The sequence below is a fragment of the Liolophura sinensis genome, chromosome 3 (assembly GCF_032854445.1).
Source record: "Liolophura sinensis isolate JHLJ2023 chromosome 3, CUHK_Ljap_v2, whole genome shotgun sequence".
Lineage (NCBI taxonomy): Eukaryota > Metazoa > Mollusca > Polyplacophora > Chitonida > Chitonidae > Liolophura > Liolophura sinensis.
In genome coordinates, this window is record NC_088297.1 from 7,530,801 (window position 1) to 7,602,889 (window position 72,089).

Genomic DNA, 72,089 nt, shown 5'->3' on the forward strand with positions numbered 1-72,089 from the left:
CACCCACCATAATGCTGGCCGCCGTCGTATTAGTGAAATATTCTTGAGTGCGGCGTAAAACACCAATCAAATAAATAAATAAATCAAAAAGTCAAAAAAAAAACATTATCAAAAGAAAGGGAAAAAAATTTTCCCTTCTTTCTGTGAAATCCCCTGTTTGTAGTTCACCTGTTTCTTATTACTCCAGATGCAAGAAAGCTGTCGGGCTACGATGTGAATACCTCCACAGCAGATATGGGAAGCTGATGTCTTTTAGGAAAGTTTACTTTACTCTATGATTGATCTCCAGACCAGAATACCCCACACCTTTATTAGCCACCAGCCATAAAACAGATTCATCTTACACTTCTGTAAGCAATCTTGTCATTTCCGTACCACCAGAGAAACCGAAGTAGGTTAGAGATATTCCCTGAAGAGCTTCGTCATATTTTCTTTAGATCTCTGAGATCTACCAATATGAGATAGATAAAGCCATTCGGCTTTAGGGGATTTTCCAGGCTCTAAGTCTGTTAGTAAGATTGTAAGTCTTCCATAAAACAGGAAATTTGCCCAGCTGTGAGAAAAAAATATCTCTAAATCACTTTAATCACTGTTGATGTTCTTCGATAACTATCGGGAATTCAATGAATCACTGGTATTCGATATTCTGGAACCAATTTCATGAGTTAAATGTTGAATTTGCGAAAAGGAATGTGGACGGCAAACAGATTATATACACTTCCTTAAACTCAGCCAAATGCGTTTAGCTATTGTTATCAAAAAGTTATATGTCGTAATAGGATTATGTCATCAAGATCTACTAATTTCCTTCTCTCCGTAAATTATTAAAGAGATTTGTATGTGGAACATGTGCTATGAATATAATACTTTTTGGTTGATAAATAACATGATAGCCGTAAAAAATAGTCTCCTAAATAAGTTTATTACAGCGGTTTTACACAGTTGTTATGTTCTTTCACTGCATCATTTTGATGTCTGGTAAATAAATGCAGGGGTTGTACTCAACCAGGAGCCTTTAATTAATAATCTCATCATCTAGACATGGTCAGTCAATGTCTCAGATTAACCAGTACAGAAATCTCGGAATTCAGGAGTTTTTATTGGCACGTGTCTTGTGTGCTGGTGAACTGATTTAAGATAACAATCACAAATATTCCCTTCTAAATCCTTTCCAATTTATTAAGTGTGCGTTATGGAATGTTTCCCTTGTCACGCTTCAAACTAAAAATTGTATGAATCAATTTAAACTTATTTTCGCAAGACAAATTATTTACATCAACGCTTGAGCTCACATATTTTTGTCCACATTTCACTTCATTCTTAAGTGGTAGATCCAGGATCAATCCTGGGTCGAGTCACACCAAAGACCATAAAAGAGGAATGTGTAACTTCCTCGCTTGGCGTTCAGCATTAAGGGGATAGTGCAACGACTGGTTGGCCTCTATCAGTATAATGGCTCGGGCGGGGCGCCTTACTTGCTTTCGGTAAGGCGTCTCAGTGAAGCAGCACTGAAAGAGCCGTGGAGATCCTTCCTGCAATAAGGAGGTACATTACATGCACTCTAAGGATTCCTTCGTCGTCATATGACTGGAAAATTCTTAACCATGACGTTAAATCCAAATCACTCACTCACTCACTCACTTCATTATTATGTCTTAAAATTGCGCCAGGGGTAAAGTTTTCCATATTATAACATATGCTGGTTTCAAAGTGCGATGCTTATTACAACATGAGTGTCGAGGGGTGTCATGGCTGCTCGGGTGCGTCCACCATTCATTTGTGAGACATATCGCAGTTTCAATCGAGCATCAGACAGTGCTGTAGAGGTTCCAAAATAAACTCTGTTATCCCCACTCTCCTAAATATGGAGCATAACAATGATTAACTGGACATACTGGATTCGTGGTAGGGTCTCCCACACCATAGAAACTGAGAGGACATTACAAAGACCGGTATGTCTGCCTCGAATTATATGCAATACACATTCTTGTCTACTCGTCTCTTCATCTCGTCTGATTAGGTGTTCATATTTCAGGACATGTAGTTTCATTAAATGAAGGTGTCGAGAAATTAATATATCGATACTGCGTGTCATTTTTATAACAAAGCCTAGAATATTGATTTTTTGTCTGGTGCACGCAAGTTGAAAAACTGCACAAAAGTAGAATTGCAAATCGGCAACACAAGATATATTAGTTCTATCCTTTTATATGTTATATTTAACAACAGGACTGCGGATGATGAAAACTAAAGCACAGTACAGAAAGAATCAACGACATACTGTATGGCCACGAATACATGAGATACAGGGTGTTAGCGAAAACTGTAGTCAGACTCCTGCACGCCATCTTTTATACCTTGTCAGTTGGATCATTTCAGAAAACTATTTCTGCAATCGCTCTATCAAAAGGCTGTGAGCCACTTATACTAAAAGAGATCTCTTTTAGAGATAGTATATCAGTGGTGCGTTTGGATGTTTAAGTGTTCCTCGACGACACTTTCTTTGGGTTGATAGATCTCTCATAAAGTGAATTTTCTTTTCTCCATGAGAATGACCATATTAACCAGTGGATCCATCAAGATACTGACGCATAATGAGTATTGTCTAACTGCGTGTATGTTTGTGGCTATGCATGCTTGGGGTTTTAACGCTGAACTTTAAAATTTTGACCATGAGGAGTCATTAGGAGCGCGTACATGTACATATCCCATGTCATCAAGTGCTGCCGCCACTGAAATATCATGCCGAAGACACTAGACATGACACCAACCCAGTCACATTATACTGACATCGGTCCAACCAGTCCTGATTCCTTGCTCTACCCCGCCAGTGCTTAGCGTCAAGCAAGGTAGCAACAAGTACCATTTTTAAAGTCTTTGGTATGGCCCTACCCGGGTTTGATTGTAGGTCTCCCGATTTCGGGGCGGACGCTCCAACCATTAGGCTACCGATGTGATCGTCTAAATGCGTGTCCAAAGCAAATGTACCTTACAACATCAAACATTTCACGTTGGAAATCTGTTGCATATGTAATCTTACCGACACCAAGGTCAAAATGGTGCACGCGAATTAAAAAGAACCTATTCTTCTAGCTCGTAGCCGACATGTTGATTCATTTTGGAGATCTGTGAGAGCAGTACGCAATACAATAATGTTCAGTGGATCCGCCATCGGCTAGTTCATTGGTTACGTTACCAAGATGGCTACCACGGCTTTAGATGCATGTTTGCTCATCCACAGAAATACAAACCTACTGGTGTAATTTTCTTGTCTGGAGTGCACGAAATAATGGAATACACTAATATGATAAAACAAACGTTTTGAAGATACCTATATCCGTGACATCTGAATATAAAAAAAAGCAATCAGTAACTCTCTTATTGCTTCTACGTATATCAATATATCTGTCAGAACAGGCAGTAATGACACATGGTCATCATCGCATTGATCCCCTAGTCTTGAGACTGGATACCTTAATACACACTCATACGACCAGAAGAACTTCGTAAGTCATATTTCTCGTAACTTTTTTTCGTGAAAGACGTAATGTCATAAGGCGACACCGTTTATGAGGAAAGTTACGAAAAATTGATTTACGAAGCTTTGTGAAAGAAAGCCCTGTCTCTACAACTAAAGGCAACTTAACTTGTCATCGGTCATCGGCAAACATTTACCTTGTCTAGGACAGTGCTGGTCATTCCTTTTGGGGGGTGGAACTGCCAGGAAACCTATTTGAAACCTATTGATAATTGTTTTCCATGGTAAATGTCCTAAATTATCTTGGCGACATTCGAATGGTTGTCGCAGGAAATTGCAGAATGGAGTTGTCCATGGTCATGCTCGAAAACACAAATCACTGTAATTCTCATAAGCTTCAAAAATCTGTTCACAAACTTCGCACAGTCATCTGAAGTAAAGAAGCGTCTACATGACCCAACCTCTGACATAGTTTCAAGTAAGTGCACTCAAACGGTTGATTAATTTCAGGTCTGGTGTGAAGAGGGATGTCGCTGTAGGGGGTCATTTGACAGAACTGGAGCAATTAAGAGCGCGTTATTTCTCTAATTAAGAATAGGAGTTACAAACAAATTTTATTCATTTTCCAAGAAAACAAAGCTTAAAAGATAGATGAAACCCTTGGTTTTTTATTCCTCAATATGGAGTTTAGGATATTGCCTTACGTATAAAAAACACAAAAACGTCTGAGAAAAAAAAATCCCTCTCGCGGAAAGCCTCGCGGAAATTAAGTAGCCGCTGTGGCGTTGCCAACGGCGAAATGAGAACGCTAAGCTGGTCTCGCGCACCCAATTCATCGATGACATCATTTCCGAATATTCCCGACTATTGGCGGAAATATTCATAAACTAAATGGGTTATTCAGAAATATTTAGCATGCCTAAAACTCAACATTTTTCGTCATTCTTGGATCTTTTTTTTTTCGTTAAAACCATCCTCTTTATTTTATAGTACCGTTCATGTATCTTTCAACGGTACATGTATGTCGGTTGCTTATCCGAAAACATCTGTGGAAAAGGCAAGAGACAGTGTGGGTAAAACTTTACAGCCGTCAACGCTAATCCTGTTGTGGTGTGAAGTCTCCACGGTGTATTCTTACTGATTTTGTTCTATAGTGAATCGGTTAGACACACCACTAATGACAAAAACACCTGTGAATGTGGCTCGTTCAGGTCAACGCTCTGAACAACTCGTGACCTGGGGATGTGTTAACTCTCAATAAGACATCCGCTCCGGGACAAGCCTGTCTTCCTGAGCGAAGGTCATCTGGATCATGCAGGAAACGTTTGCCATGCTTTGTGTCCATGATCTTTTTTTGATCATTTTTACGCCGGGATACGAACTCGTCAGACAGGCGATTAATTCCTTCCGTGGCCAGCCGGTAATTGACTTCCATGTGACGAGATTTCCTGCAGGATGATGGCGTAGATGTTGCCAAAAGGTTCGCGACATTATCTGTATCCCCCGGCTCTGAAATACCAAGGTGAAAGTTTGGTGCCGAAATAAGGGCCATTTTTCAGGAGACGCGAGGATAAAACGACCTGTTAATGATGTCGGCTTTTCAAGAATCATTTCCAGTGAGAAATTTTGAAATTTACACCAGTTTTATTTCAACTGGTACAGCGTACATGCTGAATAACTGTTTTTTATCACAGTCATATAGTTGACGACAAACACCTCAATGCCCACTGTTTAAAAAAAAACACAGTGTCGCTTTTTCCAAGCATATAAACAAAAATTCAGTGTTCGTTTCGAAGTTCAAAGGTGTACAACGTTAGAGAGAAAATAAAAGTGAAATAACAAAATGCAGATAAATGGGTCAGATATCTTTCAACGTTTTTATTTCAGTGGAATATTAGCAATGCTCGGGATATAGAATCAAGTGTATCATAATATCAGTATATAACAGAGAAAAATGTACACGAAATGAAAACACGCAACGTTCTGAAAAACGCCTGTGGTTAATAATCGCTTCCATATAGTCTTTATTCTAACGTTAACACGCCATTTGCACAAAAAGCTCAGTCTATAATTTGGATAACAGATAACTCTGTATGCAGATCATTCGGTTCGCTTTGGTTCTCGCGTTTTATTGGCTTCTACGTTTGTTGCAGTGTCACAATTCCAAGGTTCTCCTTTTCAACTATTCATCTGAGAAAAAAATTCCTAAAGCGGTCATATTAACAAGCAATAGTGGATCCAGCCACCTTCCGTGGTAAAGGACAAAGTCAAGTTAAAAATCAGAACAGGCTATACTAATTTAAGTACATGAGTTGTGCAAACCTTTGCGCAGTCGAGCTTGTGATAGTTAGTGCTCGAGACAAAAAAATGAATAAAATGGTCACAAGAAGGAATAAATATAGATATCTGTTCTTACGTCTTCCGATTCCCTTTCCTTGTTTTCAACTGTCTCTTTGAACGCTTCTTAACATGTCCAAAACAAAGTGGGTACGGCATAAGCTGTGAGATTGACATGTAGGCTGTTGTACATTGCCCAAGTTTAATGAACTGGTCAGTTCCCTAACTAAAGAGGTACGTCTCTTAGTCAGACATCGAGGTTCACGGTGAGTGCCAGGGAATAATGGTAAAATGTGACCTTATCGACAAGGTAGGAAAATATCGTTGTAAGGTAGTCAATTAAAAGCTGACCCCAGACGCCGTGTAATCGCCTGTCTGACGAGTTGACATGCCGGCGGGAATGGAAGACCCTGAACATAAAACAGTAGAAATGTTTACTATGCGGCCTACAGGCCCATCATCCAGGAAAACAGTCTAGCCCTCGACTGGACGGTTAACGTTTCATTTATCACAGCCAATAGCCATTGATTATTTAAAGTGTATGTTATCATTTACCAGCCTAGTCTTCAATGATCAGTTAGATGTGTAACCAACTGTGTGACATATACTAGACTTGAGCGTAGACTCTATAAAAAAATTATTTCGGTGAAGTAGCAATGATGACAATTGTGATATTTTATGCACAGGAGACCTCTCTATAAATCTGCCTGCACCGGTAATATATGCCCCTTCTTCTCCTTAAATCAGAATCTGTCTGAAACTATGACGTTTTTTTTAAATTATAATGAACTGAAAAATCCGCTGAATGGGTTTCAATACACACCCGTACAGTGTTACGAAATTTTCATTTATGCAACAGACTCTAAGCGTCAGTGTGATGAGTTTATATCCTGGTGGGAATATCTAGGCAGGGGATATACGTTCATCGATCTTCACTCTCATGTACTGGATAATAAACGTGGTGAATGGGAAATACGACAAGTGACGTCTCTCCCTATCACGCTGAACGGATTGGTTTTTCAACGATGCTAACTTACATTCGAGTTACATGTTCATATCTTTTGATATGCTTAATTGTACTGAACTGTGTGCTGAAAATTTTACTCTCGGATCTTTCCGTGACATTCAATGCTTTACAGTTGTAAGTAATGCGTGACTCAGGTGCTTGTATTTTGAATACAAACACAATACCCATATCATCACCCATTAAAAAGAGTTGACACTTTGATTACACGAATAAGTAATTATTGATAAGAACGTTTCTCATGAATTCTCTCAGAGAGGGGAGCTGCAAATTTACGTGGTCATTGCAATGTATACGCGTATAAGCTGAGAATACGCGGGTACACGAAGAGGTCTTCATTAACCCATGACCACAGGCTGTGTTAAATGTCAGCAAGACATGGACTCCTGGTCATGTCTGTTTCCTGGATCAGGAGTCAGAGAAACACGCAGTAAATGTATCGACCTAAAGCATGAAGTGACTGTTACAAACGTCCTTAAGTGCATTTCTAGCAACTTCATTTTCTCAAATAAAGTTGTTATTTGCGAGATAATTCGTATAACCTGGTTTAGAACCTTTGTGGAATTTGAAATACGACCACCTTCTTTGTTGCCCTAGGGACATGAACTACTCAGACGGGTGTTTAAATTCATTCGGTGGTGAGCCAAAATTTACTTACATGGGTCTAAACACTACATGCATCTGGAAGGCCAGGCATTACTACTATCATCTGGTATAAAAACATGAATTGCAAAATTTTATCCTCAAACGAGCTACATTTGTAATAAATGTGGGAAATGGACGCTATCTATCATGAAATAATTTGTCACGAAGCTTCAACGTGTAAAGGGGGCCTCCGTGGCTCAGTCGGTTAAAGCGCTAGCGCAGCGTAATGACCCAGGAGTCTCTCACCAATGCGGTCGCTGTGAGTTCAAGTCCAGCTTATGCTGGCGGCCGTACGTGAGAAGGTCTTCCAGCAACCTGCGGATGGTCGTGGGTTTCCCCCGGGCTCTGCCCGGTTTCCACCCACCATAATGCTGGCTGCCGTCGTATAAGTGAAATATTCTTGAGTACGGCGTAAAACACAAATCAAAAAAAAAAAAAAAAAATCATCGTGTAAAGAGTGGGACAAGTTCAAATATGAAGACTACTGTGCGGAAAGTAAAACCAGAGTGACGACGACTGGGTGATTAATGTTCACACATTTTAATCATTTCTTTGTCATTAATTTTTCTTACTTTCAGTTGTCCCCCTGGATGACCCTCCCCTGACCTAATTTTATATTTTCATTGGAAAAACAAAGCAATCATTGTTTTTTCATCATTTCTTACACAGACCCTTTGTGAGGACGCTCAATACCATTGCAGAAACACACAAGCCTCTAGTTGCGTGAATGTAGTTTCCTTTGCGTTGTGCCTCGTGCTTTTAATTGGTTCCCTCTTCAAGTGTCATTCTACATTTCCAAAGTTAGTCGGTCACACCTTTCCAGAAAAATGCACTAAGGCATGTAAAAACTTTCCAACTCAAATGCAGATTATAAAAGTGGAGGTATAATTTCTTTTACATCATGTGAACATATTTTTTATTTTTAAGCTGTTCCTAAACGAACAGAAGTACGCTTGATGAGCCAAAAGAGAATTGTAAAACATAAGCTAAACCTGTTCACGAGGAAAAAAATATCCTGCCAGGTGTTGATGAGAGTGCAATTTTTGTTTTCGTTTGAAGGTATTGTTTTGCATCTTTACTCTTTATCACCCCTGCAAAAACGTGTAGAACGACAGGTATATTCTAACATTTCTACAGTTAAACAAATACACATATTCGAACCTTATTTATCCGTACTTTATTTATACAGTGATCTCAGCTAAACTTGTATCAATGAGTTAAATTACCGATTAATCTGACTTAAGTCCGAACTATTTACCGCTCTCTATCTTACTTCTCGCTAACTGTATTCAAGGAGACACTTAGTCTCCGCCCGTCCGCTGATGGACCAACCTAATGTTAGCTGATTTGGAAAGCAATATCCTTTCATTCACTTATGTATGGATCTGGGTGCTAGCAGGTGCTAACGTTTAATCTCTCACTAGAGACTGGTTCAGGCAAAAAGTATTAAACATTGTTTTTTTTATAGCTGCACATTAACTATGCTTATTTAACTATTAGTGTGAACCTCTTATTGTAGGCCAAAGTTAAACTATTACAGCACCCTATTTAACCATTAGTGTGAACCTCTTATTGTAAGCCAAACTTACACTATTCCAAGCAGCTTATTTCACCATTAGTGTGAACCTCTTATTGTAGGCCAAAGTTAAACTATTACAGCACCCTATTTAACCATTAGTGTGAACCTCTTATTGTAAGCCAAACTTGCACTATTCCCAGCACCATATTTAACCATTAGTGTGAACCTCTTATTGTAGGCCAAAGTTAAACTATTACAGCACCTTATTTAACCATTAGTGTGAACCTCTTATTGTAAGCCAAACTTGCACTATTCTCAGCACCCTATTTAACCATTAGTGTGAACCTCTTATTGTAGGCCAAAGTTAAACTATTACAGCACCCTATTTAACCATTAGTGTGAACCTCTTATTGTAAGCCAAACTTACACTATTCCAAGCAGCTTATTTAACCATTAGTGTGAACCTCTTATTGTAAGCCAAACTTGCACTATTCTCAGCACCCTATTTAACCATTAGTGTGAACCTCTTATTGTAGGCCAAACTTGCCCTATTCCCAGCACCATATTTAACCATTAGTGTGAACCTCTTATTGTAGGCCAAAGTTAAACTATTACAGCACCTTATTTAACCATTAGTGTGAACCTCTTATTGTAGGCCAAACTTGCACTATTCTCAGCACCCTATTTAACCATTAGTGTGAACCTCTTATTGTAGGCCAAACTTACACTATTCCAAGCAGCTTATTTAACCATTAGTGTGAACCTCTTATTGTAGGCCAAACTTACCCTATTCCCAGCACCCTATTTAACCATTAGTGTGAACCTCTTATTGTAGGCCAAACTTAGCCTATTCCCAGCACCCTATTTAACCATTAGTGTGAACCTCTTATTGTAAGCCAAACTTGCACTATTCTGAGCACCCTATTTAACCATTAGTGTGAACCTCTTATTGTAAGCCAAACTTACCCTATTCCCAGCACCTTATTTAACCATTAGTGTGAACCTCTTATTGTAGGCCAAAGTTAAACTATTCTCAGCACCCTATTTAACCATTAGTGTGAACCTCTTATTGTAAGCCAAACTTACCCTATTCCCAGCACCTTATTTAACCATTAGTGTGAACCTCTTATTGTAGGCCAAAGTTAAACTATTACAGCACCCTATTTAACCATTAGTGTGAACCTCTTATTGTAAGCCAAACCTGCACTATTCCCAGCACCTTATTTAACCATTAGTGTGAACCTCTTATTGTAGGCCAAACTTACCCTATTCCCAGCACCTTATTTAACCATTAGTGTGAATTTGTTCATCGCTCCGTATCCCACTTGCCGATAACTATATATAAGGATAGACCCACAATCAATAACCTCGCCGCTAAACGAATCCACTCTTGTTGATTTTGGAAAGTGATGCCAGCTTGTCCACTTCTCAGTGTATTTGACTGATGGGTGCTAAGATTTGTACTGTCGTAGGGGCTACAATAAACTGTTGCATTAACTCTGCTTGGTGATACACAGTATAGGTAACAGTTCCTTGACCCGACTAGTGGAATTATTGAAAAACCATCCTCAGCAGCATCTTAATCCTGTGTAAGGACTCATTGTATCAATTTCATCCTACCAGTGAAGCCATAGCAGGATTTTCGAAGCCCTTCGAAGTCCTGGATTACCAAGATCTCGTCTTCATGTTTTGAACAGAGGGTTAGGTGGTCGGCTCTATTTTACAACGTGGGCAACAAAATCTATGTAAGACTTCAGCACGAATATAGGTCTTCTACCACTCAGAAACGGGTTCATAATGACTAAATGGAAATTCCTGAACGTTGATATACAACGTTTCCTATATAAAAAACGCTGTGGATCAAACATCTTCCATGTAAAAATAAAATCACTTCAAATTTGCTTTTAAAGAATCCTGAATTTAACTAGATGTATCTAAGGCTATGTGGCCTACACGGCTGAGTGGTTTGCATGCTCGTACAGCGTGTAAGTGAAGAGACTCTCGCCAATGGGATCGCCGAGAGTTCAACTCCAGCTCTTGTTTGCTTTCTCTCAGGTCGTACGTGGGGAGGTTTGTTAGTCATCAGCGGAAGGTCGTGGTCTTACCACTGGTTCTGCATGCGAAACGTGATAAATTCTTGAGTACAGCGTAAAACAAAAATAAACGAGCTTTTGATTTTGATGGGCAAAATATGTATTTGGTGACATCATACAGACTCCATTCCTCCAGAAACCTTTTAAGGTTTTTGTATTCGGAACACACTATTTTTGATAAAAGCACTCTGGTCTAATACAAGAGAATCTCACACTGGTCTTAATCCACACCTGTCATCTCCAAATCAATTACTTTGTGGTAAGTCTACAACCACAGTCATTTTACGTTGTCATTTTACGTTGTCATTTTACCACTGTCATTTTACGTTGTGCAAGAGTCATCTGAATTCCCTGTGGAGAAATGGAGTAACCGTATTGAATGTCACATCAGAGAAATCAACAAATAATCCCATCTGTATTCATCTCTGAACGTTTCTGCTTTTGACACTCAAAGAATTGAAATATAGTTGGTCATTTTATATCTTCTTGTCTGTATCAGCTTTCTCTGTATCTCTGTAGGATTAGGGAGCAACCAAGTCATTATCGTGTGTGAGCTGTGATCGTCGTTTTCCTCTGAAACACAGAATTTACCTCCCAGATTTCTTCCTATTTACTGATCCTGGTGTGTTAATTCCAAAATCTTACAAATGGCCAAACTACATTGATTTCCCCTGTTTTTTTTTCTTTTTCGCTACTAGTAAAGCAGACAAGGGGCAGCAGAACATATCTAATGCTTCCATCCAATTATAATTTAAAATTTAAGGAGACCCACGATAGATGTTAATCTGTGTTTATCTCCTTGACGAGGTCCACATAAAAATGTTGAAAGTGAAAAGTACAAAAAAGGAGGGCCGTGTAGTAGTGCAGTGCAATGACCCAGAAGCTCCCCCCCCCTCACCCAACCCCCCCAACCCCCGCACACACAGACACCCACCACCACCACTGCGGTAGCTCGGAGTTAAAATCCATCCCATCTCATGAGGCCTTCCTCCCTGGTCATACGTCAGAAGTAGTAGCCTCCAGGTGATCGTGAGTTTCAGCCCGGCTTCCTCTTACCATAATACAAGCCGCGTGTCGTACAGGTGAGATATGTTTGACTACAGCGTAAAACACCAAACAGATAAATACAAAAAAGAGAACTGTCCTCGGAAACACTCGTTCAGATTCCCCCTGTGGGCCTGACATTTACAAAACAAAACTATTGCGTGGCTAGTAATTGGCCCATATCAATTGTGGAGCGATGGAGATCGGAATCCGCATATAAGTGGTCGTCATTGTAAGGCATGTATTAATCGCCATCGAAGAGTTATTCTGATCTGACCTCTTAATGGACGCCTCCTTACAATGGCAAGTTATTTTTCGTGCTCCGATCCTTCGTCTTGATATATATGGAAAGACTGATTTTAAACCTAAGCACCGTTACAGAACGACAAAACGTTTGGTAAGAGACCAACTTCATGTTAAGGATCTATACTTAACTCTATTGTTAGCCTCCAAGTTAGAGTTAGGCTTACGAATGGAGATGAAACAAAATGAAAGAGCATTATGATAATCTTACATATAATGTATTTCGGTGATTTAATTCCAATATGTTCCTCTACTCCTACCTTAATCCAAGCCTATATTTTAGCAGAAAGAAAATTACACGTATACTTATATCATTTTAAGAATTAAGTCAGGCCTTGTGAGCGCTATCTTGGAACTCTGACATCACATCACCTTTTTTCCTGATGTTCTGCAGAAAGAAAGAATTTTTGAGAACATTATTTCAGTAATCTTTTACCCATAGGCAAAAAGTTATTCCAAAATTCAGTGTCGTGATTACAGTATGATAAGCTTCCTGTGACGTCAGAGTTCCTAACCTTTGACAGTATGGTAAATAAAGCCCACCTTAGAATCCAAATGTTTGAACGCCTTTATCTCTCTTCACAAAAATGTAAAAAAAAATAAATGAAAGTATCTAGGAAACAACTGGCTTGTTAAACTGTCAGTTCAGTGATTGGCCTTACACAAGATCAAACAAACACGAAGACACTTGAATAAGTTTAATACATATATTTGAACAAAACAGACAAATAATACAACTCACAATAATGCCTTCGGCTGAAAAATAGTTACGTACGACATTAAACCCCAAGCACTCGCTCACTCACTCTTTCTATCTGTGTTGTTAGAACAACTTTCTTTTCTCTGTAAATGTAGCTACAATTTCCGACATAGGTAAGGTATTTAGGCACATAACGGGTATAGAAATTAGAAAGTGTTGTGATTAAGTTGACAACAGGGGAGTTTGGAGTTTCAACTCTTGGGAGTTAAAGGTAAAAGAAATCCTACTGTATGATGTGACTTTACAAAAATGTTAGGAAACCGTTGAATTATTGAGGAGGTTATTTTACCGATCATCTGTCTCACTGTCTCACGAAGGCACAAATAACACCTCTCATCACGTTCACAAGCGCTCAACTTCTCAGTTTTCTCCATCGTTCATCTACTCTAAATTATTAACTGTATTCAGGAACCCATGTTATAGTAAATGTGATCAAATATAGGCGCCTAATATTTTTGACACGTCACGTGATATAGTAGGACATTCTTTATCTTTGACGACAAAAGAGCTCTTACAAAAACGTGCTGCATTACAAAAATATCGTCCTTTTTAAAATTCTACATTCTTTTGGTTGCCAAAGGATATAAATATTTTAAAAGTGTACGGGGGACTAATAGGGTCCTTTATTTTCACAGACTGCTCTGTAGTGGATAGAGAGCAACAGTCTTCCCACGGAGACGTGATTCGTCGTCTCGAAGTTACAACTCTTTCCCCGCCCATAGAACTTACAGCTCTTTAACAACAGCGATAAGGCCAGGTTGTAAACTTTTATCTCAGATGACCCAAACAGGCTTGTGCGCTGGTCCGAGAACGGGTTGTTACATCTACAGAACCTAGGTACAGGTTCGACCTGGCGTGATTAGCCGGCGTTTATCTCTGTCGTCCGTGAAGGTGAGAAGGATGAAGAGACACCGATATTTCCACCAATGGTTCCTTTATTGATGACTGGCTGTTGGTGACCACCGGGAATTCTTAATGTACATGGAACCCTGCGCCGGGGGTAGACGGCCGGCCAGGCCGAAAAGACGCTTTCAGCTACTTATTAAAGCGTGCCTCTTTTTCCTGCGTGAACACATTCACTTTCGTCTTCTAAGCCGGGCCTGGTAGGCCACCACTTCCTTCGGGGACTCCCCGGCTTACACCTATCCCGTCTGCTACGACAGGAATTTTGCAATGTTCCCGGTGCAGCCAATCTTACCTTCTAGCCGTTAAAACAAATCATACAATGTTTTCGATACACGCAATACCGATCCATCGCCCACAAGCCATCTACTTAAAACAATTCAGCTCTTAAATTAATTCCGGATGTGTACATCATTGTTTGACTTTAGGGCATGCAGCTCAGGAGCGAGTGGTATTTAGAGAACTGACAACAAACTGCGTATGGACAGTTTCTGTACTTTACAAACATAGCGAGGCATACACCTAACGCCATGCAGCTGCAACAATCACAATACCTTTACAAATAGAACATACAAGAACTGAACTGACACGTAATCCATATATTTTACAAGATGACACGACAAGACCAGGCTTTACCAGATATCACAATCCATAGATAAAGTCATATGGACATCCCTGTGGATGATGTAACCCTGACGAGATCAGACAACACATCAACTAGATTAGAACCTACAGAAGTCTCCATGAATGACGCGCCCATGACGAGATCAGACAATCCATCTACCAGATTAGGCCTTACGGATGTCTCTATATATGACTTTACCTCGGCCAGGCCAAACAACCCATCAACTTGATTAGGCCTTAGGGGATGGCGTAAGTGTAATTTGTTAGGGTATCAGCAGTCATTTATCTCGGAAGGCTCAGTGACTTATGGGCACTTCCTGTTTCCTTGCTTGGCACTTCCTGTTCCTTGCTTTTGGGTGGAAATCTTAATTTCGGATAACGACTGTCCTTACACATGTTCTCAGTTGACATTGTGAAAGAAAGTGTGGGATTAACCATACTTGAATGCGTTCATACAAAGTGTGGTCTTGCACTGTAACTACAATACACAGCGTATTAAAAATTGAAATTCAAATATTTTCCGTCATCTAGGGAATAAATAAGGATAGTCCAAATCTGACGTGCCAATAAGAATGTTTTCCACTTATCAGATAACAAGATCATATTTTTCTTTAGTGCTACCCAAAGAGAATAATACACTGAAAAAACAAGAAATGTTTATCATTTATACATTTCTTTGCAACAGATAAGAAACATGATTAAGTGTCTTTTACTAAATATCGGATCATACTTATACTATTTACGGCTTTAAAATTACAAAGTTTTAAAAGGCTATAATTTCATCCGTTTTATACTTTTTAGAAACTATTTTGAACGGTTTCAAATACAGGAGTTTGTTTTAGAAATATACTGATTTGTTTTATAAAGACATGCAGTATGTAATAAATACTTACATTTATTGTATAAATGCAATAATTTATGCAGAACATTGGATAGGTTCATTGCTTAAACGGAGTGATTTAAAAGTTTTCAATGTATACGATCAACATTGTAAGACGGTCTTATTATCGGTTGTTGGATAAACATATCTAAGTGTGTTACAATTAAACATTAAGCACGTTTACTACCGGTTGCAAAAGATGTTTAAGTGTTAAACATTTGTTTTTTCATCGCATATGTAGCTTCAAGGGATCTTAACGATGAATAATCCGAACTTAATACCAATCTCATTATAGAAAATATATTGAGCCCTCACTGGTTGAACGGCAAATTTGACACATTTATCAACATCAGCATAAAAGCAACAAAACATTTAACAGTCTTGTCTTTCATATTGTAGAAGACACGAAATAGGCACTTTGAGTGTCAATTCTTTACTATACCAATGACAGCACATTATATTAGTTTCCTTCGTCTTATGTTACAGAATTAAGCCAGCAATTTTTGCATGTGGTACATTTACTGGCATTGTGAAGTTTGTATATGCGGCCCAAGACACCGTATCCAGACACTTCCGAGACTGTGTTGAACAAAGTTAAATAACAGCTAGTTAGTTTTGATGTTTAATTGGATTCATTTATTTTAATGGAATTATTTCTCTAACAATCTTTGAAATTCTGTGATGCTTTGGTCACTTACAATAAACTTACTTGTAATTATATTATAAAAGTAGTTTGAAACTCAGTGAAAAGCATAATAATGTTTAGTTTAAAATGTTGACGCCTATCTCCCAGTTTACAACCTTTAAACTTGTATTTAGTATCATTCTGTCTTGTGTTTTTCTTGTATAATTTTCAAAGAGAAAAGTGAGAAGCTAAACATCTAGATTTTGGATGCACAGAAACCTATTTCAAGAATGACAAATAGCAAAAAAAAAAACGCTTTTTAGTTCGTTGCTTTGCTCAGGAATAGGTCGGCTGAAGTATTTCAAAATGTTCGTGTCAGAGATGCTGTTCCAACTAATAATTTAAGTGTGACGTGCTGTTAAACGTTGGCGTCTAACAGGAAGTCTAGATCAATTTGTGGATGCTGAATGTCTAACACCGCGGGACCAACTTCAAACGTAAACATTCAGTATCGAGTTGGAAACGACAACCTAAGTAAGTTTCGCGCTTACAAATGCCTCCGGCTAGGACAGAACGTCTGGAGGAAAATAAATGGCTCAATGTTTTAGAAACTGGTACCTCTTTTTATGTGTTACTTTTTACACTACTGAAGACGAAAACGAAATCTGTGGATGTTTAAGCCTAAATGAGTATGCTTTGTCATCCAACTGTTGTTCGTTACTTTTAAAACCAGGCTTTCTGAATGGTATGCGAATGACATATAACAATGTGAATGTGCTAATACCGTCTTCATCCAAGTCTGAAGTCAGTATTTATCGTGTGTTCGCCTTTACGCGTACACAGGATAACGGGTTGTTAACGACCTCCTATACTTTGATTGACGATAACTACTCAGGTGCTGACGTAGACAGAAATAAGGAGTGGGTTACAAAGACCAGAGCCTGTCTTGTGCTTGCCAGGCCGGAGTCTCCCGTAGATCATGTACTGACACAGTATTTATCTAAAATGGTATGATATCCAGATATCTACAGACATAATTATGATTGGTTCGTAAATATATTCATGTATAAGTATACTGATATCTGTGATATCTTATTTTATACACACGATGTAATCGTCAGGTCTTTGTCAAACGCGGAGGTTTTGCTGAACTTAAACATTAAGTCTGTAGTAAACGTAAGTTACTGTTTAGGTCGCAACCATATCACCTGCTATGAGCCTACTTGAGCTATTTCCCCATGTTTACCTAGCAAATCTCATTTGTTTTGACTGTGAGTTACGTAATTTGTTTTTGCTGATTAGAAATTGTACATGTTCTGTCAGAAAAATGTACACAGTTTTCACGCATACACTACAAGCCGGTGTTTCGTTTAGTATCACATTTCGGTTACACTTAATAATGGCGTCCTGGTGTTTATGCATAATTTTACATGTAAGTAACGACGTTAAACATAAAAAGCAAAACTAGAGCAGTGACGACAGTGTAAAATTTGGCAAACATAACCGGTAAAACACAGTCTCTTGTCCATTTAGCTCAGGATTTTTGATGTTAATGCTCAATTAGCAGCATTACCACCCCAACCCCCACCCAAACACACACACACACACACACACACACACACACGCACACACACACACACACACACACACACACACACACGCGCGCGCGCGCCTCTCATTCTATGATTTAAGCAGAATTAGGTAAAAATAAATGCAGACTTTAATTGCAATTTATTAGACGTCACTGCTCTGGAATTGCTCAAAATGCCGTGTTGTCATTACAGTTAACACACAATAACATTAAAACAGCGCAGAGGGGCCAGGATTCGATAATGCTTAGCTCACATGCAGAAAAGACGTTACTATACTAAATTGATACACATGTAAAAGTATTTTTACAGATGCGTTGACAGCTGACATGTTAACACAGTAAAGCCTTTTAAATGTTTATCGTCTTCTTATACTTAATAACACAGTCATGTTTACCGGACTACTTGTGTTCCTTGAAATATCTACCACATCAAATAAGTATGCATTTCACATGTGAATATAGTCTTTCTGGATACACATCACTTCTAAAAGTTTATTATGTGCAATAAGAAAGTGTTTATAAACACTTCACTTTAGGGTGTAGTCACTGCATGGATGTTTACGTGTACATAAGCAGCGGAGAATATCTCAAAATAAATGTTTGCTTTAATTAGCTTCCCCTCAGTTTGATTTGTTGGATTTTATTCCAAAAACGGAATGACTAGAAGCATACATACAGACATCTTTAAAGAAGTGGAGATCGTCTTGAGTTGTACTCAAGCTGTTATATATATATATATATATATATATATATATATATATATATATATATATATATATATATATATATATATATATATATATATATATATGTGCCGAAATGTTGTTAATTATTTCACCAGATGAAAACACTGTTTGTAGTTCAGTAATGAGCTGACGCTTCTTTGCACAGGGACATGTGCACCCTGTATACAAATCCACCGTCGTTATGTACCTACACTGTACGTTATGTGGCCTTCAGCACTAAGAGGTCAGAGCAAGAAAACAGGACTGGTTGGTCCGGTGTCAGTATAATGTGACTGGGTGGAGTGTCATGTCCGGTGTCTTTGGCATGATGATACTTGCCAAAGTGGTGGCAGCACTTTGGCGGCATGGACTCGCCCTGTCACAAAAAGGCACAATATATGTACACACACTTAATGACTCACCGTCATCGTATGACTAACATTGTACGGGGTAAAATCTCTAAGCATACATATATACATACACACATACATAACGAGCTTCACAAACATCGGCGTGTGAACAAAATGGTATACGCGTTTTGTGCTGGTTGAGAGTAAGAGAGATTTTGTGAGATGACAATCTTCCGAAGTTTCGTAATTTCAATGTAATTCTGTCCTATGTTTTGCTTGTAATATAATTATCGGGTTATTTCAGTAGCTTAACGTCTACATTTGCATGCTCGGAAACTTATATAAGTTTGTCGCATGACAAAGCCCACTTTAAGTTGTAGTTGGTTTATTTGTCTGCACACGAATACGTCAGCTCGAGATCTTTATCCATTAATTTCAAACAGTTAACTAAGACAACAAAATCTCTAGACGTCTAACTCTAACGGGTTATGCCTGGCAGGTATGAGAGTTGCTTGGATATTTACTACAGAAACCACGGTTCTTCACTTGAAGTAACACCCCATGGACAAGCTCATGCGATCTTCACTCAAGTCTGATGTCAGTATTTAGGTTGTTTTCGCCTTTACATGTACACAAAATAACGGGTTATTAACGACCGTCTAGGCTTTGATTGACGATAACTGGTCCCTTGCTGATGCTGACACAAAGTGGGACTGATTACAAAGATTAGAGCTTGTGCTGGTCGGGCTGGAGTCTCCCGTCGATCACGCACGGATACAACATCTGTCAAAAAAGGTTTGATATTCAAATTACCGATGACAAATTTTACCACAATGATTACTTCTCAATTATCTATCATTACACAGATTTTTGTTATATGTGATTTCATTATTATGCAAGCTATAATTGTCACGTCTCCGCCCAACTCTGAAGTACTGTCGCTAGGCCTCATTCATGTACATGTATATCAAACCTGATGGAAATATAAGTCATGTTTAGCTCCTGAGCATAAAACCTACCGTACGTCAATTGCTCTTTATTTTGGTTTACCTCACCGATCTCCCATACTGTCTTGACGTCCAGTCTCGTGAAATGTTTTGCTAGTTAGAAATTGCACATGATGTTTTTTAGAACAGCTGTACAACAGCATGGTTCTGGATGGATGTCTACCATCAGGCCGCCCTGTGATTAACATGTAACTTCATCCTAGGCACATAGGCAGGAATCTAGCGACATTGCCAATGTTATGCTGAGAAAAGGTAGAGAAGGTCTCCTGTAACAATTCTCTGTACGTCCAGATTTCGAGTACAACGTGTTCTTTGAAAACGTTCATAGAGTATTAACTTTCGGTGAAGCAAAATGTGAATTGAAATATTTCTGAAAGATTTCTTCTTGCTCTTTGTTTAGAAATGAACTGATCCCTTCGACAAAATATCGCCATTACACAATTGTGCTTTAAAAATTATAACTGCATCATTTGGGAACTTAGACAAAAAAGTTGTCAGATTTAACAGATTTTTAATTTTGGTATTTAAAGATATTTATATTTCACCTGACACAATTATTAAGTACTAAAATTCAAAGGGTTTTCGATCCAATCAACACTTACTTGGTTTCAAGCGAGGAACAAGATTTCGGAAGGTAAAGCATCAGGTATAGCTCGATCTGAAGTCTTCAGTACACTTTTCTCGTTATTATTAACGGGAAGTTGCTTAATAAGGCTATGTTAGGGCTTTTATTCCAACGAAGTGAAGACATAACAAGATCCAAAATGGTGCGCAATGACTTATGCTGTATTATGTTTCCTTTAGGCCAGAATGGTGGACTACATTAAGACATAATGTTAGCTGTTGTACATGCAATCAACCAAAGGCTAGCAGCTTAAACTGGACACCCCTACGGCCGTTGATTTCATAAATTAAAATAGTATACAGTTGATTTCACTTTTCATTTTGTAGTATGAACTATTAAATTTGACTAGAAATCTGCAGTAGAACAGCGATAATTTTCACCTTCAGTTATTTTGTTCTTCTCAGGGTGTTTTTAATTACACATATTTAATGCAGGTTAAGCGACAAAACACTTCGATACCACTTTACCGAGAAATCTACCAATCTTTTGTATGTGTTGTGTAGGCAGGAAACTTTAAGTTTTAAGTACTAGTATCAAGTTACTAGTACACGATAGCTTACTAGGAAGATGTGCTATATGGACATACAATTTATTAATTTATTAACACGATGTAAACGGGACAACAACCGTTCCACAGCGATCTACATCGAATTAACATTGTATTTATTTATTTTATTTTATTTTATTTTATTTATTTATTGATTGATTTATTTATTTATTGATTGATTTATTTATTGATTGATTTATTTATTTATTTATTTATTTATTTATTTATTTATTTATTTATTTATTTATTTATTTATTTATTTATATGATTGGTGTCATTCACCGAACTCAAGAAAATTTCCCATGACGGCGGCCAGTATTATGGTTGGAGGAAACAATCCACGACCATCCATCAGTTGCTCGCAGACCTTCGCAGGTACGACCGGACCTGCCACTGTTAGCAGTTACACGACAGTTGTCTTGCTGAAAACGACTAACTTGTTATCTGGAGTACTGCGCTTTTAACTATATCTACAATGTATCGTGGAATGAGCGTCATTCCCGGGCTAAATTCCTCAGACTTAAGACTCGCCGTCCTGATATTATCGGCCTAAATCTGACAATTTGCTCTCGATTCAGACAGAGATTTAATTAGAATGGAGTCGTGAAGTGGCTCAAAGTTATCTTGTAGGAGCCTAGAACTTCAAATGTGGGTATTCACACCGTTCATTGATATCCAAGTTACCAGGATAATTAAGTCTAAAGCTAAGCCAATGTGCGAGGATTAAGGTGTATCGCTGTCGGCGGGAAGTTTTTCCACTCACCTATCTACATGTAATTAGACAGAATTAGAGTGTCTCATAAATTCATCGAATTCATCAATTATAAAACGCCCGTAAAGTCCATAAAGCTACCATTATTGAGAAAAGTTTTTCAGTTCACAGTTCTTCGTGGTCTTACCTCCGATGCTTAACTGATTTTTTAAAACTATTTCCATCCCTCTAAGCGTACATGTGAATAGACACAAGCTGTGGGGTTTTATGTGCCATATGCTACTACCCAGGACAACTTTCTTTTTGCCCTGGCACGTAAGAATGGTATCGCTTTGCAGTAAGCTGGCAACAAAGCTGACGTATGCACTAATGTTTAAGTACTGCCTCGTCGGAATGCCAGACCACACGCACTGGTCAGACTTTTTGCCAAGCATCATAAATGGGAACAGACATTTAAAACTTTACCAACAAGAAACCTTATCCTCTCAATTCTAAGGCTTTCCAAGTCCCAGACCTTCGAGAATGGCGAGAGTTTCTCCTGATGCATATGGAGTGATATGAGCGAGATTTATTAATTTCTTTGAGTTCAAGCTTCAGTATTTACATTTTCGATGAGCTAAGTTAGCCTAAATATTTGCATGTTAATAGTACACACATGTATACGTGAGAGATTGTGGATGAAAATCAATCGGCAATCAGATGAAACTTTGACCAGAATAATCAGGGGTTTGCACAGAGTCATGTTACAGCGTGGCACACGGAGCTGTTCTCTTATTCCGCTTTTATTACTAAAAAATCGTAGTTCAAAAATGATTTCTTCACAGCATTACGCATGAACTTTTATTAAATGAGTAACATCACCAATCACTGTTGTCACAGATTTTGGAAAGGCCTCCGACGTGATTCTTGGCATATCTACTGCGATTTAACGCGAGATTTGTCTGTCCCATGTAAATGTTCCTGGCTAGTTTAGTGTGGAAAACTAAATCTCTACCTAACTAATGCAAAGTGTCAAAAATCCCTTACCTATTATTTTAACTATGTGGAGGGCCAGTTATGAGGATCTGGGTGACGAAATCTAGGCATAACAACAAAGGCTTGCTGTACTCCATAAGCGCTCATTCTCAAAAGAGCAAACGGCCGCGGGCTCAGCTTGATTACGACCCATTGATGACCATTCTGTGATTCCCCTATCGGGTTCCAGCCAAGGAGATTTTAAAGAAAATTGTTTTCAGACCAGGAAAAAACAGACACGGGATTAACAACAGTGATTTAGTTCGGTAATCAGCAGAGCTTCCGGAGAAGCATAAGCTTGGTTTCTCTAGCTTTATCTACTTTTATACCTTCTGTAATTGGCTCAATCTTGAATTACGGTTACTTTTGATCGCAAGATACCCATTTCATGGTCATCGGCTGGCAAATGAGTTGAAGGAACAAATTAAGTTCACACGCGCTTTCTTCTCCCTTTAAGTCTGAAATTTACTTTCAACTTTGTGGAGCCCACGGCATTAAGCAAGAAATATCCGAAAGTTGTGGATCAGCACAAAATTGGCTTATTTGAAAGGATCTAGACAAAACACAGTGAAAATGTAGATTGCTGTATACGAGACGTCCTCGCTATATGTGCTGGCTTCCATGTGACGTCAGGTAGCTTGAGCATGTGGAGAAAGTGAGAAAAGTGAGAATAGAGCGGATCCAGCTTTGCATTACATAACCAAGCAAGCAACACAACGAAAATCTGCATAATGTATTTATTTAATTATCTATTTGACTTATGTTCATCCATATGATTTATGGTCAAATTCATAGAAAAAAAAACAATGCAATCAAACATAACAACGAGGCACTGTATTGGGCATTCTATTTGATCAACATGCGTGACGCACATTATGTCATTATTTATTGATTTATTTGATTGCTTTTTACGCCATACTCAGGAATATTTCACTTATACAACGGAGGAAACGAGAGGAAAAGGGGCAGAGCCCTGGGGAAAACCACGACCATCCGCAGGTTGCTGTCAGACCTTCCTACGTAAGGCCGAAGAGGAAGCCAGCATGAGCTGGACTCACAGCAACCGCACTGGTGAGAGGCTCCTGGGTCAATACGCTACGCTAGCGCGCTAACCAATTGAGCCACGGAGGCCTCCGTTATGTCATTATTCAAATATATTCTAGTATACCGTGTAAGCTGCACCGTTTTTTTGGTGTACATATTTACTGACTCCTGGCAAACCTCCAGTCTTTAAGCCCAGCCGAAACAGACTGCCGCAGTGAGAATGCGCTTTGGTGATCTGGTCCGTCTGCTATACAGTAATTGGAGTCCATTGACGTAAATAGTAATATATAATTCTATATAGATTACTCTAACACATGCAGGTAACACTTTTCAAGTTGTCGAATCTAATCTGAAGATTTTCTTATATACAAGTACTGAATACAGGTACTCTCTCGTGAATTGTGCCTTTTAGTGAAAATTAGGCTTAACGCTACCAATGTTGTGGGAAATGCTGACCCTGGCTGGTGATCTGATGCCAGCTTCTTGTCTGCTGATTAAAAGTCATGTAATGTTGCTGATGAGTGAGTGAATGAGTGCTTGGGGTTTCACCTCGTACTTAAGAGTTTTCAGTCATATGACGACGAAGGAGTCCTTAGAGTGCCTCTTTGTTGCAGGACGGATTTCCGCCGCTCTTTAATCTAGTGCTGCAGCTCTGTAACGACTTACCGAAGGCAAGTAAGCTGCCCTAACCGAGCCTTTATACTGACACACGTCATCCAGTCGTTGCACTATCCCCTTACTGCTGAACGCCAAGCGAAGAAGCTACAACTTTAAGGTTTTAGGAGTGACCCGACCCAGGATTGACCCTGCATCTGCCGACTCGAAGCGGACGACCGGTCCCCATGGTGGAGCGTCCGCTTAGGGAGCGGTAGATCCAGGGCCAATCCTGGGTCGAAGACCTTAAAAGAGAAAGATGTGACTTCCTCGCTTGGCGTTTAGCATGAAGAGGAATGTGCCAGGACTGGTTGGTCTGTTTATGGCTCGGGCGGGGCGCCTTACTTGCCTTCGGTAAGGCGTCTCAGTGAAGCAGCACTAGAAAAAAGAGAGTAGGAAATCCGTCCTGCAACAAGGAGGCACGTTACATGCACTGTAAAGATTCCTTCTGGAAAATTGTTAAGTACGAAGTTATACTCCAAGCACTCACTCACTCACTCACTCGCTCGAAGCGGACGCTCTACCACTGAGCTGTTGATGCCGGTAATACAGCAATGAAGTAAAGAATAAAAACATGTACAAAGATTTCAGTACAAACAGGGAACAGTGCAAAAGTCGGTATAACGCAACAACCAAAACTAGTGGGTGAAAGCAGTTTATGATAATTTAAAGGCAAAACATTAATGAGATATTTCTAGATTATATATTCGAGCATTATCCCGTATCCCGTGAATCATTCATCGATTGTAAATGGATCAGTAAATCTCACCGTACACAAATACGTGTACGACACTTCCGAGGGTAAAAGAAAGCTGAACGGAGAAAAATACCACGCATTCACCACTGGTACCAGCAAAGAAAACATGAACCGGGGAAGCCTTCTCACATTTCCAGGTCAGCTGAATTGTAGGTGTAAACAACCGTTTCCAAAAATTGATTCTATTCCTCTTGAAATGTTACTTTTCTGTTGCTAGTAATACATGCACCTATCATAAGGTATTTTTCTACACATAAGACAACATTACTAAAGCGCCGAAGTTAACACATTGCGCAGAAAGACGATGTGTTCTTGTTGTTGTTGATCTTTGGGGGTTGGCAAACATACTCTGGCCTTTCCCTCCTGTATTCTCTCATGGTGTTTCACATAAATAGGTCAGACACGACCTGTGGGAAACGTTTATCATTAAGATGACTTTTCAGATGTTTGCTGCATGCACTTTCCGCATATTCAGGCAGGCAGTACATTGGAGAGACGTCAATCATGGCGGTAGCAGGGGGAAAGCTGCATCTACTGGTGTTGTTTGTTTGTACGTTAGCAATTTCCGCCCGAGTCTTCACTCCGGGACAGATTCGACAAATCGACGATTTCGTGGAGAAAGTAATGGAGTGCTATAACTTACCTGGATTTGCCATAGCTGCCGTGAGAGGAGAAGAGGCGCACATAAAAGGATACGGAAAAATGGACATCAAGAACGATATTGATGTTACAGGGGATTCAATTTTTATGATCGGTTCATTGACGAAGGCAATGACGGCCAGCCTATTGGCGAAAGTCTTGCCAGAAAAACATATGAGGTAGGCCAAGTGTTTTCTTTGTCTTCCTTTCTTTCTTATCTTTCGTTTCAGCCAGTTGGTGCCTTTCAAAATTATTTAAGATGTGTACCACAAATTTCCACACAGCACAGAAACTTTACAACTTTCAGATTTCAAGATGACCTGGACATTTGCTGACGACTTACAATTTATTATTCAAATGTCAAATTCTAAAATTATGTTATTTTGATGTGAAGTAAATGTAAATATATCTCACTGCAATAGTGTGTTTTAATTATCGCATCGCAATTGATAATATCTGTTGGGGGTGCTTAACTCTTATATATTTGTGTTTTCACAAATCCTTGCAAATTCATGTGAAACAAACGCCATGAATATTAATACAACTGCAGGGGGTAATGAATCTTCCATCCTCCCCAGACTGCATGGCTATGGGGAAGTATACCGGTACAAAAGTCTATATATATATACACATCTTCAAAGTTGCCAGTCACGTACATCGGATGTTTTGGAGCTGTTATGAATGGAAATTGTTATCGAGTGAACCGCTATGTAGAGTAAGTGGGCCTTTGAGAGCGACATCTGCAGGCGATACCAGTCAGTATTTATCCAATTTCAGGAAGAAAATATATGCATGTGATTTGTTTACATTAGTAACTCACATGTTCAACAATTCCGCCCTCCCTTACCTCCAGGGTAGCCATGAATTATAAGAGTGAAATGTGTGTTTAGGTGGACCAGTAAGCAAAATAATGAGCCCAGGGACATGTGAGCTAGGCTTGGGAACCTCAGTTGAATGACTATACTAGTCATTCAACTAAGGTATATTATCCTTCCGGTACTTGACCTTTGTAATTACGCTGGGTAAACAACTAGCGGAATATTTGACAGGAACTGATGACCGTCATTAATACAGTTCACACAAACGCGAAAATTGTAATGAAATGATTCACGTCGAAATTGTAAGGAGATCACTATGACGAAAATGCAGTGAAATGTCTATTCGGAAACCGTAATGAAATGACTATAAGAAATTGTAGTAAAATGTCTCTCAGAAATCTGTAATGAAATGACTATGACGGAATTGTAGTGAAATGTCTATTAGGAGACTGTAATGAAGTGACTTTGATGAAATTGTAATGAAATGTCTATCACGAAACTGTAATAAACTGACTATGACAAATTGTAGTAAAATGTCTCTCAGAAAACTGTAATCAAATGACTCTGACGGAATTGTAGTGAAATGTCTATTAGGAAACTGTAATGAAGTGACTTTGATGAAATTGTAATGAAATGTCTATCACGAAACTGTAATGAAATGACTCGCACGAAACTGTAATGAAATGACTCACCCAAAAGTGTAATGAAATGACTCACCCGAAACTGTAATGATATGATTATCACGAAACTGTAATGAAATGACTAACACGAAATTGTAAAGAACTGAGTACAACGCAATTTTAATGAAGTGACTAGGACAAAATTATAATGATTTAACGATCAGAAAATTGTCATGGGATGACTACAAAATATAAATAAATGACCACCATGTTTTTAAAGGAAATGAGTATCACGCGAGTTGAACGAAATGAGTATCACGGGATTTGAACGAAACGAGTATCACGCGATTTGAATTAAATGATTATCACGTACTTTGAATGAACAGATTTTTTTTACATATTTCGAATGGAATGACTATCACATAATTTAATTAATCTCTATCGCGAATTCTGATTAACCTTTCTCACGTCATTTGATTAACTCCTGTTACATAATTTGATTAATCTAGTAATTTAAATACAGTGACTATTATGCAATTTGAGAGTATAACGTGATCATGGTGACTTAGAATGGGGGAAACATTAAAACGAATATCAACCACATTCATCCACTTTCCCGAAAAGATGTGTTGCGAAAGTGTGATAAATAGCTCAATGATACTTTTATATGCCATATATAAGCATTTATGTACCGTAATCATTACAAACACCCACATTTTCTCATGTTACGACCCAAACTGTCTGTATTATAAAGAGATGGCTTGTTCGAAATACACGACAGTTTAGCCGCACAAAAAAGTAACCAAAACCAGCAGATTTTATTTTTCAACAATTTATTAGCTTTAACAAGAACAGATAACAAGGCTTATACAAATACTAAAGTACTTAAGTTTAACAAGAAAGGATAGCAGTATCTATACAAATACTAAAGTACTTACATGTACAACGGTGTCAAGTCCAAACGGACGCATATACTCCACAATGCTTAAAAATGCACAGAGGCAATATTCACAAGAGGGAAAATCCACAATATAACTGAGCGTATGACGAAATATACACAAAATTCCACAGACAAGGTCCGTATACTTATAAGCACTGTGTACACAAGAGCACAAATTAAATATACAAGTTCAGACTGAACAAGTGCTTGGTGGAGATATGATATAACAAAGCCAGAGGCTATAAAGACACCAAAATTCAGCACAAAAGGCCTACTAAAGTAACACACAGCGAAAGCATCCCAAACTGTCAATTCTCCTTTCTCCTCCTTTGACCTGCTTTCATAGGTCTTATATAGACTGGTGGAATTTTCTAGAATTAGAAAAGTCTTGAACACTTGTTGTAAACAAACAGGCCCCGAACTGAGCGTATTCTGGAACATTCTATGGTAGAGGCAGACAGCAGGCCCTGAACTCAGCATATGTAAGCAGTGACAAGCTAAATTTAGAAGCTAACGGCAGTTGTTCACCTAACACTCATCATGTCAGAAACTTGTCCTCCTCGCTTCTTGGGACAGTCGTTCTGCCTTTAAAAATGAAATCGCTGGCTCGAGTCCATGCAGTTCTCGGGAGTACGCGTGAAACACCAATCAGATATTTAAATAAATCAAGTAGCTCTCAGAAGTTCGGCAGTGGTTTTAGGTCAGGAAGTGTGTAAGATACATGACACGTCGCTGGTTTCCTCCACCCATAAAACTGATCACCGTAGAATCAGTAAAATATCCGCTAGAACGACGTTAAGCATCGATCAAATAAAATAAATAAATACACATATAAATGACTAAAAATTATAAATACATAAATTATGCTAATATCAGCTCGACGTGGGACACCAAAGTCAAGGACATTCTGGGGGACTCATTTAAGCTGAGCACAGAGGACCTGACAAACGGTGTGACGATCAGAGATCTACTGAGCCACAAGACTGGGCTAGCCGCGGGGATTTATGGTATCTTCAGAGGATACTCCAAAAACATCACAGCGGCTCGTATGGTGAAGTGTGTATTTATATATTTGTGTGGAATTTGATTTAAATTAAATTTATTTCTAACTGTTGTATAGCTGAGCTTGGAAACTCAGTCAGCTCACACCAACATAACTTATTACATAAGTATCCAATTATGCCAAGGACCAGACAAATCCTTGCGGTGCAGTCAGTCTCGAAGGACCTGAAAACACAAACTACATCCCATGATATTGCTCCCTGTTCAAACCTATGGTGCATCATGTTTAAGGGACTCTGTGAAATGCGCTTCTCACAGAACCGCAGCTACAACTAAAGAGTGCATCTTACGTTTCGTTGTAGATCGTTATGAGGTGTTAACGGTTATATCGGTTCTAGATAAAATTGTAACCGTCTACATACACAAATCGAGCATATGTTACCAGATAATTCATTCCCTAAAGCCTAATTCTCATGAAATGATAAAAACTTATTCTTTATTTGTCCTACTACATGTATGGAGTACTTCCTTGCAGAAAACTTCGCCACTTGCCCTCCGTAAAGCCTCTGAGGTTAAGGTTTGACTACAATCAATGGACGTATATGTTGGCAAGTCACGTGACAGAAGTACTAGCAGGAGGCACAGAATCCTGGGAGGAACTAATGAAGCGTCACTTGTTCGAACCATTGGGAATGGACTCTACAGTCATCGGACCGAATCTTAGCAAATTGGCGGCAAATAATAAACTTGCCTTACCGTATCAGTTCTCTAATGGCAAGCACGAACAAATGCCTCTAGAAATATTCGAGTAGGTACCCTTGACCTGTGGGATACGTTCCGATAATAATCGGATTTTGGCTTAATTGTAGTTTCCACTAGATTATGCAGTTAGAGAATTAGTCAGGTATAAAGGTTTAAACATGCTACGTAGGCGGTGATTTTTGGCACAAAATTCATATCAGCCGACCAAATAAGACTTTTTGCATTTTGCAAGAATAGCTAAAATTCTTCCATTTTAGTAAATATCAGACTCGTTGTTTGTGGTATTAACACGATTCCAAAGTTTGAAACAGTTATACTGCGAGTCCTTTTATAAATTTTACTACTTATTTCTAAGGGTAGCGGTGCACAGTCGATGTTTCTACGTGCATTTTGTTACAGGTAATTATTTGGGCTATTCTACAATAGTAAAAATTCGATCGTAGTTGCGCTGATGATTTCTGTTGCCAAAAATCTCCGGTTTAGCCTTTTGAATGATACTCATCCGTTAAGTGCTGTGTTTTTTTCGTCCTAGTCTATAAATGAAGTCAGCAACCTGCGGATGGTCGTGACTTTTCCACGGGCTCGGCCCTGTTTCCTCCCACCATAATGCTGGCATACATACATACATACATACATACATACATACATACATACATACATACATACATACATATACATACATACATACAAACGACACTATCACTGTCTCCGTTCAAATATCCTTTGATTTTATTTAACTTATTAATCTTTTGCAGTATGCGCCCAAATAACTATTAACCTACCGTCCATATACCCTTTGATACTATTTACTTATTGGCTCTGTTACAGTATCCACCCGGCGCAGGCGGCCGGTGCAGCATTCTCTTCCGCCAATGACATGGCCGAGTGGATCAAGTTTCTGCTCCGAACACCAAAGCAGATCGTGAATGACACGGTGTTTTCTCAGACAATGCTTTCTACTCAGCACCTGAACAGCGTGAAGGGTCAAATGAGACCAACATTTCCAGTGGACATGTATGACTACGGTTATGGTTTGGGCTGGTTCACATCGGCTTATCGGGGTAAGTGGGTATTACCCGGCTTCTGTCCGTGAAATTCTACGTGAAATTACTACGTGAACCGAAGTGAAATTTGTCTTTGCTTATGTTTGTACTTATGTAACTGATTGATGTTTACCGCCAATGACGGTTACGTATTGCAATCAGTTCCCATAAGTGGTAGATGTAAAACGGTTGCATCATGCAACCAACAACACGCACAGTAAAAATATTTTAAATTTAACTAACATGACGACTATGAGGTTTATGGATGAAGACCGGAGTGCTTACAGTATACCACCGACATTAACTACTGTCGTGACAAATCTCCTCACTTACAGTATACCACCGACATTCACTACTCTCCTGTAAAAACTCCTTACTTACAGTAAACCACCGACAGTCACTACTGTCCTGACAAACCTCCTCACTTACAGTATACCACCGACATTCACTACTGTCCTGAAAAAACTCCTGACCTACAGTATACCACCGACAGTCACTACTGTCCTGACAAACCTCCCCACTTACAGTATACCACCGACATTCACTACTGTCCTGAAAAAACTCCTGACCTACAGTATACCACCGACAGTCACTACTGTCCTGACAACCTCCCCACTTACAGTATACCACCGACAGTCACTATTATCCTGACAAACCTCTTCACTTACCGTATACCACCGATATTCACTACTGTCCTGAAAAAACTGCTGACCTACAGTATACCACCGACATTCACTACTGTCCTGACAAATCTCCCCACTTACAGTATACCACCTACATTTACTACTATCCTGACAAACCTCCTCACTTACAGTATACCACCGTCAGTCACTACTGTCCTGACAAACCTCCCCACTTACAGTATACCACCGACATTCACTACTGTCCTGAAAAAACTGCTGACCTACAGTATACCACCGACAGTCACTACTGTCCTGACAAAGCTCCCCACTTATAGTATACCACCTACATTTACTACTATCCTGACAAACCTCCTCACTTACAGTGAGACATTCCGACATACACCGACATTCACTACTGTCCTGAAAAAACTCCTGACCTACAGTATACCACCGACAGTCACTACTGTCCTGACAAACCTCCCCACTTACAGTATACGACCGACATTCACTACTGTCCTGAAAAAAACTCCTGACCTACAGTATACCACCGACAGTCACTACTGTCCTGACAACCCCCCTCACTTACAGTATACCACCGACATTCACTACTGTCCTGAAAAAACTCCTGACCTACAGTATACCACCGACAGTCACTACTGTCCTGACAAACCTCCCCACTTACAGTATACCACCGACATTCACTACTGTCCTGAAAAAACTCCTGACCCACAGTATACCACCGGCAATCACTACTGTCCTGACAAACCTCCCCACTTACAGTATACCACCGACATTCACTACTGTCCTGAAAAAAACTCCTGACCTACAGTATACCACCGACAGTCACTACTGTCCTGACAAATCTCCCCACTTACAGTATACCACCGACATTCACTGCTATCCTGACAAACCTCCTCACTTACAGTATACCACCGACATTCACTACTGTCCTGACAAACCTCCCCACTTACAGTATTCCACCGACATTCACTACTGTCCTGAAAAAACTCCTGACCTACAGTATACCACCGACATTCACTACTGTCCTGACAAACCTCCCAGCTTACAGAATACCACCGACATTCACTACTGTCCTGAAAAAACTCCTGACCTACAGTATACCACCGGCAATCACTACTGTCCTGACAAACCTCCTCACTTACAGTATACCACCGACATTCACTACTGTCCTGACAAACCTCCCCACTTACAGTATACCACCGACATTCACTACTGTCCTGAAAAAACTGCTGACCTACAGTATACCACCGACATTCACTACTGTCCTGAAAAAACTCCTGACCTACAGTATACCACCGACATTCACTACTGTCCTGGCGAACCTCCTCACTTACAGTATACCACCGACATTCACTACTGTCCTGAAAAAACTCCTGACCTACAGTATACCACCGACATTCACTACTGTCCTGACAACCCCCCTCACTTACAGTATACCACCGACATTCACTACTGTCCTGACAATCCTCCTCACTTACAGTATACCACCGACATTCACTACTGTCCTGAAAAAACTCCTGACCTACAGTATACCACCGACATTCACTACTGTTCTGACAAACCTCCTCACTTACAGTATACCACCGACATTCACTACTGTCCTGACAAACCTCCCCACTTACAATATACCACCGACATTCACTACTGTCCTGACAAACCTCCTCACTTACAGTATACCACCGACATTCACTACTGTCCTGAAAAAACTGCTGACCTACAGTATACCACCGACATTCACTACTGTCCTGACAAACCTGCTCACCTACAGTATACCACCGACATTCACTACTGTCCTGAAAAAACTCCTGACCTACAGTATACCACCGACAGTCACTACTGTCCTGACAAACCTCCCCACTTACAGTATACCACCGACATTCACTACTGTCCTGAAAAAACTCCTGACCTACAGTATACCATCGACAGTCATTACTGTCCTGACAAACCTCCTCACTTACAGTATACCACCGACATTCACTACTATCCTGACAAACCTCCTCACTTACAGTATACCACCGACATTCACTACTGTCCTGAAAAAACTGCTGACCTACAGTATACCACCGACATTCACTACTGTCCTGACAAACCTCCCCACTTACAGTATACCACCGACAATCACTACTATCCTGACAAACCTCCTCACTTACAGTATACCACCGACATTCACTACTGTCCTGAAAAAACTGCTGACCTACAGTATACCACCGACATTCACTACTGTCCTGACAAACCTCCTCACTTACAGTATACCACCGATATTCACTATTGTCCTGACAACCCCCCTCACTTACAGTCTACCACCGACATTCACTACTGTCCTGACAAACCTCCCCACTTACAGTATACCACCGATATTCACTACTGTCCTGAAAAAACTCCTTACCTACAGTATACCACCTACAGTCACTACTGTCCTGACAAACCTCCTCACTTACAGTATACCACCTACATTCACTACTATCCTGACAAACCTCCTCACTTACAGTATACCACCGACATTCACTACTGTCCTGAAAAAACTGTTGACCTACAGTATACTACCGACATTCACTACTGTCCTGACAAACCTCCCCACTTACAGTATACCACCGACATTCACTATTGTCCTGACAACCCCCCTCACTTACAGTATACCACCGACATTCACTACTGTCCTGACAACCCCCCTCACTTACAGTATACCACCAACATTCACTACTATCCTGACAAACCTCCTCACTTACAGTATACCACCGACATTCACTACTGTCCTGAAAAAACCCCTGACCTACAGTATACCACCGACAGTCACTACTGTCCTGACAAACCTCCTCACTTACAGTATACCACCGACATTCACTACTGTCCTGAAAAAACTCCTGACCTACAGTATACCACCGACATTCACTACTGTCCTGACAACCCCCCTCACTTACAGTATACCACCGACATTCACTACTGTCCTGACAATCCTCCTCACTTACAGTATACCACCGACATTCACTACTGTCCTGAAAAAACTGCTGACCTACAGTATACCACCGACATTCACTACTGTTCTGACAAACCTCCTCACTTACAGTATACCACCGACATTCACTACTGTCCTGACAAACCTCCCCACTTACAATATACCACCGACATTCACTACTGTCCTGACAAACCTCCTCACTTACAGTATACCACCGACATTTACTACTGTCCTTAAAAAACTGCTGACCTACAGTATACCACCGACATTCACTACTGTCCTGACAAACCTCCTCACCTACAGTATACCACCGACATTCACTACTGTCCTGAAAAAACTCCTGACCTACAGTATACCACCGACAGTCACTACTGTCCTGACAAACCTCCCCACTTACAGTATACCACCGACATTCACTACTGTCCTGAAAAAACTCCTGACCTACAGTATACCACCGACAGTCACTACTGTCCTGACAAACCTCCTCACTTACAGTATACCACCTACATTCACTACTATCCTGACAAACCTCCTCACTTACAGTATACCACCGACATTCACTACTGTCCTGAAAAAACTGCTGACCTACAGTATACCACCGACATTCACTACTGTCCTGACAAACCTCCCCACTTACAGTATACCACCGACAATCACTACTATCCTGACAAACCTCCTCACTTACAGTGTACCACCGACATTCACTACTGTCCTGAAAAAACTGCTGACCTACAGTATACCACCGACATTCACTACTGTCCTGACAAACCTCCTCACTTACAGTATACCACCGATATTCACTATTGTCCTGACAACCCCCCTCACTTACAGTATACCACCGACATTCACTACTGTCCTGACAAACCTCCCCACTTACAGTATACCACCGATATTCACTACTGTCCTGAAAAAACTCCTTACCTACAGTATACCACCTACAGTCACTACTGTCCTGACAAACCTCCTCACTTACAGTATACCACCTACATTCACTACTATCCTGACAAACCTCCTCACTTACAGTATACCACCGACATTCACTACTGTCCTGAAAAAACTGCTGACCTACAGTATACTACCGACATTCACTACTGTCCTGACAAACCTCCCCACTTACAGTATACCACCGACATTCACTATTGTCCTGACAACCCCCCTCACTTACAGTATACCACCGACATTCACTACTGTCCTGACAACCCCCCTCACTTACAGTATACCACCAACATTCACTACTATCCTGACAAACCTCCTCACTTACAGTATACCACCGACATTCACTACTGTCCTGAAAAAACCCCTGACCTACAGTATACCACCGACAGTCACTACTGTCCTGACAAACCTTTTCACTTACAGTATACCACCGACATTCACTACTGTCCTGAAAAAACTCCTGACCTACAGTATACCACCGACATTCACTACTGTCCTGACAAACCTCCTCACTTACAGTATACCACCTACATTCACTACTATCCTGACAAACCTCCTCACTTACAGTATACCAACCGACATTCACTACTGTCCTGACAAACCTCCTGACTACAGTATACTACCTACATTCACTACTGTCCTGACAAACCCCCTCACTTACAGTATACCACCGACATTCACTACTGTCCTGACAAACCTCCTGACTCCACCTGCAGTGGAAGCAGCAAGAGTTTTTTTTCGAGCAGTGACTCAGTTGGTTAGCGCGCTAGCACAGGGTAATGGCGCAGTAGCCTCACCAATGTGGTCGCCCATGCTGGCTTAGGCTCGCGTCCTCTACGGCCGTACGTGGAAAGGTCTTCCAGCAACCTCTCAATGGTCATGGGTTTCTCCCGGGTTCTGCCTGATTTCCATCCACCATAATGCTGGCCGCCGCAGTATGATTATAATATTCTTGAGTATGGCGTAAAAAAACCAAGCAAATAAATCAAATAAATAAATATTATCGAGCACCCGACTTCATTGATCAAGGATCAAAGCCCTTTAACCATCTGAGCCTGTCGCAAATAAGTACGCGTAAAAGTATAAGGTAAAGATGGAACAAGACGTCTCCTTCAGATGTACTAGTACTGCAAGCACAAATAAATAATCAAGCAAAAACAAAGTTTTTGCAGCTCATTTATTTTTTTTAATTTCGTCACGATATGGCTGAAATATTGCCAACGTAGCGTTAACCTATAATCATAGATCCATTTTTTAATTTTATTAGTCGTACCACAGTGTACAAGAATTAATCTTAAGGATATTTTTTGTGACATCTATAAAATAATGTATTGTTCAAGTTTTGTTAAGATCAGTTACCATTTTATTTTATTCCATATACTAAGAATATATATATGTATATATGTCCTTCCAGGTAGAAAACTAGTGCAGCATTGGGGTGAACTGTTTGCCTATACTGCAACATTATGGCTTTTTCCGAACTCTGACGTTGGGATATTTGTCAGTACAAATGGTAAGATAGAAGGCGGAGGCATACCAAGGGAACTGATAGTGGCTTTCATGGCCGACATGATGCTGGGCGAAAACCCATGGCTTAACACAAAAACAGCGTGTGTATATCCCAAACCATGGATTTCTAAACCCCCTAAAGATCTCCCCCATGGCACATTTCCGGAGTTAGGCTCCCAGCGCAACCTGTCGGAGTACGTTGGTGTGTATGGTCATAGATTACTTGGCGATGTGAAAGTGTTCATCAATGAGTCCACAAAGAAACTACAGCTCACTCTGGGAGAAAGGGTACGGGCTGTCCTGTATCCCACAGCTGAAAAAGACGTGTTTAGGTGGGAACTGCAAGCCCCTTTGGCCTTTATGAACGTTGAATACCCGAACTATGACAGCGTCCATTTCATGGAAACAAAGGGCAAAGGAATGGACTCGCTGGTCTCGACCGCCATGGAAAAACAGTTTGTGTTCAAGACGGATGTCCGATTCGCAGACGCATCCTCCGCCACTGCCATGTCACGTGGAGTCGTCTGGACGAAAGTCGCATTCGTTTTGATTGTGGACATGTTGATCTTTGTGTACTCGTGTACTTGGTAATGACACCAATAGCATGAACTACTCTGGACAGGCAAGCGGATGTTCAAAATGAGCGGAAGAGAGAGCTGTGTGACCTATACCTGACGGTCAACAAAGGAGGAGGGGTGGGGGTGCAGATCCCCCTGTTTTATTCGACAAAAAGCGATTACATCTGTTTCTTTTAGTATTATATAAGTTCGCGACTTGTCTCTTTGCACTGACGCTTTTCTGTACAGGTCAAAATCTGACGGCACACAATCATTCAGAACTCTCCACAACAATCGCCTTCTTTTGATGTAACAAGCCCAGAAATACTTGAATGTGCTTATCCTCCACATTACAATCTACATTGATCAAATGCTGTTATTTTTTTTTCACTTCGTTACATAGACTATATCATCAGGGTACCTGTCAAATCTTCTGGCGGAAACAGCGAATGCTGCATGGCATTCTAACATCCGACCTAATCGGTCTAAAGTCATAAAGACGTAGTCAGCAGGCGAAACCATCAAGGCCCGTGCGGATATTTCTAATGTGACAACCTTCGATCAACTAAAACAATGATACGCAGTTGATAGCATTATGAAACCACAAATAAAACGGGTAAGAAGTTGTTCCCCATTATACATGCCACATAAAGTTCGTGCACATACAGAATACAGTAATTTTCATTAACTGGCAGACGTGCATCCTCTCGCCTCAGCGGTAGTTACTACCACGCATGTCAATTTACACTATATCGTTCGCTGCATCACAGGCGAACGCTTAGCTTGCCGTTTCCACAGAAAACAAACACACCTTATCTCTGGACGAAAACAAGCAGCAACAGCAGTAGGAGAAGATCTTCATTATCAATGTGAAGAAAGAAATCTTTCACGCAAGTTAACGTGATATGTGGTATGTTTTATCCTTGGTTTTATTGACCGGCATTTCTATGGTATTCATTGGCTTACTGCCACTTTCAAGTGACTTACTGCTGAATTCATCTTCAAACCAAACAGATACCTAACATAAATATCTAGAACTGAAGCTCTGGAAGCTCTGATATGTGAAGTGACCGTAACGGCAGTACCCTGGGCAATCGACTTAAGTGAAATACATAGCCAACTGCAAAAGTCGAAGAGTGGAAAATGAAATTATTTACTGGAAAAACCTCTAAGAACCCTCGCCTTATGCTCATTATATATAGAACATGTTTATTTTACAGCTGATTGGGCCTTCTTACCATGAAGGCAAACAAGTTTTGGTCACCGGGAAAATCCGTGGAGGAATCTCTCGTTATCTCTCGTTATAGCGGTTTCACGCAGCCTCTTTTTCACAACATGGTGACAGCAAATAACCTTTCTTCTTGCCTACAGCATACAAGAAATGTGGGGAAATACGCTCAGAAGGTTAGCTGTAATACATCTGTCAAATTTTACTACACAAAAATGTCGAGATGTCGACTACATATATCACGTAGTATACGTAGTGAATGTTTTTACACGGCCGAACAATAGGCGCTTGCGGTCTCGTCCAAACAATGGACACTTCCCCTACTCACCGCAGTTACCGCGGTGAGTATATACGCAGTGAGTATATCAGCCATCATTTAAAAAAAATGGTATACTCATTTTGATTCATAGTGGAATCTATCATAATAATGAACATGTGAACTCACTTCTCCACGTAGCGCAAACTGTCACTGATTACACTAGCCTTTGATCGTCAAGTGAATGAAAATATCGACATGAGGACAGAAAGTTAGAGCAAAGCAACTGAACCTTATGTGGAGGCGACACTACTTTTTGATTGTTAGTTTTACTGAAATTATTTCGTGGGTGATTGACATTTAGAACTTAGGAGAAAACCATGCCTTTCCAAGAAATCCAAGAAAGCCTGTTTGTTAAAAAAAATGAAACCCAAGCTTTGTAAGCAAAAAAAAAGTAATGTCCCATGAAAAAAAACATAGAAACGAGTGAATAGAATAAAATTCTATCTCGGATTTTGGGTGAGCATTTCAGGAATATTTTTCCATGCATATTACTTAGAAAGGGGCTAATGAAGCAATCAACTGAAACTTATTTCTCAATTTAACTGTGTCCTATGTTGTTAAAATGGTAATATCCTTGAGGTTTAATCGAACTCCACTCTCCGACTTTAGGAAATCCTTCATTCAGTCTCTCATTTATCCCTTAAAGCTTTAAAACCTCTTCCGTGTGCACGATGGTTTACGTGTGCACAATGACTTAAGTGTGTATAATGGTTTACGTGTGTACAATGGCTTACGTGTGCACAATGGTTTACGTGTGCACAATGACTTACGTGTGTATAATGGCTTACGTGTGCACAATGGCTTACGTGTGCAAAATGGCTATACAGCAAAGCTTTCTTTAACACTAAATATGGCAACGTGAGTCAACAGTAAGTAAGTTGTGATGAATTCATGCAAGGCCTACATAAACGTTGTCCTCAAAGCATTTCCAAATCTCTTCCCACTGTTTTCCCCGAAGGCATCATTTTCCTACTTCAAAACAAAAAGCCTTTAATCGTGCTGCTTATTTCATTAAACACAAGTATACATTGCGCTGTGAAAAAATAAACATTAATTATTAACACTGCTTTCGGCGTTCTGAATGACAATTAACCACCCTGGACCCACGACCACACTGGTATGCTGTAAGACAAATTGCATTTTTAGTGTACAACAATTTCAAGACGTTATATGTTTCTTTGGCATTTACAATCCCCTTAGACTAATAAAAGAAGTGATAATGCAACTGCGAGTGGAATTCAAACTGTTACAGAAGCCTAGACAGGACCAAATATACAACATTCCATGGCAAAATGAAAACAGATCTTCATTCAAAACAATCTAAAGGATTTGAAGAGGTGAACATATTTTTAGACCTACAATTAGTATACTTGAACGGAACATCTAGTAGATCCAAAATAATAAAATAGCAATTTACTCTGCGCATGTCAGGTTAATGAGTTCTAATTTGTGAGACAATGGACAGAAACAAGAGAATGCTTAGCCTCATGGGCGTTGTGCGTCTTTATCTGAAAGTTGTATATTTCGCATCCCTCAAACAAGAGTGCCCCGATGCCATTATATTATAAACAGTCTTGTATTGAAGTTATGCCATTCCTAAATCACTAGACGACTAGCTACAACAAAAATTTACTGGTACTGGGTAGTTCAGTAATTGGCCTATTTCATATAACTTTCCGCTGATTAGGAAATGGCTTATAACTAGCCCTCTAAAGTCAAAGCTGTAAGATAAATAACTTCCTATAACCATTATAAAGTTGAGTTATTAGTGTTTCGCAGTGTATCTTTGGAATAACCGCTCGTCATTGTCCTTCATCTCGCTGAAGCAAAAAAACGAACACGGATTTTTTTTGTACTGACATCAATGATGTTTTATGCAACAGTGTGAATGATTAATGAGTCATTAATGTCGGTGATGTCTGAGCTAGCTATCAGTGGTTACGATGTGCTACTGGTTCTACAACGCCGGTCATTGCTATCGAAAAAGCAATACCAATCCAACAAAATGACGCAGAAAAAACTAGGTGCTGTTAATCGAAGTGTAGCAGTTATAAACAGCATTTAGAGTTATAAGAAAGGCAAGGCAGAAAATTGTACATCCGGTTGTGAGATGAAATATGCGTTCTCTCGAAGTTTAAAAGAAAAATTCCTCTTTTCACATACGTAATTGGGTCAGTGTAGAATTAATCTTTTAGCTTTCCTACTTCAGTCTATCCAAAATTCTTTTTTCAACATTAAACGAAAAGCACAGAAAGCCAATATTAGAGTTAATTTCAGTGCTACTAAGTTGTCCTGTCAGGAATTCGTCCCGAAGATCTGCTCACAGAAAAAAAAAACCTGATAACTCTGAGACACAGAAGAATTTCTTCCCGACAGAATAAAAAGCTTTTCATCTCCAAACAGGCTTCCTTAAGAAAAATTATCTAAGCAATAACAGCCTGTCATCGATGGGGGATTGGGGAAGAAGAAAATCAACAGCAGCGACAGGTATAAATTAGAATTTGTTGAAAATGATTGAGCTAAAAAAAAAGTGAAACAAACGAGGTCGATACTTTTTCATTATTTTTAGATTCATTTCCCTTGAAAAAAATCAGTGTGTTGAGGTTACCGCCGCACAGCACTCCTTGGTTTGATATGTCACTGGGTTGGTTCAATAAAAACATGTCTGCCACAGAGATCTAATGCAAAAACATCTTATAAAAAATTGCCAATCATAGTATGGCATTGCAGAGTGTCTATCGCTGTGCATAGGCATGAATGTACCCCTGTCTGATTCGTCCCTATAGCTACCCTGGATGACCGGAAAAGTGAAAGAATAGCCAAGAAAGCAACCTGAACAGAAGGCGTAAAACAATCAGCAATACTATCGACATCTGTCCTCTGACACACGCTACGACTTGGTGACCATTTAAATTTCTTCTCCTTTCGCTATCGGCTTTCCGTGTCATGATCATGTAATCCGTATGCAGCTTATTTCAGTCCAAATTGATGCATCGGATTAAAGAAATAGAACGTTAATTTATTTATTTATTTGTTTCATTAATATTTGATAAGTATTATGGTGGGAGGAAACCGGGCAGAATCCGGGAAAAGGTTAACAGAAGCAGTCCAATGAATAAAATCCATCGTCATCGCGAAATGCCTAATGGTCAAAATAACGATAGTTTGAAAAGTCAGAGCGACAATGTGAGATCCATCACCGTGAAACATATGATAGAAGGCTTACAAATACGACTGTTTCATGGAAATGCTCGTCCACGGCCTTGTTCGAGTAACAATCTGTCCACTGCTCTTTCCCCATCATGTGGTGATTAGAGAAGCCGAAGTACCTGTAATATATCCATGTACAATGCTAGTACAATGTGACAAATGTGAGCATACCGACTTTTTTTTTAACCCATGGATCCATGGAATCGTTGGTCCGTACGAGCAAATTTCGCGACACAGTCCATGTAGTGTGAAGCCCTGTTTCTCAACGTGAAGTGTTATTATACCACTCATACGTGAACACGAATCTACCCCTTAAGACACAAATCTAACTGTAAAACCTGATTTCTACTTACAAGAAATTTCCAAGATACATACCCTGTAACCCTTTGTGGACTTCCGAAACAATTACAGAGCCACATTTCTAGGTGTAAACGACTTTTGCATGAAAACATTTGTACTAAGTGACAATTCTTCACCTATCAGCGCGCGTATCTCTATGATACAGGAGTTTTAGTACTATATCAAACATACAACTTCTTAACATGAAAACTGTTGTAAGATAGCTTTAGTTCTCGCTGAATCTGTGGTACCAGTACTGGATAAGCGGCACATGCTATTGTTTTCAAGGAAATATTCGTCCACAGCAACAACTGTTGTTCTCGTGGTCTTATCTCGCTGTGTGATATTCACAGGGACTGCAGGACCGTACATACGCTTTCTTCCATTGAAAGATTCGGCCACAGTAACAAATGTTGACGTGTTCGCGATTTTATCTCGCTGTGTGATACTCACAGGAGTTACAGTGCCGCACATACGATTGTTTCCACCGAAATATTCGTCCACATCGACAGACGTGTTGTGTGCTGTTAGAGGAATGTTTTATCCTATAGTGGGTCGTGTACGTGGATTTTCTCGTAAAGACAATACCGCATATAAGACATGTTCGACAGCTAGCCGGTTCAAAAGTCCGCAAAGCTACCGATCGGCCTGTAAGATGTCTTCTTTGTGCCGTTGCATTCTGTGATTGAGAACGCTGGCTCATATGGGGTATCACTGGATTTCCTGTTGTGCCAGCATTCGGAACGGTCTCAGGATCTGTAGGTAAAATAAAAACAAAATACAAACAATCAAAGTGCCAATGAAGAAACCACAGCATACGACTGATGAAATAATTTTAATTTCCAATATTTCAATACTACCTTTATGTGTACGCCTAATACTTCCAGCACTGGCATAGCATTTTCATAGATACGTAACCGAAACCGTGGGTTATATAGCCACGCTTTAGGCAGCGACTTTGTAAATTCCTCCGATTTCACTCTTCTTTGGCGACAGTATGTCGTCTTCGGCGTTCGTAATATCGGTGGCACAGTCTCACATACTGACAGTTAATATGTAACTTTCCAGGAGTCGGCAGTTTTCCAGAGGAAAAGAGAACAAAACACAAGATAACACATCTGCAAAGATCATGGGGTTGTAAATACTTTAAAAGCTAGCATAAGCCATAAGGATAAAAGTAAGAAAATACTACTGTCAATGTAATAATGTGGGATAAATATAAGAAAATATGAACAAATACAGAAGATTCCTATATTTGGTTTTTGATTTCGAAACGAGGAACAAAACGATAGAGTTGGGAAGAAAATGCAATTCATCCCCCCCCCCCCCAAAAAAAAAAGCGCTCATGTAGAAGACGTTCTTCAAGTAGAAAGATACAAAACGTCTTCAGGTTGAAATATACGCAAAATAAAACTCATTCAAATTGCAACAGCTGTTTGTAGGCGGGAAACAACGAAACTAATATAGTCATAACCAGTGTACTTGAGGTTTAATAGATATAGTTGACTGCAAGCGACAGTTTAAATGTTACTTTTGTTCAGCTTATCAGTTATACCGTGCATATCTTTTTCTGGTAGCATCTTGTATTCTTGCAAAGGCAAACTGTAGAACTGTTGATATAAAGAATACTTGGTTAGTGGCCGTGTTGTAGGCTCTACAATTGCCTCACACTTTCTTATCAGGTACGATCTATTGAAAAAAGGGCTATAGAATAAGGGCTATTGAAAAAAGGGCTATAGAATAAGAATATATGTAAGTACATGTATACCTATAAGTGTCTAAGTACACATGCGTATACTATTCATTAGACCTGTACGACGTGTGTAGGCCACTGTGTCTTGTCCGTTTCGGTTTGATTTGCTGTTGACAGCGTTAAACGACTAGGACAAACGCACGCATGTAAGACAAAAAACCAATACTGTCGTGTCTCACGCTTCCCTTCATCACAAAGATTTTTGCCTCACCAATTGCTCCAAATTTAAATGTAATTAAGCTGGCATTAAACAGTTAGCACTTCCCCACATAACATTCTGTGTTCAGTAGTGTCCATATATGGAAAAAAAAATTCTGGGACAAAAAAACCTGAATTTCATATATTTAGCAGGCATCCACTGAGTAAGGGTGGGGGTGGGGGTTGGGGGGTGGGGGGATAATTGCACTGTTTTAGGAGAGTTGTTCCCCCCGTTTGGATGACGTCATAGCCTCCGTGCTACTAACGCAAGAATTATACATGTACCAGGTGTCTCCATGTCACTGGTCCTATAGTACGTTGTATGGTGGCTCACACTGGGTAAACAAAGGTGACAATATGGTACAAATATTACTAGTATACATGTATGTAGGTATATATGCATGCTTGGGGTTTAACGTCGTACTTAACAAATTTTCAGTCGTGTGACGACGAGGAGTCATGATGTGTATGTACATATATTGTGTCCTCCTGTGAAAAAGCGAGTCCACGCTGCCAATGCGCTACAGTCACAAAAGTATCATGCCGAAGACACCAGACATGACACCCCACCCAGTCACTTCATACTGACACCGTGTCAACCAGTCATGTTTCTTTGCTCTTAGCTCTTAGCAAGTACTATTTTTATAGTCTTTTGTATGATCCGACCCAGAGTATTACTAGTAATTGTGACCGTGCTTATTCCACACTGGGCTGTTCCCGATGGAGGTACAGTCAGGACGTTCATGGTTACCAGTGACCTGTTCGTGTGTAATGATGTCCGTACTACGGGTTTGTGGGTAGGGCCATGCAGATGTACCCTAACCAATTCTGTTTGTCATAACATGAAAATGCTCACCTTGCTTACCCTACTTCATCCCCTTTACATACGCGCACGCGCCATGTTAACTTTAATAAACAATAATTTAAAACGGCATCTTTGGTGTTGTTCAGCGTATTTCATTCGTTCTGTTAATTAGGGTATGATCTATTTCCCAGTCTCGAGCTAAGGTAAAGGCCAGGGCCCAATTTACAGACAGGGTACACGTTTTTTTTAAGACACGAAATGTAGCGATATGTCTTCATTGTACCCACGTTTGACATGGCGTTACACCTTAGTCATAGCACGAACCCCTGCATACTATGCAATGAATGCTACAGCACCAAACACTTTGAAGCTGCAGTTTTCTTTGACCAGGCGCTTGTAATGAACGAATATCATCAATTTTCAGACATGGAGTTTTACTGATGTCAGTGACAAAATAACCAACTAAATGTCAATGAGAATTTTTCAGTAAAATGCCCCAAAAAAAACAATAACTTGAAAGAGAGCGCACCTGTAATATACCCCACAAAATGTCTGGAATTGTCTCGTAATCGTAATGGTGTACATAATACGTGTTATGGAATATTGGCTGGAATCGTCTCGTAATGGTAATGGTGTACATAATACGTGTTATGGAATATTAACTGGAATTGTATCGTAATGGTAATGGTGTACATAATACGTGTTATGGAATATTGGCTGGAATTGCCTCGTAATGGTAATGGTGTACATAATACGTGTTATGGAATATTGGCTGGAATCGTCTCGTAATGGTAATGGTGTACATAATACGTGTTATGGAATATTGGCTGGAATCGTCTCGTAATGGTAATGGTGTACATAATACGTGTTATGGAATATTGGCTGGAATTGTCTCGTAATAGTAATGGTGTACATAATACGTGTTATGGAATATTGGCTGGAATTGTCTCGTAATGGTAATGGTGTACATAATACGTGTTATGGAATATTAACTGGAATTGTATCGTAATGGTAATGGTGTACATAATACGTGTTATGGAATATTGGCTGGAATTGCCTCGTAATGGTAATGGTGTACATAATACGTGTTATGGAATATTGGCTGGAATCGTCTCGTAATGGTAATGGTGTACATAATACGTGTTATGGAATATTGGCTGGAATCGTCTCGTAATGGTAATGGTGTACATAATACGTGTTATGGAATATTGGCTGGAATTGTCTCGTAATGGTAATGGTGTACATAATACGTGTTATGGAATATTGGCTGGAATTGTCTCGTAATGGTAATGGTGTACATAATACGTGTTATGGAATATTGGCTGGAATCGTCTCGTAATGGTAATGGTGTACATAATACGTGTTATGGAATATTGGCTGGAATTGTCTCGTAATGGTAATGGTGTACATAATACGTGTTATGGAATATTGGCTGGAATCGTCTCGTAATGGTAATGGTGTACATAATACGTGTTATGGAATATTGGCTGGAATCGTCTCGTAATGGTAATGGTGTACATAATACGTGTTATGGAATTTGTTTTCCAGCTTGCTTTCGTACAACTGAACATTTTTCGGATAATCAAAAATTGTGTCTTTTCCAAATCATATTATCTTCAAGTAAAGCGATGCAAAGTTATAAACCTATGTTATACTTTGCAGTTCTAACATACATCACGCCTGCTAGACTGTATGAGTGATTTAGTCTACGACTATCTGTCAACAGGGAAATGATTAATGTAGTGAAATATAACTTAAGGGAGTCAGGAATAAAAACAATGTGTCATTGTCGAAGAGTTCATCCGATCCTGTAGGTTATTTATTCAAGTGTCCTTAACGCGATAAACATTAACCAGAGCACGCATATTTAATTTAATTCTTTATTTGTTTACTGAGGATATCCCACAACCCATGGGTCACTAGGGGGTCTCCTCAAACTTATATACATCATACATTTATATAATCAAAACTTGATAGTGAAGAATAACATATTTACAATACACATAGGCGTCCAATACTGCACACCCTCATATACTTCATTAAGTACCGATTATATAACAGATTTAAGAATGGGTTTCAGTCTTAGCACTTTGTACCTTAAAAGGAGCTTGTTTGAACTACTTGGTGAGTACGATGGATAAATCTTCGAGTATCTTGAATGAATTTGTGCACAGAACAGAATATGGTTTTATTGTCTTCAAGAGATAGGTCATTTGATCCAAAAAGTAAAATATTTGAGATATGTTTTGGGCAATGCGGAAGGAAAATAGATAAGTGAGCATTTGGAGAAATCGTTTTAGTAAACCTGTCGAACATTTGCTTCCTTTGAGCGGCATATGCGGGACATTCAATAAGAAAATGATGAGAATTTTCACATTTGTAATTACATTTATGACAAGACTGGTCATCTGAAAGGCCATTGGTAAATAAGTCTGCGTGAAGAGCGCTCAGTCCCATCCGCATCCTACAATGCAGTATCGAGGAAAATGTTACAAAAGAATCGTACAGTACGGAAATAGTAATGCTGTCAACAAAACTAGGTTTGAGATAGGATTTAAGCTTTTCTAAAGAGTCATGACGAAAGTGGAGAGGTATTGAATTCCAATCTTTAATTGTTTGGGGAATAAATGACGACATGTACAAGTGGATACGACCTTTGGGAAGACGGATGTTGTGCTTATTTCGTAGATTGTATGTACTGGTGACAGCTTCATTTCCGCATGGTAGTAATTTTTTTCAAATAAGGAGGCGAAAGCCCATTTATAATTTTATGGAAGAGAAGAATTCTGTGGGATCTACGTCTCACATAAAGCGTTCCATCTTAGTTCATTTAATAATTTACTATACGATGTCCGACGTAGGCCCCCAGAACAGAGAAGAGCAGCTCTTCGCTGAATTGTTTCAAGTTTTTGAGACAACACTATACCGCAATTGTCAAACAGGATGTCACCATATTCGATGGTAGATCTTATTTGACTGAAGTATAGAGTTTTCAAACATTTTCGGGTAAGGCATTTCTTACATCGGTTGACAATACTCAGTTTTTTGTTACATTTATTAACTAAGTTTCCAATGTGTTCGTCCCATTTCCCATTGTGTTGTAAAAAGATCCCAATGTGTTTGTGGGACTGAACGCTCTTCACCTCCGTGCCATTAAGATACAGTTTGGGATAAGAAGGATTTCCCTTTAATGATTCAAGTAAATAAACTGTCTTAAGAGCATTGAATGTGACACACAATTGATTTGCCCACGATGCTAACTTGTTAAGGTCACGGTTCAGTCTAGTTTCTGAGACTGGTAGTTCTTTAATTTCTTCTAACAAGGATGTGTCGTCAGCAAATATATTTATGCCACATTCAATATTAGTATTTATATCATTTATGAAGATAAGAAACAACAAAGGACCAAGTACAGAGCCCTGGGGAACTCCTGAGTACGTAGGATTCGAGCTAGATTCTTTACCGTTGAGGCAAACAGAGATTGATCGATCAGATAAGTAATCATTTATCCACGCCAGTAACATTCCTCCAATACCCATCTGCCTCAACTTAAATAGTAAACCTGTGTGCCAAACCTTGTCAAAGGCTTTGCTCACATCCAAGAATACCAAACACATATCATTACCGTTGTCTAAACCTTTATAAATATTATGTACGATTTTAGTTCGTTGACAGATAGTTGAATCACCACTTTTGAATCCTGCATTGTGAGGAATAAGAATATTGTTTTTCGTAAGATATTGATATAAATGTTTATGGACGATTTTTTCAAATACTTTGGATATCGATGGTTGAAGACATACTGGTCTGTAGTTAGAAATACAATGTCGATCACCTTTTTTAAATACTGGGCAAACGCGGCACCTTTTCCACGCGGACGGAAAGACGCCGTTTTGTAATGAAGAGTTAAATAGTTTAGTACGCGAGGGTACTATACTTCCTGCTGCACTCTGCAACATAAAATTACTGATCCCATCCAGACCTGATGCCTTCCTTGTATTTAACGAACTGAGACACTGACCAACTTCCTTTTCAGTTATTTGTATACTGTTTAAACGAGTTGTAGTAACAAAGGAGAAGTCCGGCAAGTCGGGGGCAGGAGATGGAAGGTCAGAATGTGATGCAAAGAATGCACAGAAAGCATTGGCCTTATCAATATCACTGGACACATTTTTACCATTTACAAGTAGTGGTGGTATTGGAGGTTTAACTTTAGAACCCAACAGTGATTCCATTGAAGACCAGTAAGTCTTAGTATCTAGATTTGGGTCAGATAGTTTGGTCTTTAGACGTGCAAGCATAGCGACGAATGGCCTCTCTTTTGGCTGTGTTGGCCTCCCTTCTGGCTATATAGAAGCGAAATTTATCTTTTTCATTTTCAGATCTTTTATACTTTTTAAAGCATCTATTTCGAATTCATAACTTATATCGCACATCATTGGTCACCCAGGGCTTGTCGCGAGGTCTCACGGTAATTTCTTTATTTGGGATAGCTTCCTTACAGCATGACAGAAAAAGATTTCACCATGCATACACCTTGTCATTTATATCAGTGAAAACGTCACATATATCCTAGGGTGAGACAGACAGTAAGTTACGTAGACGGTCTATATCAGCACATTTAAGGTCCCATACATGTCTTTTAAAAGATTTAGGCATACACATGTTTATAAAACTATTACTCGAAGATACTATTCCACAAGGTCTTAAGTCAAGCACATTGTAACGAACCTATGTAATCGGTACACGTGTCGCTTATTTTGATGTATGTGTGCTTGGGGTTTTTAACGTCTATCACATATCACACATGTACAAACGTTCATTACTGCACTTATTAAGAATGTATTTGTGAAAACAATCTTGAAGGGGCTTCGTACGAAAGATCAAAACACGTCTTACATGGCAGATAAAACACCACTCATTACCACAACACCAGAGTCAGGAGTAGGGGCCTACATTCTCAATACAATCAGGGTAAATGCAAGCCCGTGAGACAGAGAGTGTTGTAGAACTGCTCTGAGCACTAAGGCTTGAAAGCAGCTATGGACATTTTTGCAGCATGAGGATGGCTCAAGAGTCAGCTCTGCGTTGAGGAAGGAGAGTACATATGTACTGGTCTCAAGACGGTGGTCCAGGGGGTGGTAACATCTCGAACACTAAGTTTGAAACCATACCGTTGGTTCTTTGTCGAAAAGCTCGTTGACTTCTGCAAAATTCCCTTGAGCCGGTGATGGACAGGGGATAGTTTTTCGCTTTTAAATAGAGCTCCAGACAAGATCGCAGGCTTCTATATGACGGTAAGGTGTAGTCAAGACCCGATTTCTTACGGACTTTCCCGAAGTAATCACAGAGATATTCGTCCAGCTCTTTCGGAGGAATGTCCTCCATGTGTCTGCTGTCTGAGTTCTGTCCTCTGGATAGCCAACGCTCAAAATGGATGACCGCTCCCTTTACACACCTGATCGTAGACACAGGCTTCCCCTTGAGGTTGAATCTGTCCCCTGCTGGATGTCTTCCAAATTGTTCCCCGTCTACTCTCAGTCTTAGAGACGTGCGGGCATCTGTGGAACCTGCACAAGCCGAAAGTGATGTATGGTTTATTCATCGTAATATATGATGCGTTCAAAACCAAACTCCGGGACCAGCTAGTGCACCCCTTGTGTACTATAGCGTTCAAGGTAGAAAGCTTAATACAGGAGGCCACATGCATGAAAATATACAGGATAATGCGAAATACCTTGTGCATTTTGACCGTAAAACTCAGAACTCGCCTGATGGGACATTCTCATCGCGTCATTGTCTTTTATATGTGTTTAAAACTTCAGCTCAATACATGTAGCACTTTTAGGTGATACCACTCCTAACATTTACTTAAAACTGATTCTAACACAATGCATTAAGTCACGAATAGGGCTACTCCGAATCACTTCTCTTGCTAAATGACAGCGACAATGACGTAAGGCAAGATGAGTTTTTGAGGCGTGAAACTACGAGAAATGTGGCTCGCTTAATAAAGCATGGTGTATGCATGTCACGACAGTGACAAATATTTTCTGGGCAACAGAATGTGAAAAACATGATAACAACATAATTAAAGACGTACGGCACAGACAGTAAGACCACAGCGGCGACGATAGTGTGGTATCTGGCAAATGGTCGCACGGAACCGTTGAAACATTTATTTATTTATTTATTTGATTGGTGTTTTACGCCGTACTCAAAAATATTTCACTTATACGACGGCGGCCAGCATTATGGTGGGTGGAAACCGGGCAGAACCCGAGGGAAACCCACGACCATCCGCAAGTTGCTGAGACCTTCTCACTTACTGCCGAAGTTGATGTTTGTCAACTTAGATAAATTATTCATATAAATTCCCTTCAAATGGACACAAAAATACATAACCTTTTATCCTGGTCTTTTCAAATAAGCTTCCAAATTTGAAATCTGTCTTACATCTAGATCCTCAACTACCTTATGCCATTTCAACTAAAATACTTGCCACCAGCCATTCTCGGAGGCCCCACCAAATCACAGTTTGAATGGTGGGCGAATAGCCTACCTTGCCATATATGAAGATAGAACAGAATTCCATGTACCTCCATTGTTGCCGTAAAACGACGACGTCATTTTGCACCGTTACGTCACTCACTTTACGTAATGACCTAACTTTAAAACTGTGTTTTAACATAGAACCAACAAAACTTGAAACTGGTGAAAAATGTACAGTTTTGATCTCTCCACCCAAAATCCTCAATTAGGACCAGCTATTGTGAAAGGAGAGTCACTTAAGATAGGGTCACTTGCGAATCTAGAGGGAGAGGGGGTGGGGCACTATACTAAAATGTTGTAACTATTGGGTTAGTGTCTTTCCCAGGATGGTTGATAATTAAATATCCTAAACACACATGATTAAAGTAATGAGCCATCTTGAAGCAGAGCTACATTGTAAGGGATACTATATCACTGAACTTGTCAATCTGATGAACAAAAGCGCATGAAGATAATATTCACAAATAAGAAAATATTAGGTCTACAATTGAAAGATTCGCCCATAAAGAAGGGTATGTGGCATTATTGGTAATTTGCCTCTCCTTATGAAAAAGTAGACTGGGGTTCTCGCACAATGAGAAAGCTGGATTGTAACACAAATGAATATTACTCGTTTAATGGAGATTTAGATATATGGTACATTATAGATAAATATGTTTATGGTAATTGCAATATGTCATCTTTTTTAGTTTTTCGTTCTCTGACCATGTGAATGATGTGCCACCTGTGTTGTCTTTGTTTATTTAATGCTTAACTTCTCTGATCTTCCTCCCAATGTAAAATCAGCTTTCAAGTCACACATTAGATGTGGGTTAAAACTGTCTCCCGTTGTCCAAATGGCTAAATAGTTATTATGGACTGCTTTCATCATGTCGCCTGGATCAAAGTAAGCCAAAGCAGACTGGGAAAGTTATTGTTTATGTACTTGTTGAACATAAGTTTGGAAGAGTATAGATGTTGTATGTTACATTCTTACTCGGGGTCACTCCTCATAACGCCTGTAGCACATTAGTGTGCTCCATTTCCAAAAAAGGGCAAGGAAGTTAATTATTTTAAAAGAAAACAACGCATATTCTGGAGAGAGGGTTTAATATTGAACCATTAACTTTGTAACTCGCCATATTGGAGCATTACCCCCCCCCCCTACCCCCCCCCCCCCAAAAAAAAACAACTCCAAAAGCGTAGCATAAAAATATTTCTACCATGCTTTCGTATACTGATGTGTTACACAATTATGGGGCATAACCCCTGGGGAAGAATGCCGTTACATCACGAAACGTCTATATGCATTCAAACTTTGTACAAGAACACTGACAATAATTTTCACCATCTTCTCTGGCATCGCTTGGGTCTGGCTACATGATAAAAGCATTCAATAACAACAATTTTATTTACTTGAACAACATCTAATCATTATTGCCCACCTCTAATTCAAGCTTTCAAAGCTGATTTTCACCGGAAAAGGGGTCAATGAAACCAAGTATTAAAGAAAAAAATGAAAACAAAAACAGACGTTTTACCATGGCATCATCATTCATGGTTGGAGAGCGAATCTCACTTAAAAAGTAAGATTAAAACATGGCAAAAATTGACTACCATGCAACGTACGGTACATGTACCTCTGAATCTAGGATGTGACCGATATGTTTCTATGGTACAACCCTGCTTTCTCAATATGTGTGTGATCTACTCTCTAATCTGCTTTTCATGAGAATGGGCAAATTATCAGTGGTGGCCTCCGTGGCTCAGTTGGTTAGCGCGCTCGCGCAGCGTAATGACCCAGGAGTCTCTCACCAATGCCGTCGCTGTGAGTTCAAGTCCAGCTCATGCTGGCTTCCTCTCCGGCCGTACGTGGGAAGGTCTGTCAGCAGCCTGCGGATGGTCGTGGGTTTCCCCCGGGCTCTGCCCGGTTTCCATCATAATGCTGACCGCCGTCGTATAAGTGAAATATTCTTGCGTACGGCGTAAATCACCAATCAAATTAATAAATAAATAAATAAAGAAATTATCAGTGTTGCCGTGTTTTTTCCTGAATGGAGTTTCTTTCAATTCAACTCAAAAGAATAGGCTTTACAGTGTGCATGTGGACCCACGACTTAAATATGAGATTGGCCATTCAAATGCCAGCCTATTAGACACCTATGGGTTTCCCCCGGGCTCTGCCCGGTTTCCTCCCACGATAATGCTGCATGCCCTCATATAAGTGAAATATTCTTGAGTACGGCGTTAAAAACCACCAATCAAATAAATAAATATATAAATATTTGATACCTGGCAATGCATAAATGTAGATCTGTTTCAAGATGGAAAAAGAACGCAGTAGTTTAATCTGCCAATTTCAGGATGTTTATATTTACTTATTACTAGCCTTCTTGGAACTAACAATATCGAATAAGTTACATTAGTCAAACATCAATTATTTCTTCAGTATGTGGAAAGACGTGGCGCTGAGAAGTCCTGCGTGTAGGTCTATCTGGCAGCATGGATCACGCCAAAACACCTGCCACTGAAACCACAGCTAAACGTGGACATGTTATTGGCACTGTATTTAGTTAAATTTATTTTTTATGAAGCATTTTAACATAGGCATGTTTAAACGAGATACTATGCAGTTTTATGGACGTCTGTGTGACCATGTTATGTTTAACACAACCAGATATAAGCTTGGCAAATAAGCTGATGACACAGAGCTGATCGTTTGAAATACTGGTTTATACACAACTAAAATTAATTTAGTTTAAATCTCTTTTCTTCAAACCAAGGTTTAATTTTATATACAGGTATTTTATTTTTATAAAATGACGTCGTCTTATACCAGTGCGACATACTACAATGTCCACAATCGTCAGCTAACAGAGAGCGCTACCGCTCAATACTTAGATTTCGTCAGCGTACATTTATATTCCATACCGGATAAAATGACTTAGTAACAATTATACACTAATAAAAAGTTTCTGTGGTCTTTGAGAGCATATGCGGGTATATGCATAACTCAATGATATCGATATTATGTTTTTAATATGTCGTTTTGGGGAAATCTATCACTGGTCTCTACTATTGACTATATGGCTAACGAACTCATATGTCTATATGTGACGTCATAAAAGCAGCGTAGCCAACCTTTGTAGACTATAAAAAATAAAACAATACATCTCTATACCCTTTGAAGGGCTTGCGAATTCGCTGAAGTTATGAATTATTTGACAGATCATACACATATATAAATAATCCTTTAGAGAATAAGAGACGGGGAAGGCATTTAACCCACCTCCATACACGTGGGTTAAACTTAACACCGGATTGCCAATACATCGCAGAGTTATTTAACACCGCACTGAACTGGTGATTATCCTCTGTTACTGATACTATTTTCACTCAGTAAAATTCTGAATTTCCTCCCTATATATGATGATATTTCACAAAAAGTCACAAAAGATTAGTCCATTCTGCCTCATTCTGCCAAACTGATATTAACGTTTTATCACCCCCATAATATTGACTTTTGTTTACAAACAGAAGACAATGATTTTATTTAAATAATGTCGTCACACATTCTTGGAAGTGACGCAGGTAGAACGGTAATCAGTAATTCGGGCATAGTTATTATAGTCTATGTGTGGCGCCCATAAAACGGCCGTTACTCCTTCTTGTAAGTAGGACAACTCTGTATGTGCCGCCAGTAGGACTGTCGCCACTCGTACATTTTCCCACATGTACAAGTGAATAGAGTTTTCGTCCCGGAATGCTTGATTCGGCAATGTTCCGCATACGTGGACTTCCGATTGAAACTGACCGCACAAATGTCACAGTAAGACTTTCCGCAACTCCTGGCAATTACTGCGGCGTTTTTGTGACTGAAAACTCCCGCATTCGAGTCGCCAGTATAATGGGGCTCGACTTCTATCGTCAGGTTGTCCGTCAAATACTGTGACGCACCAGCAATCCGGCCACATTCAGAGGTTAGGAGACTAGAGCCTTGTTGGGCGTCAGCTAGTCCTACAAAGACAACGGAAAACCCTTCTGCAGATTTCACATGATAAGTCTCTGAATACAGTGATGCTATTGTCATCAAATCATTTCCACTGTGTGTACGTAGCCCAGTTAGTAAATGATACATGTGAGTTGAAGCCAAGCTCATGGTCCTGGGTTCCGCCCAGTTTTCTTCCACCATAATACTGGCCGTCGTGGATAAGTCAAATATTCTTTTGTACGGCATAAAACACCATGAAATAAATGAATAAACAGTAAATATATATGAAGTAAATGATATAGACCTATTCCTAAAATCTCTTACATTTGATGCATTACCTTTCTTACGTGTACAGTTCCTAATACATATCATGGATCCTAACCAACTTGGACAAAACAAAAGAAATATTAGAAAATGACACCGAAAAAATAGGAGATTTATAGGAATTTTGGGAAAAAAATTATAAGGGCAGCAATCATCCCGTACAGACACTGGAACCGGCCCCCTTATTCTCGGCAAAACTTAAGGACAGAAAAGAAATTGAGCCAAACATCATAAAGACAAACACTCTTTCGTTAAAGAGACCATTTCTGGTCAACCTCCAAATGATCTCATACCATCTACAGTTTACAGACAAACTGGTTTCATGGATGCCTCACACAGCAGACCCCTGTCCTTTGAAACACTTTTCTCACTAATGGAAACTGACATGAGAAAGTTCTAATATAGTTGCAGAAATACAGAAATATATTTCCATCTATAATGTTCAGCAATTCAAAGACCTTAGCCCAATAGGAATAAACTCGGTTTCCAAGCATATTTCCGTTTTTATCCTTCAGTTTTATCTTGAGACAATCTCTCAGGTATACTTGGTACAACCCGCATTTATCAGCTAGACGGTTACTGTCACTTTCTCAATTGATAAAACATGGGTTACGTTTTTAACATTATAACATACACAATGGCTTCAGCTATGCCTCAGATCTGGCACGCACGCTTTCCCTATTTGTAATATTAACCCTTAGGTTTGAAGAAAACTTATACGTTCGAGTCTCACCCCAGCCAGTCATTCCAGTGACCCACAATTATGGACCACATCTTTATTTCCATAAGAGATCGGTTCGTTTGTCTCAGCATACTTTTAAAAGAAGGGCATATGGGAGCTCTTTCCTACTTAATCCTGGGTCAAGTTACCCCTTTTTGAAACCTGGATCCAACATGGCGGGTGGTAGCAGGATGTGTGCGTGAGCTCTCTCTCTCTGCGTCGGGCCATACAATGTATTACGCCGTCAAATATGCTGACGTATGCCTGTCAATGGATTGATTTTGCTGCCACAGGGACTGATAAATGTATCTATACATCTCTGCGAGTACTTTCCCGTAAATTGTGAAATATTCTGCTCCAGTGGAACCGGGTGATTTGACTATAACCAACAACAACAACATCGTGCAGTGTACACCGAAAACGCACCAGCCAGGAAACGCACCAGCCAAGAGTATACAAATCAGCCAAAGTCAGTTATAGATTATGTTTCCGAATTTAAAGTTTTGGGTATTATGTTTAACAGCAAACTTTCCTGGACATCCCATTTCAATTACATATGCAAAACAGTATCTCGCAACATTGGCACAATTAACAATAGTAAACACTTTATAAACAAACCAACTCTACTAACAATTTATCACTCCTTAATTTCCCCTTTTTTTACACTATGCTTGCGTTTTATGGGGTAACATTTATCCCTCTCATCTCAGACCCTGAAGTCTGTTACAAAAACGCGCAGATCGTTCACCAACCCTATTTAATCGACTCGAGCACACAGACCTTCTCTTCAAATCTCTAAATATTTTACCGGTAAAATTCTCTATCCTCCAGTCCTCTTTATTAATCGCTCATATATATATATATATATATATATATATATATATATATATATATATATATATATATATATATGTGACCCTTATAAAATACCCCTATTTAGACCCCCCCCCCCCGCCAAATCTTCCAACCTGTCTCTCTACTCAATTCGAAATATGATCCCCGGGGATGGAACAGGCTACGGATTTCTCTCAAATCTATTCACTCACTTCTCTGTTTAAGTCCAAAATAAAAGATTACTTGATGAAACAATTCTGTTATTTTCAAACATATAAATATCTCATAGCCATGCACCACAGCATCTCGCTTGGCACGTAACACTGCTTTGTGTTTTTCTTAGATATGTAAAACGTTTACTCTGTTATTATTTAATTATAATTCCCCTAAAACCAGTACCATCTTTTATACTTGTACTTCCTCGAGACAGATCTAGCCCTTTGTGACCTTATTCCCGCCATGCTTTATTTTCTGTAAACATGTTTACTGTAAATATACTTATGGTGAATAAATACAATACAATACAATACAATACTCCGAAATAATCCCACATGAAGCGTTAATTTATAAAGCTACATGTATAATATTCGTCTCGTGACGATGTGGCTGTGATATTGATGATAGTGATAATATTGATGATATTGATGATGTGGAATACAGCTACTATCAAACATTCACGCTGTTTCTTAGTACATGCATCATTACCTTAACGCCCGTTAAAGTAACGAAAAGCCAACTTTAGCCCAAAATGGGTTGTGAAGTGGGTCTATTGCTCTTCTACTATTTTTATTTTTCATGTAACTATTGACCAGTTGTCTTCTAGTACAGTTCATTGGTCTTCTCCACCCCAAAGGGGCTTATCAATTATTCTGTCTGTAATGGAGAACCCTGTCCCACCTCATTATGACATGACTTTAAAAGAGAATGCATTGCACCAGAATATCATATTAAGATATACTGTAAGACTGTAGACATTTTCCCCCAATTTTTTTTTCAACTAAGTCGTTACCATTTCTATTTGTCTGGTTACTGTGAGCATGAAAATCTTCAATATTTGCACTATTGCCAGATATGGCAACAGATCAGGGCAACATATCCTAATACAATACATGTTCTGGTGCTTACATTGTATAGTTGTATCCCAAAGCTACAAATATGGCAAGGATAAATAAAATTGTCATCAGATATAGCAAACGATTACTAACGGCTCATTCCACAATTTACTGTAATAGATAAATTCTCCAACGGATCATGAAAAACTTTGTATAATAAGTTTGTTGGAATTCACACAATTAGGAAGATCGACTACTGGGCAGTAGCTCAATGGGTCAAGCGGTGCTACAGACGATTTTCAGAGGTAGGTCGGTGCTCTCTACTTTTCCAAGAGAGGAAGTGCTAGGTGAGCCTTCCGCAGTACACATTTTTAAAAAATACTCAATACTTCACGACTTTGGGTCCCCAGCAATACACCTGGAAAGTGTGCAGTTAATTGAGCGTAGACGAGAAAATCGAAAGATAAACATGTGCACACATACGCAAACTTTAAATCTCGCATGTATGCTATAGCTTTCGTTAATTTAGTCGTACACACAAATCCTCACTCATATTCAGTACGCTCTGTTTTAAGCTTAGAAGCTGATCATCTCATTTTAAGCGCTTCACGCCTGCACGCCCCTTATCTCTAGCACTGGGGTCAAGGTCAAATGGCATACCCGCCGTCTGATTCTGTAATACGGATAGGAAGCACGAGACCACGTGACCTCCTTAGTAAAAGGTGAAGAAAACGGTCCTTCCAACGTTATTGCATAGGAAAATGCCTATTTTGGAATCGCTGTCAGCGACCATGTATCCGTTGGATTTGTATAATTTTCAGCAGTACAGATAGTCTCAGTTTTTCTGCACAGCTTTCGTGGTGTTATGTTGTACAACTAAGCCTCCCTAAAAGTTGCCTTTTTCCCAATGCTTTAACATTGGGCGGCCATTTTGTTTTCAACACGAAAGGGTGGTCACGTGACCTCCAACTTCCCTCCCGTCTAACAGAATAACTTCCACATTCTTTATTTTCATCATATTAGTAACAAAGCCCGTAAGGTAGGCCTAAATATTATTAGGAGCTGTTAAATACATGAATGTAGGCTACCTTGGTGTAATTTTATTTGCTACATATGCTACCACAGGCAATCAAGGTACAGACTGGTTCGTGACATTTACTGTCAAGATCCTCAAAACAGCGCAAGCGCATTCGATAAGCTTTCGTGACACGAAACCAAACCAATAATAAATGAAAGCACGACTCCAACCATAATTAAACTTTTTATTCAATGCATTATCATGACATATAAATCCCAACAAGACAATAAAGAAAAACATCACGAAAGGAAGCTAATATTTGACCAGAACACATGGTCTACTTCGTTAAGTGCACTGACACGTCTTACTTGGGTGAAACTACTTCCGGCAATTTCTTCACAATTTTTCATGCCCCTATAATGGGCCTCTCGCAATTCTCAACAATAGACCCATAAAGAGACTGAGAACTGACAACGGTAACAGCAACGTTGAACAGCTGCTTCAGAACAGTGCCATATATAAACAAAGAACTTAATTATGCACACCCTGGTTTTCACTGTGGCGATTTGGCAGCTTCCAACTCGGTCTGATTCGTCGTCGTGTGCAAGCAAAGGATGTACCTGTATATGATCTGGCCCATATGAAAGCTGCCGTGCACGAGAAATGGTAACGACTTCCAATTCCGAGTATCAGGGGTCTGACAGATGGTGTGAGGAGAAAGGCTCAGGCTGCCATCCACGCTCACGGCGGATACACCCGATATTGACGCAAAACGTTTTGGGAGATACCAAATGACTTTTTTTCAACTTTCAAATTTTCAAATTTCAACCACTGATTCAACACTGCTCACTCTATAACCATACTTGTAAACCCATTGTTTCATATCAAAACCAGTGATGATAGAAATGCATGTGTGTTATTAATTCGCAAGAATTCCAAGAAGTGTGTGTGTGTGAATAACTGCTTGTAAAAGAGACTGGTTCTCCTGCGACGACGCACTGTTAAATCTTACACCACCTAACATGCACCATACAAGACAATGTTGCATAGGAATCTTCCCTAGTACACACAACAAAGCCTCGAGATTGGAACGATGCAATGTTACGGTGTATACATTCACTTGAATCGATGTCTGTTCATCTATTCTACAAGAACCAGTGGTCGCTCACGACAGTCGATGTTTCTTGAAAGCTCATCTAAGCTAAGCAACATCCCATAGAGTTATCCTTGCCAAATGTCCTGAAAGTTCACCGAAAATGTACTAAAATAGAACTAGTTGATGTGAGTTAAAAATATAATTTATTGCGTCAAAACTTCACAGCTCGCAACAAGAACGTAATACAGGAAAATTCCCTGTAAAACTGCTTTATACCGGAGGTGTGTAAAGATTTTATAAACAAGATGTGTACATATACATGCAGAAAGGTACAGAAAGAAATGTAAAGTTTCATAATTATGCGACAAAATATGTATAAAAAAACGCTACTGTCAGTGAAGGGCAACTTGGGCTAACCAGGGCTCTAATCACAATTCAATATAATTATGTTTTTTTTCTGGTCATGTTTCATTATAAAAAAAACAGATGCAATGAGCACATATGAGGAAATAACGATCAGAAATTTGACAAATTCAATTCCTTTCAACAGGAAACCAATGCATTTATCTATGGGACACAGAGAAAACTGGTGTCAAGTAATGCCAAAAGTAACTAATGGAGTGAAGCAAAATAACAAAATTATTTGCAAGCTTGAAGAGGTGACAAAAAGACACAAACCTGAAAAAAATCGATACTGGTTCTCACTTAACACAGAAGGAAGAAAAAATTACTGCTTTATCATTTGCTGCTGTATTATTTGTGCATTACTTTAGGGACAAACTAAAATTAAGTAATGATTGCAGATTCAAAGATGCAGACAAACTTAGCAAAAGGTATAACTAAAAACTGAAAAAAATATATAAATTAATATGAAATGAAGCTGAAACAATCAACAAGATTTGTCTTAAAAAATCACTTCCACACATCCTGAAAATACCGTTTGCATCACCACATAATACACTGTTAAATCCCCAGGGGGCAAATTGTTTCACTTATGAGCGACATACCTTATTCATACTTCTGTGTGTCTAACACAGTAGCGAAACAGCGTCCGCCATAAGCGGCTCATATCTGTGACAGCTGATCTCTCTTTCTATTAAAGGCAATTCGACTTTGCACGAAAACATTGGACTTGCTCAAAGAGTACGAGTAATTGTGCATTCTCAAGTAATGGTCCAGGTTATAGCGAATTTTCCCGAATGTGGAATAGCAGAACTCATTCCCGGAGCTCTGCTTCACAGTGGAAAAGTATTCCGCTAGGTAGGCGTCAAGCTCTGCCGGCGGCAACTCCTGCATTTGGCGATATTCTCCAGGTTCTCGGCACGTAAGCCACTGATGAAAATTCTTCGCGGTGCCTCTGATGTGGCGCAGAAGAGAACTAGACATGGACTGAGACGTTTTTGTGAGCTTCCTCTGGGATACGAGTCGCGGCTGGACCGCTGTCACAGCTGAGGAAGAAATTATATCTATGTTGCCCCTCCCCAAGAACAGCTGGTCGGTCGTGAGATATCCTGTACAGGATAAAAGAAAAGTGGTTATAGAATGTTCGTCGGGACCACCCTTTAACCTAACTCAACTAAAATACAATGCATTACCCTGGCACAAAGCGATGTCGACTGTTCAGTACACCAACCGTCACCAATCTTTAATACAGCACCTATTGTAAGTACTATTTAGTATTAACAAACATGAAAAGTCTATAGTAATGCATTGATATCAATTCCTGATTAATGCATGACCGCGCATCGACATCTGCAACTCCAGGTTAATTATGACCCCGCATCGACATCTGCAACTCCGGGTTAATGGATGACGCCACATGATCATCTACAACTCCCGGTTAATGTATGACCCCACATGGACATCTGCAACTCCGGGTTAATGCATGAGCCACATTGATATCTGCAACTCCGAGTTAATGCATGACCCACATGGATATCTGCAACTCCGGGTTAATGCATGACCCACATGGATATCTGCAACTCGGGTTAATGCATAACCCCACATGGACATCTGCAACTCCGGGTAAATGTATAACTTCGCGTGGACATTTGCAACTCCGGGTTAATGTTCCCCTCCCCCCCCCCCCCCCGACACCAGCATGTACATCCAGGTTAATGTATGACCCCTGAAATAACGATATTCTGTCAAAAACCATTTTTTTTACTAAACTTGAAATTGTGATTTCCAGTTTTTTTCTTTTTTGTTTTGACACAAACGTGGGACATAAACGTAATTATTACAAAGCACACATGTACATCTCGCTTATTTGGAAATGTCAATAGCAATACAAATGAAATAACGGTCTTTTCTTGCAGCAAAATGGTCAGACTGAGCCTTCACACCTACCTAATAACCCTAGACCTAATGACGAGACCAAACCTCCGTTTCTGTCCTTAGGGTTTAAAGTCTCTTCCAACTTCATTTTGATACAATTTCACAAATGTATCCTTGTAGCAAGCCAGTCCCAATTCATGTATATTTATAATGCTTACTCACTAGAAAGCCACGTCCGGAATACCAGGAAGAAGGCAACTGTATTGCTCATCCAGCTATTGTTCAATTTTACGTGGGGCTCCCTACTGAAATCCTTCCAACAGTTCACTCCAGCTATACCGGGTTGTAGTGAGCACTCGTCAAGTGTATCCAGAGGAATTCATTCAACTATGTGACTATCTCGATGCAGCTCTTTTTCCAGCCATGAGGCTTGTTCAGAGTGAAAACTTGCTGCTCTGAGTCGTCTTCTAGTGGAACGAGATCTCCTCGCCATAGCAAAATTAACCTGTAGCTATCTGAGAAAGTCTCATGTCCCTGATTCTCACTTCAGAGATTTGTGCACAATGGAACCATTTTGTGCTCTGAATTTCAACATGATTTTCTGTTGATTAGAAATGAAAATCCTCTATGTTCACTGAAGGTTAACCGTTATTAGGACCATGTAAACATAGGAATTGTAATGTGTCTAGAAATTGCACAAGCAAATATACTCCTAACGTTTCTTGAACATGGATTTTTGGCAGTGGTCAACTCACATGGCTCATCTGTTACATCAGCCACGTTGATGTTTACCAACTGTACATCACCAACGATGTCTCCTTCGACCACACGGGCAGCTATGCCCAAATACTGGCTTGAGCACTATGCCTAAGACGAGGCTGATACTCAACTCTCTCGCCCACAGGAGTGTAATTTTTACGTGAAGTTGTTAGTGTCCTGGAATGGCATATCTCGGTATAACGTGTCACCACACCCATTGGTGTTTTAAGTGGTAATAAAGCACTCGACTGTGCGTGGTACAGGTGGTATTGGATTGCTGCTTAATACTTTACAAGTGTTCACTTATCAAGCGACGTCTGTGAGTTTGATGGATTGTAGCAAGGAGGAGTAGACTACTAACGGGTTTTTTCACTCGTCACGCACAGACCTTCACCCACAGAGCGACCAATAGTCCAAGAGCAGTATAAGATCAGGAATAGCCAGGCTTCCCAGACCTTGTTAGAGGTTAGGATTATGACCGATATAAATAAACATTGTCGTGTGATCGGAAACCGACGACCACCTGCAGGTTGCTGAGAGACCTTCCCACATACGGGCGGTGAGGAAGCCAGCATGAGCTAAACCCTGTTCTAATAAATAAGGTTATTTTATGTTAGGCCTAAGGAAGGAAGCGAGCCAGTACAGTCTTCACTTTCCTTAAAGAAACTACACTTTTTTGATTACTGCATTAACGCAATCCTAAACGATGGAACTTATTCATGCTTTAGAAATCAGACTTTCGACCCATGTGAAAACGTTCATGGAAGTTCTTAATCACTATAACTGTATTCGCCGCACACCGTGTATATCATTTACATGATGACCAAAATGTTTATTCATGAACCACCAGATCATGTAAACATACATCTACAATACAGTAAAACGAACGGCGAAATTGCCTGAATCCATCAATACTAACCTAACACAAAATTATGAAACATAATAATGATTAATCAGCGTCTTTTTCTCGAACAGAATTAGAGTAAATTTAGTATTCATATTTAACTTTAATTTCCGGCAAGGGTTAACTGCATCATCAATGAATATCGTCAACAAGTTCGCATCTCGTTTTCAACATTATGTCTACAATACATATACCACATGGATGTGCCACCATGACACTCTCTCGTGAAAGCTTCTTGCTCAAGTCCTGCAAGAAGATTGCCATCTCAACGTCACCAATGAATACAAGAATCACTGCGAGAGATAAAACTGGGTCATGGTTGACCCAGTCTATAATGACGATTGTTTAATCGCTATTTTCCTTAGCTTGAAAGCCTTTTGACTTTTCAGGAACTCATGTGAACTAGTAATTGAAAAGGGGTACTCTTTCTGCTTCAAGTACAGTTCCATACACGACCGAAGGCTTTTGAAAGACCCGATTGAGTAATCTTCTCCGGAAACTTTACGCACAACGCTGAAGTACTCAACAAGGTACTCGTCAAGTATCTTTGGAGGTATATCTTCTATATATCTGTTGTCTCGACGATGCCCTTCTTTCAGCCAGTTCTCAAAATGAACCACAGCTGAGCGGACATGTACCGTGGTAGAGCCAGGCCTTCCTGCTATGTCAAATCTCTGTCGGTCATCTCTCCCACGGCTGCTCAGCCTTTCCCTGATAGCACCGCCCTGTGCGTTAGTCGTATTGGAACCTTCAGATCTGAGGTAACCGACTCTACCAAGGAATTCTGCTGAAAACAGGAAATAAAGGGTATCATGTCTGACTCAAGGCACATGCACCGCTCACTATAGCCACAAGGAAATATGCAACATCCGAAAGATGGCTAGCACTGCTTTTGTTCGGTCTATAGTAGGTTTACAAGTCAATGTAAACTGAATCTATGTCGGAATATTTGTTACTTCATCATTGACGATTTTAGCATATACCTAGCGGAGTACCTCTCCATGCATTTTACACGCTACCAAGCGTGACCTATTAAATGACCCAAGCCCCCAGTTCCAGATTACTCTTCGGTATAACATATAATCTATCGTTGTGATTTACCGGAAAAAAAGAAAACAAATAGATAAAAAGATATAAAAATTACAATATCTCAACGGCTTTAATCTAAGCTCAGAGGAAAAAGATTGTGGTTATCTCACCGTGCAAAATATACAGTAATGTATATAGGCATTCTCGAGCCGAGATAATATTATACCTTGTATGGTAATGTGGATCAAGATGCTCGAATTTTTTTTTAATCATAATCTGCAAAGGGCCCAAAAGGCAACGCATTCAAATGTCTCTATAAAGGTGATAATTACCTTGGCCAAAAGTAATTAAAATAATTACCAAATGCTGTAATACGATTGCAACCAAATAATGTATTATGGATTAAAATCAGAATGGCACTAAGTCTGCAAAAAAAAATACCGAGTCAATGACAAATGTCACATTCATATCTCCGCGAGGTGTTAATGACATTTGCCAGTAATTGTTAAAATTGCATGCCTCTTCCTTTGCGAAGAAGCGACTGAGTACAAATGATAACGTACAGACGAACAACCTGACTGCCATAGCATAAGGAAGTTGTGGGGGTTCAAATGATGGCATCGTAGAACTGTCTATTGCACTACGTTCCACCCACTGGTCTATGCTAAGGAATCCAAAGCATGTAACCAATGAGAAAAAGAAAATGAAAAAAAAAAAATACATGAACCGGCGTATGTTACGTTAGTATTGAAACGGTGTTCTCAGTACGTTATTTTTCTCTTTAGGAAATGGTTGTAATATAGCCGAAATAACGTTCAACCAGGAACATTCATTCTTTCAATATGCCATTTGAAGTGGCCAGCACAACTTTTAAAATTCAGCCAACCGGACAAGTACATGTATAAACAAAAATAACTTCAGTCTAACTGGCACGCAAACTGACCAGGGGGTCAGTTTATTTCCTATATGCCACATGTAACTAGTTACTATCACAAAAATGTCATTTAAACCCTTCTTAGACAATATGAATGCTATAAAACTAGAATAAATTCCGCGGAAACCACATTAAAGTTTAAAAAAATTTCACAACAAACTTTCCATTCAGAAGACTATTTTCCACACCAAAACGTCTGCATTTCGTACTTATATGAACAGTGAACAAAGCTCTAGTGTAATTTAAAATCCTAAATGGAAGGAAATGAATAAAAATAACAAGTACATGCACATTTAGGAGACAAACAAAATTTCTGTTTTCTCGCAGCCTTCGTTGAAAGCCCAGTCTCAGTGATGCCCACCAGATACCTCAATCTCTCGGTATACAGACACCGGGTCGATTAACCTTTCAAAGCTATAGGTAGTGCGCTACCGTAGCTGGAATTCAAAGCGTGACATTAGCTACCAGCATTAACAAATATAAATACTGTCTGTTAAGTTTACAGATTTCTGATAAAACCGGCTGTACCAAGAAAACACTTCGGCAATATCCTGACATGTAATTTGTGCCAACCAAGTACATGTACAGCTAAGCTGATTTAATAGTGTTCCTATATCAGCATGTGGACCGCACGTAACGTAGCCAGCTGCCAATATAAACGAAGGATCCAGTCACCAGCTATCTGTGTACATTCATGATTCATGAGTTTTTCATGATCATGAATTTTCTTAGCCTATAAGCTTTCTGGCTTTTCATGAACTCCACAGAATTTGTAATCGACAAAGGATAGTTCTTCAGTTTCAAGTGATGTTTCATACAGGATCGTAGGCTTTGGAAAGAGGCTATAGTGTAATCTTCTCCCGAATGTTTTTGTACTCCTCTGAAGTATTCAGCAAGGTACTCGTCAAGTGCATTCGGAGGTATATCCTCTATGTGTCTATCGTCTCGATAACGTCCTTCTTTCAGCCAGCTTTCAAAGTGTAAGACAGCGGCTTTGACATTTCTTATACTGGAGCAAGGCCTCCCTTTCATGCCAAACCTTTGGCTGTCCATATTAGTGTCACGGCTGCTAGACACTCCTTCTGAGAAACCACCCTTCGGCTTAGAAGTTCTCGCGTAATTGACTCTACCAGGGAATTCTGCTGAGAACAGAAAGTGAGATGCTAGGAGTCACACAAGACTTTCTTGATCAAAAAGGTATATAAGCCGCCATATACAGGCATGATAAAATAGAAAAATATCTCAGGCGTCTAAATCTCTGCCTCATTTGAATCCTAAACGTAAGTACCGCATAAGTAAATTTGCTTACATGCTGTCCTCTAAACCGCTGAGAGTTCAAACACTGATAAAACAGTACATAATCACTTAGTCCAGAAGTATGTTGCAATGTACCTGGTCCACCATATGTCAACTTCGCTAAAGAAATGAATACAGAAACCTCTTGTATTTATCTGAGCACTTGTGCATTCATTATTACCAATACAAATAAGGGTAAAAACAGAGTAACGATGACAGTGCCATAGTCGATGAATGGTACAAATTCTGTCTTAAGGTACTGAAACTTCACTGCTTTTTATTTTATAAAACCACGTATGTATATCGAAGTTCCCCAGCCCCAACAATAGAGTTTAACGAAAGTATTCTTAAGGAAAAACTTGCTTTAATCCAACGAGAAGCCCAATCATGCGGAACAAACAATGGAAACATATGAATGTTGTGGTACTGACAAACGCTGGGACAGCTATAAGGGACTTACGGCCAAGCTAAATTGTTTTAAGGTCTGACTGCATTATTAATGAAAAAAGACGCGGGTAAACTGTACACACATGATGTATGCAGGTATATAACAGGTGTGATTATTTCTGCAGAAAGTGAAGAAAGCTAATGGAACTATTTCCAACAGGAGCGAAATGAAAGCCCAGCACTGACAGCGTCACATACCATGAAAAACGTGGAAGAGTACCAGAAAGGGATTTTTTTGAAATTATCAGAATGGCCTTGTAGGTATAATGGACTTGAATAATCGATTGGAATGCAAAACAGTATGACGTCGTACGTTAGAACAATCATACATCTAGGAATGACCAAAACTTTCGAAACTTCAGCATCTCAGTATTTTTGGCGAACAGCGTTCTTCACTAAACTCTGTCCCTCGATGCACGGCAATAGTTGCTTTGCTTCACATAGGGCTTCCCAGATCGCATAACTTCATCTTCAACTTTCTAATTCACCTATTCTATTTGGCATACTAACGAAATTCCTTGATGAAATATTTTACAACAAACTCTAAGTGTAGGTTGGTTATGAATAACTTAAACACAAAGACATCAACGCAGTGTGTGATACAATATTGGTAGTTGTACTACGCACGAAACAGGTAAAACTATGTGAAGTTTAAGTACAAATGTGTCCTTATGTTAAAGCAATGTATGCATGACAGCAAAGTCGATAGACACATGAAAGAAACTTAAAACAACTTCTAGTGTCTTTGTTTACCAGAAAATCAAATGTGAACAAAAGAATGCAAACAACGCAATAAGTAAAATACAAAGAGGTGTTCTAAAACTGACCCTACGGTGTTACCGGTCGTGTTTAACACAGTCAAAACCTATTAATGTGCCTTACAAAAACGATCCTCAACCACTCATTTTTAAAATCCCGTGATGTACTGTAATTTTCCATTAATATATGACACACCACAAGCCAATATGTCAGCTAAGCTCTATGGCGACATCATCTTAAAAAAACTTGGTGGCCGATGTAAAGCTCCAGACCCTACTACCAACAGGTAACTTTACATATCAGGTGAACACTGAAAGGCCCTTATCATCCTGCCTTCTTCACCCAGTAGTGGAAGACCCGGAATTCGTCGTATATTGCATAGTCAACATTTTTCTACTTTTAAAAGCCATTTGGCTTTTGGTAAACTCAATCGATCCTGTGATTGAACACGGGTAATTCACTTGCTTCAGGTAAATCTCTATACAAGACCTAAGACTGCTGAAAGAAGCGACGGAATAATCTTCTCCGGACTGTTTGCGTACAATGCTGAAGTACTCAGCAAGGTACCCGTCAAGCGTTTCCGGGGAAATATCCTCTATGTGCCTACGATCCCCGTGCTTCCCTTCCTTAAGCCAGTGTTCGAACTGCACAACGGCTAATCTGACGTGTCTGTTCGTGGAATCGGGTCTTCCACAAACGTCAAATCTCCGGCTATAAGTCTCCGTTCCATGAATGGAGCTTCTTCTTCTTGGACCACGGTGTATGTCCTCCGAAGTGGAATGCTGCAGTCTGACGCATTCGATTCCACCTACGAGACCTGCTGCGGACAAGAAAGTGAAAGCTATGATGTTCTCTTAGAAAACATAAGATTGTCTTCGGAATGACGAAAAATAAAACGAAAACGCACATGATGATCTCGAGACACAAATACTGAGTCGTATCTGATAAAGACAGTAATCACCGCAGAAATCCACATACCAGATCAATATCGAAGTGAATATGATCCTAGACAATATCGCGCAGGTAAAAAAAAAACAAAAAAAAAAAAAACGCCAGGTCATACCTCATAATAAAGAACCAGTTGTATAACATCTAGGGAAGAAGTTTCAGATCCATACCTTTACACTGAGCTAACCGTGTCACTGTAAAGCGGTGTACTTAACTTCGCTACTATAATGAAGGGTAAGCTATCCGTAGAGCATCGTCAGGTCATCGCAGCACAAATCTGGTTTCACCTGCACAAATACGTTTTTATCAATGTATGTTAAAAGTCAAGTTTATGTCAATGCGCAATGTGAATCGCGACAGGTGAGATGACGTAGTACTTTGCACCAAGTTGTTACTGCAAAACTTGCATGAAACCCTGAGCGAGGTAAATTGTCAAACCCCGCGTTTTATCCGATACGTGTGACCATTTGCCAACTATCAGGCTACTGTGGTTGCTACGGCTTTTGTACTCCAATTGTAGACAAGAGATATTAAAACGTACAGGCTTGCTACAATTTCTCAAATATGAGCTTCACCCAATCATTTAGATCCCGCGGAGATGGACAAAGTACATATTTATTTAGAAACTTCACATTTATAAAACATCAGTTTCTTGTTCGTTTGCACTATAATGTATTGTGTGTCATCTAATTTATTCATTTTATATTTTAAAAGCTGAAACGCTTACACTCAAAATAACGTCTTAATAGGTGAAATCTAGAGTAGAGACAGGTATTTTATTGCATGACTTGTAGATATGTATATGCCTTCACATATTGCTCGACGTGCGCAAGAGAATTAAACGACAAGTTTCTCTAGCCTAGAAGAATGAATAAAAATAGCTTGCAGTTAACGCCACATCGACAATATTACAGCCTTTTTGGCCAGAACGTGCGCATACCGGAAGGAAGTCATGGTTTTCAATGTGATAAAGACAACACCCAAAATCAATCAAAAATAGACGAACATTTTAAAACCAGCCAAAATAGCACGGACCACCAATAGTAATCGAAAAACAATTAATATGTTTCAAATATGTAATCTAGAAAAATGTATACAGTAGGCAATCTAGATAACTGTTTACAGAAATGTTTCAGAATTATGTTTTCTTATATGGACCGTAGGTTTTAAATAATTAATGACACCCTGGCCATAGACGCTGTCGGCTAAATCAAATATAAAAGTCCACTTGAGCAGACAATGCTATGGACGTAAACATATAACCAATAGATCACGTTAGCTAGATGAAGCATTAGTCATCTATGGGTCATGTTTATTTATGCAATTTGTGAGAATGTTTGCCAACCAGCCGCCTTTTATCGGCATACATGTGTTGGCAACCTTTAACATCTTTGACAACACACACCTACAGTACATTATTCAAGGAGCAATCTATCTTCTGCACTCTGCTTAGATCTAACTGATTCGCAAACCGCTGATAGTCGTAATATTTCATTTTTCCTTTCCTTGAAAGCGTCTTGGCTCCTCCTGAACTGGACAGAACTTATGATGGAAAATGGGTATTTCTTTTCTTTCAGGTAGTGCTCCAGACAAGATCGAATGCTCTTGAATGTTGCGGCGGTGTAGTCTTTTC

The 72,089-nt window shown here is 39.6% G+C and overlaps 2 protein-coding genes across 5 annotated transcripts in view; one reads left to right on the plus strand and one right to left on the minus strand.

Moving 5' to 3' along the window:
• The first annotated feature begins 25,767 nt into the window (after positions 1-25,767).
• On the plus strand, positions 25,768-38,027 carry LOC135464140 (uncharacterized). The gene is made up of 5 exons (XM_064741633.1): positions 25,768-26,079; positions 29,155-29,334; positions 29,816-30,088; positions 30,871-31,103; positions 37,033-38,027. The coding sequence occupies exons 1-5, from the start codon at positions 25,886-25,888 to the stop codon at positions 37,716-37,718; spliced, it is 1,566 nt and encodes a 521-aa protein (XP_064597703.1). The 5' UTR covers positions 25,768-25,885; the 3' UTR covers positions 37,719-38,027.
• A 26,977-nt stretch (positions 38,028-65,004) lies between these two features.
• LOC135463713 (uncharacterized) overlaps positions 65,005-72,089 on the minus strand; it is a 37,457-nt gene continuing 30,372 nt past the window's right edge. Inside the window, exon 4 of one of the 4 annotated variants that reach the window (XM_064741122.1) lies at positions 65,005-65,827. In XM_064741122.1, coding sequence (XP_064597192.1) covers positions 65,373-65,827 — 455 coding nt within the window. In that variant the 3' untranslated portion in view covers positions 65,005-65,372. Of the gene's footprint in view, positions 65,828-67,575; positions 68,149-68,443; positions 70,326-71,145 lie in introns of those variants that run through there. The other 3 variants (XM_064741124.1, XM_064741121.1, XM_064741120.1) reach the window with 3 other exon arrangements.

Excerpts from the sequence above, each read along its gene's own strand:
- LOC135464140 (XM_064741633.1), top strand. The coding sequence starts at position 25,886 with ATGGAGTGCTATAACTTACCTGGATTTGCCATAGCTGCCGTGAGAGGA. Across the intron at positions 29,335-29,815 it reads ACAGCGGCTCGTATGGTGAA|AAAACTTCGCCACTTGCCCT; the intron begins GTGTGTATTTAT and ends ACTTCCTTGCAG. Across the intron at positions 31,104-37,032 it reads GTTCACATCGGCTTATCGGG|GTAGAAAACTAGTGCAGCAT; the intron begins GTAAGTGGGTAT and ends ATGTCCTTCCAG.